The sequence below is a fragment of the Solanum pennellii genome, chromosome 3 (assembly GCF_001406875.1).
Source record: "Solanum pennellii chromosome 3, SPENNV200".
Classification (NCBI taxonomy): domain Eukaryota; kingdom Viridiplantae; phylum Streptophyta; class Magnoliopsida; order Solanales; family Solanaceae; genus Solanum; species Solanum pennellii.
Window position 1 is genome coordinate 70,922,327 of NC_028639.1, and position 68,904 is coordinate 70,991,230.

The 68,904-nt window shown below is 30.5% G+C and overlaps 10 protein-coding genes across 13 annotated transcripts; 6 read left to right on the forward strand and 4 right to left on the reverse strand.

Moving 5' to 3' along the window:
* Positions 1–4,347: 4,347 nt before the first annotated feature.
* LOC107013684 (putative UPF0481 protein At3g02645) lies at positions 4,348–6,496 on the forward strand. Its single transcript, XM_015213555.2, has 2 exons — positions 4,348–4,812; positions 4,891–6,496. The coding sequence occupies exons 1-2, from the start codon at positions 4,583–4,585 to the stop codon at positions 6,335–6,337; spliced, it is 1,677 nt and encodes a 558-aa protein (XP_015069041.1). The 5' UTR covers positions 4,348–4,582; the 3' UTR covers positions 6,338–6,496.
* A 2,888-nt stretch (positions 6,497–9,384) lies between these two features.
* Positions 9,385–11,027, forward strand: LOC107012822 (F-box protein At5g07610-like). Its single transcript, XM_015212756.2, has one exon. It carries the CDS (start codon positions 9,643–9,645, stop codon positions 10,912–10,914), a length of 1,272 nt encoding a protein of 423 aa, XP_015068242.1. The 5' UTR covers positions 9,385–9,642; the 3' UTR covers positions 10,915–11,027.
* Positions 11,028–19,574: 8,547 nt separating this feature from the next.
* Positions 19,575–24,124, forward strand: LOC107015132. The gene is made up of 9 exons (XM_015215310.2): positions 19,575–19,946; positions 20,683–20,867; positions 21,507–21,688; positions 21,796–22,080; positions 22,162–22,220; positions 22,300–22,336; positions 22,428–22,499; positions 23,012–23,327; positions 23,522–24,124. The coding sequence occupies exons 1-9, from the start codon at positions 19,853–19,855 to the stop codon at positions 23,900–23,902; spliced, it is 1,611 nt and encodes a 536-aa protein (XP_015070796.1). The 5' UTR covers positions 19,575–19,852; the 3' UTR covers positions 23,903–24,124.
* A 7,208-nt stretch (positions 24,125–31,332) lies between these two features.
* Positions 31,333–32,306, forward strand: LOC107012597. The gene has a single exon (XM_015212475.2). It carries the CDS (start codon positions 31,423–31,425, stop codon positions 32,029–32,031), a length of 609 nt encoding a protein of 202 aa, XP_015067961.1. The 5' UTR covers positions 31,333–31,422; the 3' UTR covers positions 32,032–32,306.
* Positions 32,307–33,995: 1,689 nt separating this feature from the next.
* On the forward strand, positions 33,996–38,084 carry LOC107012320 (protein NUCLEAR FUSION DEFECTIVE 4). Its single transcript, XM_015212127.2, has 3 exons — positions 33,996–34,701; positions 36,102–37,003; positions 37,301–38,084. The coding sequence occupies exons 1-3, from the start codon at positions 34,378–34,380 to the stop codon at positions 37,764–37,766; spliced, it is 1,692 nt and encodes a 563-aa protein (XP_015067613.1). The 5' UTR covers positions 33,996–34,377; the 3' UTR covers positions 37,767–38,084.
* A 367-nt stretch (positions 38,085–38,451) lies between these two features.
* On the reverse strand, positions 38,452–39,518 carry LOC107012573. The gene has a single exon (XM_015212448.2). It carries the CDS (start codon positions 39,315–39,317, stop codon positions 38,685–38,687), a length of 633 nt encoding a protein of 210 aa, XP_015067934.1. The 5' UTR covers positions 39,318–39,518; the 3' UTR covers positions 38,452–38,684.
* Positions 39,519–40,037: 519 nt separating this feature from the next.
* On the reverse strand, positions 40,038–44,233 carry LOC107015447 (50S ribosomal protein L3-2, chloroplastic). The gene is made up of 5 exons (XM_015215712.2): positions 43,772–44,233; positions 43,207–43,416; positions 42,623–42,727; positions 41,007–41,120; positions 40,038–40,497 (listed from the first exon to the last, which is right to left on the reverse strand). Exons 1-5 carry the CDS (start codon positions 44,081–44,083, stop codon positions 40,324–40,326), a joined length of 915 nt encoding a protein of 304 aa, XP_015071198.1. The 5' UTR covers positions 44,084–44,233; the 3' UTR covers positions 40,038–40,323.
* A 433-nt stretch (positions 44,234–44,666) lies between these two features.
* LOC107015463 (proline--tRNA ligase, cytoplasmic-like) lies at positions 44,667–50,611 on the forward strand. Of its 4 annotated transcripts, none has more exons than XM_015215734.2 (12): positions 44,667–44,787; positions 45,426–45,512; positions 45,933–46,025; positions 46,117–46,233; positions 46,725–46,912; positions 47,350–47,416; positions 48,824–48,946; positions 49,067–49,219; positions 49,318–49,602; positions 49,773–49,991; positions 50,208–50,301; positions 50,378–50,611. In XM_015215734.2, the coding sequence occupies exons 2-12, from the start codon at positions 45,435–45,437 to the stop codon at positions 50,440–50,442; spliced, it is 1,482 nt and encodes a 493-aa protein (XP_015071220.1). In that variant the 5' UTR covers positions 44,667–44,787; positions 45,426–45,434; the 3' UTR covers positions 50,443–50,611. The 4 variants fall into 4 exon arrangements, with proteins under 4 accessions (XP_015071220.1, XP_015071221.1, XP_027771629.1 ...); XM_015215735.2 differs by lacking the exon at positions 44,667–44,787 and adding an exon at positions 44,820–44,864; XM_027915828.1 differs by lacking the exon at positions 44,667–44,787 and adding an exon at positions 44,906–44,946.
* Positions 50,612–50,671: 60 nt separating this feature from the next.
* Positions 50,672–51,656, reverse strand: LOC107015464. Its single transcript, XM_015215737.2, has one exon. The coding sequence runs from the start codon at positions 51,449–51,451 to the stop codon at positions 50,906–50,908; it is 546 nt and encodes a 181-aa protein (XP_015071223.1). The 5' UTR covers positions 51,452–51,656; the 3' UTR covers positions 50,672–50,905.
* A 4,273-nt stretch (positions 51,657–55,929) lies between these two features.
* LOC107012686 (amino acid transporter AVT6E) lies at positions 55,930–58,034 on the reverse strand. Its single transcript, XM_015212595.2, has 2 exons — positions 57,912–58,034; positions 55,930–57,792 (listed from the first exon to the last, which is right to left on the reverse strand). The coding sequence occupies exon 2, from the start codon at positions 57,751–57,753 to the stop codon at positions 56,335–56,337; it is 1,419 nt and encodes a 472-aa protein (XP_015068081.1). The 5' UTR covers positions 57,754–57,792; positions 57,912–58,034; the 3' UTR covers positions 55,930–56,334.
* Positions 58,035–68,904: the final 10,870 nt, after the last annotated feature.

The window sequence follows — 68,904 nt, forward strand, 5'->3', positions numbered from 1 at the left end:
ATATTGCTCTTAATATAATGAGAGTTGTGAACACCTAATTTTTTACCAAAATATAAAGATTTAACACCATTTAAAAAAAAAAGGTTATATTTAAAATAAATAAAAAAATAAATTGTGTAAATTACTTTAATAATAAAAATTATGAATTTATGGTATTTGTTTTAAATCTTCAACTTTTAATTAGTTTAAAAATAATGGTAGAAGAAGAAAGGGAGTCCAAAATATTCAAATTACCTTCCCCTTATCCTAATTATTCCCAACTTCCTAACTTATTTCACTAAAAAATCTCATCCCATTTATTATTTTTATTTTTATTTTTTCTCTATCTCTCTCTTTGACTTTTTTTTTTATATTTTTTTATTATTTTATTTAGTTAATTTTCTATTATTATTATTTATTTATTTATATCTTTAACCCAACCCCAATTCACTCAACAATATTTCAAACTAAATCCTAATCCCACTCTATTACGTTCCTTTTAGCACCAGACTCTCAGCCAAAAAAATTATTAAAAAACACGTTCAGTTGAGAAGAAAAAATACAGAGAGATGTAAAAAGAGAGAGAGGGGACAGAGGATACATAGAGAAATACAGATACAGAGAGATATACAGCAAACAAAAAAAAGAAGAAAAGTAAGTTATTCTTTTGGAGAATTAGGTTAGAGTTAGAGTTTTTTATGGTGGTTCTAAATTCGTGGCTCAAATCAGTAGATCGTAGAAGTTATTTTTCGTGATATTCATTTTCGCAGCGAGGTAACTCTAAATTCTCGCATTATTTAAATGTAATGTTGTATGAAAATTTGAATCTAATAATGTTCTTTGAATCATATGTTATTATGTAATATCAATCCGTGATGCATGTTATGATTTTTTTTATTTTTTTTTCTCTCGATCTGAAAAACGGAACAAAAAGAAATGTTTCTTGCTAACAACAATAATATAAAATAAAAGATGTATCATACATTTTTTTTTGCATTATTATTAGTGTCTGTTATTTTTTAGATGCAATTTATATCAAAATTTATTTTGTGATGTTTAATAGCTAATGTTTTTTTTAGCCTAGTTTTTCACTAAAAAATAAAACAAAATTTATAAACTTGTTAGATTGGGATGTAAACTAAAATTTTTAATTGATTAGTAATTTAAAAACTTATGTGTAATACGTTTCAATTTTTTATTTTTTTTACACATTATTTGGATTAAAAATTATCGTTAGAATAAGTATATAAGATAATTATCTAATTCGAATTATTAAAGTTTATCATTGAGAGAATATATAAATATTATTTAGAGTCATAACTAAAATTAAAAAATAATGGGAAAGAGTAATTAAAAAAATGAAAGAAAAACCATAAGAATAAAAAAGGAAGAAGAAGAAAGCATAAAAAAAACAACATAATTTTTTTTAAAAAAAACAGAAACAGAAAAAATAAAAAATAAAAAAAAAAGAAAACGTGAAAAATCAAAAAAAAAAAATAAGAAGAGGAAAGTAGAATGAAAATAAAAATAAAAAATATAAAAATAATAAAACAAAAAGTAGAAATAATTAAAAAAAGAAGATTTAAAATAAACTTTCTCAAAGTAAAACAAATATTATAAAAAAAAAACTCTAAGAAAAGACAAACAGAATGTTGTTAAAAAAAAGTAAAAAGGATAACTAAAAACGTGCAAAAGGAAAAATGAAAAAAAAAATTAAAATCAGAATTTTTTTAAAAAAAAACAGAAACAGAAAATTAAAAAAAAAAAGCGAAAAAAGAAAAACGTGATAAAATGAAGAATCGAAAAAATGAGAAGAGAAAAGTGGAATAAAAAAAATTATAAAAAAAATATAATTATTAAAGAAAAGGGTAAAAATAAATAATAAAAAAAAAGAACGTAAAAAAAGAAGATTTAAAATAAACTTTCACAAAGTAAAACAAATATTAAAAAAAAAAAAAACTCTAAGAAAAGACAAACAGAATGTTGTTAAAAAAAACAAAAATAAAAAGGGTAACTAAAAACGTGCAAAAGGAAAAAATAAAATAAAAAATTAAAATAAAAGAAAAACTTTTTTTAAAAAAAGAAATTGTTTAAATCTCGTTAGATTTTTTTTTGCTAGATTTAATTATAAATTTCATAAAATTTATCTCTTATTTTTAATCTAATTTTTTTTCTTAAAAAATACAATTCTAAATTAACTTGAACTCTAAAAATCTTTTCTCTACACAAATTCTAATTCCTAACTATTAAACACCTATATAAATTCTACACATAATAACATTAAATATATATATATATATATATATACAAAAAAAATGTAATAAATAAATAATAATAATAATAATAAAATAAATACTAAATAATAAATAAATAAATATGAGTGTTTCAAATTTTGAATGGACACAAATCGAAAATAATAAAATAATTTTAATTAGATTTAAAATAAATAAGACGATTTTTAAAAGGTTTAAAATAAATGAGAGAATAAAGTAAAAAAACATTTTTATTATTAAGTTAAATAATGTAATATTCAAAATTAAGTCTAGTCATATCAAAGTTAATGAAGCGACCGTGCTAGAACCACGGGACTCGAGGGGTGCCTAACACCTTCCCCTCGGTCAACAGAATTCCTTACCCGGATTTCTAGTTCGCAGACCAATAAAAATAGAGTCAAATTTCCTTTTAATTAGGGATTTAAATAAGGTGACTTGGAACACCAAAACTCAATTCCAAGTGGCGACTCTAAATAATAATTATCCCTTTTTAAAACGTCACTTTAATTGGAAAAACTTTTTTTCTTTCAAACAATAAAAATCAAAAATATTGAGAGGAAAAAAAGAGGCGTGACAAGAGTTAGAACACTTCTTTTCCAAATTCAAACGATTGCTATGCTATAATTTTTATTTTACTATTATTTTTTCACGTATGTTAATAGTTAATGAGAGCCAAGAGGTCACATAAAGTTGACACTACTTAAACTAAGTTTCGTTTATTTTAGATATCTTATATCATGTCTCCTTATGTTAATTTAACACTTTCTGCTGAGATAGCATAGCAAGTGTGATACACTCATTGGATGAGCGTGTGAGAGCCTCATTTTATTATTTTTTTTCTTTTTTCCTATATTTTGGCTATCATTTTTCAAGGTTAAACTCGTTCCATGGTGAAATAAATTTGAGATGCCACAAACAAAAAGTGAATTCTAGCGTCCATAAATTTTAAGCTTAAATACTTCCACTTATTTTGTTGTCATTCTTCCTCCTCAAGATAATTTGAGAACAATCAACATAAATTTCAAGAAGAAAAAACACACTCAGAAATGAAAGGAAATCATATTTTCAATTATGAAATCCTACCTTTACAATAAACAATTTTAGTGTTTCAATCCATTTGTATGCCTTCTTACATCATAATCACGAAAAAAAGTTCAAATCAAATAGATAAACTATATAATTTTTAGTAGAAAGATTAGAACTCCATATTTATGTACTAAAGCAACAATTGTTGAATTGTATTGACCAAAAAATACAGCAAAAAGGAAAAAATTAACAATACCCTCGAAAAAAATCAAGCAAATGCATTACCAAATTCACCAAATCAAGCATTCAAATATCAACCGATTAGAATAAAGAAGTTTTTATCTCACAACATTCACAAAATGACAGAAACAAACAAACTAAAAAAAGCTTCATCTTTTGACACAATTGGGTGAAGGAGGGGCGGGGGTGAGGTAGTATAGAAGACAATTTGGGGTGGAGGAGTGCATATAATTTTTTTTTATTAAAAATATTTTTCTTTTAATTATTTGGTTAAAGAAATTTCATATGTCAATGAGTTATTGGTAGTTTTTTTCCTACTCAAAATTCATCTTTTAATAATTAATTTTTCTATATATTGCCACATGTTTTTATTTAATTTGTCATATTGACACATCATCGGTGAGTATTACATAAATCTAATAAATTTGGCAGATTGTAGAAAAAGTGTCAAAATGACATAGTTGTGCATAATATAAAGTGTATAAATGAATAAAACTTAGCTAAATTGTCTAAGTGAAAAATTTATGTCAAGTTTAGGTGATCTGATGGGTTCTCTCTAATATTTTTTTATATGTTCTTTGACAATTTCTACCTCTGAGATAATTTGTTAAAATTAAACTAGACTCAAAGTTTATTTAAGCCGGGCACGATCACACCAAAATTGAATGATGAAGCATCTCACATCGATAATTAATGAATCATGGGTTCACGACTTGAACTATTAATGTATTTGCTAGTAATAAATTTAATTAGTACTAGTATCAATGATTGTATTTTACCTTATGGGTTATGCATTATTATTATTATTATATATAATTTCACGGCTGCTATACATTTTTACAACAACTTTACACTAAAAACATGGGGAAAACGAGCTTAAACTCATTTTGCTGGGTCAATGCCTTCATTCCATCTTTCGTTTTCTAAATTTGGTGAAATTCCACTTTCTATAAACAACATTTAATTCTATAAATTAAAACTCCATTTGTCTTAACTCCACCATTCATTAAATTAACCAATATTAACCTGTTATTTCTTTGTTCAGAAAACAGAGAACTTAAACCATGTCCTCTTATCCACCCCGCGCTATGGCCTCAAATTTCGATGAGGATCGATGGATTATTCAAATCCGTCGAACACTTGATGAAGAACTCGAAGAATTCAGTGAAATCCCAGTCTGCATTTTTAACGTCCCCAAACCCCTAATGGTTTCGGACCCCGATTCTTACATGCCCCAAGAAGTTGCATTAGGTCCTTACCATTATTGGCGTCCAGAACTATACGAAATGGAGAGGTATCGTTAAATTGTATGATAACTTGTTAGAGTACGTTTGTTATGATATCATATTGAATTGTGTGACACTTTAATTAGGTATAAACTTGGCGCTGCAAAGAGAACTCAGAAACAACTCCAAAACATCAAATTTCAACATCTTGTTGAGCAGTTGATAAAATTGGAGTTCAGAATTCGCTCATGTTACCATAAGTACTTGAATTTCAATGGCGAAACGTTAGCCTGGATGATGGCTGTTGATGCCTCTTTTCTACTCGAGTTCCTTCGAGTTTATGCTGTTAAAGAAGGTATGGTTCTAACACGAGCAATTTCTTCCTCTACGATGTCACATTTAGCTGATGTTGCTGGGAGAAAATCATCACATAATGCTCTTCTTAGAGATCTAGCAATGCTGGAAAATCAAATCCCACTATTTGTTTTAAGGAAAATCTTAGAACTTCAATTCACATCTTTAGATCTGGCAGACAATATGCTAATGTCTATGCTAGTAGGTATTTGCAAACAACTTTCCCCTTTCAAAATGGAGGAAAAAATCAGAGAAGTTCAAGTCACAGAATCCGCTCATTTGTTGGACTTTTTGTACCAAATGATCGTGCCTAAATTGGAATTACGAGCTTCTGATACAACAGAAGATCGCGATGATCAGGACCAAATTGATACCGATCAATGTCAAAATAATTCCTTTGGAAAATCAAGTCATGTTAAACAATTTGTAAGCGAAGTTTGGAAGATACTTGTTAAAGTAAACAGAGGACCTGTATGTCTTGTTAAAAGATTAGTACTTTCGAAACCTATGAAAGTCATGTTCAAGTTACCATGGACACTTCTATCAAATATTCCAGGACTAAAACTATTAATTTTGCCAATGAAATACCTATGTTTCTCACAAGAAAAAGCGGAAGAGAATCCTGAAAATGAAAACGAAAACGAATGTAATTCACCTTTAGTGGAGGAAATAGCTATTCCTTCAGTACGTGAACTTTTAAAAGCAGGGGTAAATTTTGCAGCCACAAATGGAGGAATCACAAGCATAAGTTTCGACTTTAAAAACATGACATTTTATTTACCTACAATCAACGTAGATATCAACACGGAGGTAATTTTAAGAAATTTAGTAGCTTATGAGGCGTGTAACGCGTCAGGGCCACTGGTTTTTACTCGTTACACAGAGTTAATGAATGGGATTATTGATACGGAAGAGGATGTAGCATTGCTTAGAGGAAGAGGGATTGTGTTGAACCGTTTGAAGAGTGATGATCAAGTTTCGAATTTGTGGAATTCGATGAGTAAATCAGTGAAGTTAACAAAAGTTGAGTTGTTGGATAAAGTGATTGAGGATGTCAACAAGTTTTATAATGGAAGATGGAGGGTGAAAATTGGGAAATACATGAAGCATTATGTGTTTGAATCATGGCAGTTCCTCACATTCTTGGCTGCGATTATGTTGTTGATGTTGATGACTTTGCAAGCATTTTGTTCAGTTTATAGCTGTGCTCGTGTACTCCGTATTCAAAGCACTAGTTAGTAACAAACAACAATATATTCAGTGTAATCTCACAAATCACTTTTAGGCTGATCCTACCCTTACCTTCGTGAGATAGATATGTAGTTTTCCTATCTTTGTATCTTTAAATAGTAACATTTATAAGAAGCTTTTAACTATAGTTATGCATATTTCAAATCATATTTTATCGATTTCATATTAGTTAATTATTATATTAAAAATAATTGTTTATATTGTTGTCCACCTTACTAACTCAAGAAAATATTAGTTAATTTTTTTCTATATTATTCTTACGATTAATTTTCATTTGAAAGTGTGTAAATTTGTTTGCGAAATTCTCAAGAGGTGAATTAATAAAATTAGATTCTTAGTTAATGATTTTTAAAGCATCATACAAAATAAAGAGTGATCAATTAATATGGAACTAAGAAAGTGACGTACAATAATATCTTGGTCCATTTATAAATACCTAATATTTTTTATCTTTAATCCTAATAGTTAATCAACTTCATGAATCGTCATGCTAAATCCTTTGAATACTTAAAATTATTATGTCAAGTCTACAGATTGAGGCTTAACCTTGTGCCTTGACTCGAGGAGATCAAGACAGGATAGAATAATTTTTCTGAATATTGACTTTTTTTTAATTATAATTTCATTTTTTAATGTAAAACTTGATTAAACATCGATAAAACATATGATATTTATCATATCATAACATCTTTTAATATTTTATAATCGGAAAATTGAACTTTCAGTAATAAAATAAATTAAAAAATGAAGGTTATTAGAACTTTCTAAATCATAGTAGCAAAATTAATAGTGGTAATATATTATTTTGGTCGCAAATAAAGTTTGTCCACTGCATTAATGAAATATTGTCAACTCTAGCCGAAAGTCTCATATGAACTTCACAATTAATTGTCCTCTCAACTACAAACTCAGGGTTCATTTTCCACAAGTTCATTATTTCAAAATAAATTTTAATTCTAAATTTATTATTTTAAAATATAAAAATAATTATTTTTGTCATATTTTATTTTAGCATTAATTATTTATGTTTTAAATTATTTCTTAAAGATTTTATATTAAAAATATGAAAATAAAAATAAATAGAAAATAATACACTAAAGAAATCAAATAATCTCATTTTTTCCTTTTCGAAAAAAATATATTTTTCGTAAATTAATTATATATTACAAGCATCTAAGAATAATCTCCTTTCCGTAGACAAAATTCCAAATACATGATACACCATGTGATACATTACATGCATTTAAATTATTCAAATAAATAGATTATATTAGAATATCTTATTTATTAAATTGATTATTATTATTATTTTGGGTCAAATTTTGACCCAACTAACACAACATCTTACGTTGTCCTTCCAATGTAAATGTCACAATTACTAAAAACTTCAGAGACCAGTCTTTTTAACAATTTCGAATTAGTCATTAAATTAGAAAATATATACTTTGAAGTTTTATGACAATTTATTTGTCTTCGATTGTGGCGGCAGAAAGGAAAATATCCAACAAGCCTTTTCATTTTGCTATATATTACCTAATTTATTTATTTAGATGGTAGTGTGGCTTTTCTAGGGGTTGTTACAAAGTCTATATTGATAAATACATTTCAAAAATATATACGGTGTACATGAATAATAAATATATTAAATGTGTTAAAATTTAATTTAAAAATATTTCAAAACATAAAATAAATATCTTCAGCAAATCCAATTTTACAGTAATTTCAAACGAATCAACAAACTCCTTCGATCTTTGAGCAAATAAGTATCATTAAAAATATCGTTATACTTCTACGTTAGAAAAAGTATTATTACTATATAGACACATTTTTCATGTTCTTGCTTAAACCTTAGAAAGAAACAAGTTTCTTTCATTTTCTTCTAGAAACTTTTTGGATTCTAACTAAACATGATACAATAGGAACCAGATATTAGGGGTTTCCATTATGAATAATTGAAAATACGTATGATTTGAAAATCTGATTTAAATTATTCGTGTCGTTACAAATTATATATGAATCATTCTAATAGAAATTAGAAATTAAACTCCTCTATTTATGTGTAAAATTTCTAATAAAATACTTATATTATATATTTAATCCTTCATACTAATAATATAGATACTAATTAATAAATTAAATTATTTTCTATAATATATCCTCGGGGGCGAATTTATAAGTGAAAATTAGGAGACAAAAAATTTATTACATATTTTATGTATATATATTCTTCTAGATATAATTAGTTATTAACATTTACGCAATACCAATACTAAATAATCCCCTTGATTGAAGAAGACTCACCAGGGATTAATTCTACTAAACTACTTTTCCCCCATCTTTTAGATTTGTCACCATATAAACTAGCATTCTTCTACTTACATTTTTTATTATGATAATTATAGAATATATTATTTAAACCTACATATATCCACCAAACCAACGTGTTACGATAGTAATAAATATTCTTTTAGTTTTAATCAGAAATCTTGTGTTTAAAGCCTTTTAAAATAAAATTACTTTTATTAGTGAGTATTTTAATTTTCAATATGAAATTCTTTGAAGCGAATAAAGACCTAAACAACTTGAATCTTAGAAATGTACTTTTTCAAATGCGATTCTAGATTATTATATACAATAATGTTGACCATATTGATCAATGATACATAATTTATATTTGACCATAATGTTAGATCTAGTTCAAAGATATCGTCATGCTAAAGACTTTGGTATGCTCAAATTATACTAGTCTATAAAATTATATATTGGACTCGTTATTCAAACAGTTCGACGCTTAGCTCCTTGTAAGTAGAATTTCAACATTTTGGCAGACAAATGACATTATAATTTTAGAATAGTGACAATTGAAAGGAGTGGCTGGCAATATGCATGACAAATATTTCACAAAAACAAACCACTTGTCATTATTTGAACTCTCTTTATAACACCTATAAATAGTTATTTCGTTCCATGAGAATGCACCAAAAAATATTTTATTTTCTTTCTTTGACCAACACTACTTTTACTTTGAGTTATTTAAAAGGCTCTTTATAAAAATTGACTAAAAACAGAAAAAAAAAACATGTGATATTTTGGATACCATTAGATAAAGTTTATAAACTTCTCATAGTTATATTTTTTTATGGGTTACAAATAAAGTTGGGCAATTGCATTAATTAAATATTTACTAACTCTATCAATTTGTAGGGACAAAGACTTACAACTGGCTGCTCTTAATATATAGAGTGTCCAATTTCACTTCAATAAAATTCATTTCAATTTCCAAATCAAACACCATGGTGTCCGGCGACTGTACTTCGTTCGGCAGTGCTATTACTCCGATCAGATTGACCGTTACCCACTCCCGGAGTAACATCAAACAGCTGAACCATCACTTACCGGTTTTCTCAGAGATCTCCTCTTCATCGGAGCAAATCGCCGGCAGTGAAGATCTTTTAACTGAAATATTCCTCCGATTACCCCCAAAATCTCTACTTCGTTTCCAGTGTGTATCTAAACACTGGCTTTCCCTTATTTCTAGTGCCCATTTCCGTCGACTCCATACTCGTCGGAATGCTACCTCCTCTGCTTCCACCGTCGGCGTTTTCTTGTGCCGACACCCAAATTATGATTTTCTTGCTCTTAATGATGAACGGATATCTGAAATGGGTCGGATTTACGACCGTTTATCCGATTCGCGTGGTAGTAGAGTTGTGAGTAGTATCAATTCTTGTAATGGGCTTTTATGCGTTGGTTTTAAATCGGATGATGCTAAGACGGACTTTTATATTTATAATCTCACTACCGGTCATCAGAGGTATATTCCGGTGCCGGAGACTATGTTAGTGAAAAGTATGAACTTAGCATTCGACCCCAAGATCTCCGACGATTACTATGTTGTTTGCGTTTGGCTCTCTGTTTCTGAAAACCGACTCCAGTTCTCTGTGTATTCATCTGGATCTGGGATTTGGAGGCACTCGAATGAGCACTGTAATAAAGTGGATTTATGCAGCTATGGTGGGGTTTTCTGGAAAGGATCTGTTCATTGGTTTAGCCAAACAAGCCCCTTTTTGTGCTTGCAAGTTGATAATTGCGTGTTTAAATCAATGCCTAGCACCGATATTCCTGAAGGACAGTGGTACAGAAACATCGAGTATTTCGGAGAATCATGTGGTCGTTTACATCTTATTGAGATTCATAAGCCACAAGATATACAGTTTGATGTTTTGGAATTGAAGAGTGACTACTCTTGTTGGTTTGTAAAGTATCGAGTGAATCTTGAATTTTTGACCAATTTGTATCCGATTATGGTGAATCAAGAAGTGTATCCTCCTGAAGATTATAACTTTCCATATGCATTCAGTACCCTCTGTTTTCTAACAGATGAAGAAAACAGAGCAAGGGTATTGATATCACTTCCGGGGAAGATTGTTGTGTTTGATATACATAACGGGATGGTGAAAGAGTTAGCTGATATACAGCCTCATTCTTTCAGAAATTTCATTGGTGGTGCTCGGTATGATTGTTTTGATGCCTATAAACATGTTGAAACACTCGCTTTTGTTTGAGTTTCTTGTAATTTTTTTTTCTTTCTAGTGTTCAATAAAACGATTTACGTCTTGCAATTCTCGTGTGCTCTGTTTTCTGATATACTCAATTAATGGAGTTTGAGTATGCTGAATGTCTCGCTCTTAAAAAGCTCGGATAATTCTCTTTTCTTTGAGCTAAGATTTTAAAGTGTCACTTAGATTGAAGATCTAATTTCATGATGCGTCAAATTAATTATTTGATTGTTGTGACAATTAACATTTCAATTTGAAATAATCAATTTATTAGGTCTTTTTTAAATTTATAAAAAAATGTATCAGCTACGTATGAAATAAAATAAAATTGCAAACAATTATTTTTCTAAAAAATAAATGATTGTATGATCAAAGATCTCATTTCCTTCTAGAACGAATTCTCATTTCACGTGAAAGTGAAACACGGAGACGTGTGACCATGGGGCCACCAATTCTTGTTTCTGGTCCACTTTTGGGACACGATTCTGAAATGAATGGCCACAAAAATTATTCTAAAATATACTATTTCCGTCTAAGTAATATTTTTTTCATTAAATAAATTTAATTTTAATAGTAAATTTTTCTTTTAATATTTTGATTTATTAATCTATTCAAGAAAAGTCAAAAATTAGCAAATTTATAGGTGCAAATAGAACATTTTTAAATAATTTCTAATACGTTAAAAAGACATTTTTAAGCCTTTTTTCCTATAAAAAAGTATAAAGAAGTATTGTCCTATCAAAGTTACTTGCACTAACTAGTACCTACTAACCATATCAATTATTGATTCATGAATTAATGGTTCTTCTGACTCCATATTCATAGGATTTAACGTGAAATTACGAGGAAATACATAATTATTCCATTGAATCTATTTTTTTTAAGTAGATATTTTAAATTTGCAGGGATTCTATTATCCTACAAAATAATTCAAATTCACAATAAATACACCAGTTTGATCTATTTTTACAGTAATTGTAATTTCACACTAAGAAAGCGCGTGAAAGAGTAAACTTACAGCCCCAAACCAATGAAAAACTTACATATGACATTGTTAAACCAAAGTGAAAAGAGATCCATGTTTCTTCTTCCCCAAATCACCATTAATGGCTGTTGTGATCTTTTCTCAACAGCAAGAGTTGGTTCTTTACTACGCAAAGAAAATTTCTTTACTATATTCTCTATCATCAAGTTCTAGCAATCTATCTTAAGGCCTTTTATAAGAAAAATTTACTTAACAACGACATAATACATGGTTAATTTTGCACTTAATTACCTTTCAACAAATAAATTTTAAACCGTTTACGTTTACATAGTTTTTCAAGAACAAAAGTATCAAAGAATCTACTCGTAAAAATTCAAAATGTGAAATTCACTTATAAAACTCAAATCTAGTCTTGATTTCGAAATACCCACAAGCTAAAAAAATTAAACTAATTTTTGGGAGAAAATTTGAAATCAAGCACTAAACTAAAAAATAGCACACAAAACTAACATAGATATATTTACAAGGAAAATCAAAAAAAATAATCTTTTGAAGTGAAGTAAAGGAAAAGAAATTGGAAAGGATGAACATAATTCTTTCTTAAAAAAATTTATGGATTAAAATGTGAGTGGATCAGGGTTTTACCCGACCCGCTATTAAACAAGTAAAAAAATAAAAAAATATTATTTTATTTTGGGGGTGAACACACACACATATTATGAGAGTGCGAATATTGTAAAAAATTATATATTTAAAATTATTGAAAATAATTGAATGAGATAATAGAATATCGGCAAACTTTAGATGTCTACTTCAGAAAAGGGTACAAATTTGATAGCGTTATTATGTATTTCCTCTAAAATTACAACGGTATACAAAACAAACAAAAAAATTAAATACTCTCCTCATATTTAATTTATTTGTTGATTTTCATTTTGATATGAAATTTTAATAAATATATAATAGAGAACTGTAATTTTTTTAAATATAAATTTGAATATATTATATGAAATTAAAAAATATTACACATTTTTGTAAAAAAAAAAAAAGTGAAACATGGAGAAATGTGCCATCAGTCAATCTTGAAATGAATTGGCACAAAGAGTAATACTAATTAATTAAAATTGTCCTATTATATGCTTTTAATTTCAATCTACTTGCACTAGCTGTTGTTAACCAATTCATTCATTTCATGGATAAATTGATCTTCTGACCCCACATTCATAGGAGTAACAAAAAATATACAAATATACACAAAATAAAATATTTAACTTTCCTCGTTTTAATTTGTTGGTTCATTTGATTTGATATAAAAAAATTATTAAAACAAATTTAATAAAGAGAATATAAATTATTCTCGTCAGTTATTACATCAGACGAAAAATTTTAATATATGAGAGACACACCTATTGTCAGTTGTGTGAAACTTTCTTTTACTGTCAACTGTAAAAATGGAATCCGTGTCTTACTATTTTATTCTCTTTTATTTTTATTACTTTTCTCATTCATTTAAAACTTTTTCTTTACTTTCTTTTTTTCTCCTTTTTCTTTACTTTCCCCTCCTCTATACGTTATAAAAAAAACTCAGACTTACCCAAAATGTCTAATATGTATATTTTATCTGTATAATATTATATATTTAAGGAAAAATTAAAGTGAATGTAACAATAAATTTTCAATCTAATATTTTAATAAAATTGAAGAAAATGAAGGTAGTAAAATTATTATTAAAAAAAATAAAATTTTGTAATATTAATTTCATAAATTGTATATTTTATTAAAGTGAATGTGACGAGAAATTTTTAATGTAATATTTGAATGAAATCGAAGAAATTGAAGATAGTGAAATTATAATTAGAAAAACATAAAAATTTGTATGTTAATTTTATGAATTGAATCTTTTATTTTTCTGTAAATATCTTATAAAACGATGTATAAGCAATATGAGAATTTAGATAATTTGTGAAGATATTTGTTTTTGTGTTTGTTTATAAAAAGATTATACATTGATTTTCTCATCATATTATTCTACTAATTAATGATTCATAAACCACTTTGTTCTCTTCATGTGTTTCTCGTTATAATAATCAAATTGTTTCCATTTATTCGTAATTTAAGTAACATTTTTCTTTTGATTGTTAAGAGTGCATCTTCATGTTCAAAATAACTTATATTAATTAATTTATTATTTTTATTTTAAATCAAACATCATCAAGACATAGTATAATGCAGCTAATTGTTTAACTTTTTGTCAAAAATAAATCGTTGAAACGAATTTAACATAGTAATTATTAAATTCTTAGATAATGCAATCGTTTTTTTAAGATCCTATATATAACTAGATCAATTTTTTTATATTATCATATATTTTTTAAAAGTCGACGAAAATCAAATTGCAAAAAATAAAATAAAATTTATAATGATGAAACATCTGATTTAATTTATTTGACTTCATTTCAATTTATTTTTTTTATAAAAACAAATTATTTAAGTTAATTGAAAAATAGTCCAAATTAAATCACGGCTAATCCTACCAAAATTATTAAATTTCAACTTTTGATAAATAACTATAATTCAAACAAACAAACAAAAATTTCAAAAAGAAACGAAAAAAAACAAGAAAATATGGAAGAGGAGAAAGAGAATAAAAAAACAGAGTCTTTCTTATTTTGGTAATAGGACCGGACCATACACTTGTTAGTTAAAAAAAAATTCATATACCGTTTTAAAATTTTTGTTAATATTTTCACCCTTTTGACTCCGAACTCCAATAAGTTTGTAGCTGATTTCAATTCTTTTTAATGATGCATGAATTCTGTAATATATATAGTGTTCTATGAAATTATTTGCGTTACATCATTTGGAAAAGCAAATCATTATTATGACAAGATATTTAGTTTGTGATTTCATTTTACGAAACGTATGCATTATATTATCTATTTAAAGGGTGGCATTTTCAACAACATCTTTTTCATATTTAATATACAAATCTAAAACCTCATATAAAAAATGGCATCATCAGTCACTACACATGCATATTGATTTATAACCACATTCATGAAGATACACACGTGAAACGTGCAAAATTTAAATTATATATATTTTCTCTTAAGGTCAGATTCACATAAAGTGAAAGAAGATATTTTCAAACTATTATTCTTAAAACAAAATATAGAAAAAAAAGAAGCAAAAAGCAACAGAAATAGGATAGATAATTAGCTTCATTATCGACGGCGTAATAAAAGAATATATACTTATTAAGATAGCACTTAAAACTCGATCTTATCGGTTTAAATGAGAAAATCAAGTCTAATCTCATCATTCTTAAATTTAATAATAATAATAATATATACTTATTTGATTACTCTTAACTTGTACTTATATTATTAAATAAACAAAAAGCACACATCATCGGAACACGTGAAAAGTTAATTATATGTAGACCATCTCCATCTTTGAATAGATAATGAAGAGTAAGCTATTGTGCACAAGGGATTAATTATAAAGTTCTAAGAAAGAATATTTTTGTATCGAACACTATACTGCTATGTCTGTCATATTTAAATCGTGTAAATATTATTCGTTCAGATGAGTTATGCTTTTCGTATAACAAGACGTCAACTTTTAATAAATCGTTTAATAAAGTGTGTAATAATAATGCTAAATAGAGAGAGTTAATAATATTTATATAAATGATGCATGTATTAACCATACATAAATTATTGTTATACATTATTTAGTTTAATGCATTAAAATAACATGTATTGCATAAAAAAATTATTTACAAGTACCATTCACTATAATGGTGAAAAAGATGTAAAGAAATATTTGAGGAACAATTAGATCTTTAATCATACTAATGCCCACATTAAACCTATTGACAATATAAATAGCCAAAATTGACATATAAAAATAATATTCTATGGATCTTGTTTAATTTGTTTGGTATATGCACGATAAATAAACGTTTATTGCTTTTATTAGTTCGATTTTTCAATTAACAAATTACGAAGGATTAACAAACAAATAAAAAATTAACATTATATTGACAATTAAATTATGATTCATTATTTCAATTTAATTAACACATCCATTTTGATCAAAAACAAATAATACTTTTTATTATTTTTATTAATTTGAGTCTTTTAATTCGCTTACATATTACTCAACCGTCCATTTGATACCTCTGGAGTTGGGCTTTCATGAGACTCGTACAAGTCGGGTCAGTCTGCTCTTAACCGAACAGATCACTATTGCCAGCGGATTAATGGGCCACTCAGTTCTTTTAGGCCCGTTAGCAAATATCTTTCGAAAATACTGTTTTAGAATGAAAATAAAATAAGTATTGGAATGAATACGAAATACAAGATTCTGAAGAAAGAAATAAATACGCAGTGAAAAAATACATGAATATAAGTATGTTAATTAAATAACTATAGATTCATTCGGCATATTTATTCGAATGAATGTAAACTAATAATAAAAAATTACAAGTTTCATTATACAAAATACAACATAAAACTATAACGAATACAAATAATACGCATATTAGAATGAATACGAATTAAAAAATGTTAGAAAATTCTGGAAAAAGAAAAGAACAAAAATACATTGTGAGAAAGGCACACATTTGAGTTTTTCTTTTGAAAATGTAACCGATGAGAAAATTGAGTGATATTTTTTTTTTTTATGAAATATTCTCTCTCTTGATTTTCTTTCTTTTGTTGTTAAATCATTATTTTCTTTCAAATTAGATAAATTGAAAAAAAAAACATAAATTAGATATATAACAAATTAAAATATTGACACTTTTAATAAATATTAAAAATATGGCTAAGAAATCCTATTAAATGCTAAAATATTGATATTTAAAAACTTTCCTTTTGAGAAAAATTGGATCTAAATCAAGTTCATAATAGTCACATTTACTTTTGATCAGCAAATATCCAAAATTTAAAAATGAAGTACATAATAATCACATTTACTTTTGATCAGCAAATGTCCTAAATTTAAATTAAGTTTTGTTTATCATTTGAAAGAGAGTTTTGAAGCAATCGTAAAACTAAAGTTGTGGTATAGTTGTGATATTGCTCTACCCTCAACCAAAGTTCTTAAGTTTAATTTTTGGATATGTTTAGTAGTGTCACCTCTAAATGGATTCTTTTGTGCACGATCCGAATTTAATCGAAACTCTAACACAGACATCAAACACTAGGTGGGAAATTCAAAAAGGAAAAAATCTAATTATTAAATAGGCGGGCTTCCATTTGATTTGAGAGTAGTAAAAGTTTAGTTGATGGCCCATTAGGTATTTTAAAAGTTGTTTCCACCCAAAAATCTTTTCTTCTTCTATAGCATGTCATAGGGTCCATTTGTTATGTCTAGACAAAAAATATGTGTTTTTAAGTGGTTAAAATTGCAATTACACTTTATATTCAAAGTTGAGATTTCTACACTATACACAAAAATCCATAAATAAAAACAATTTAGTCTTTATTTGTTATAATTTACGATCAATATACAATAGATAATCAATGAAAAATTACTATTTAATTTGTATGTACATCGGAGATCGATAGCCATAAATAGTTATGACTAAGGCTGATGAAAACATTTTTGCAATTCCATTAGTCAAAACTTTAAGATTTTTTAAAATTGTACTTCTTTAGTTGTGAACAATTATCAAGAGTATGGAAAGAACATTATAATATATGGAATATTTGTTGTTGAATTGCTTCTGAATTTTGGACAAAATGACAAATACTAGTTAGTTAAGAAAAAATGTATTAGAGTAATTATTATAATTAATTGAGCAAGCAAAGCTTTGATTTGAACATTCGGCTTATATTATTTTATTATTAAAAGACAAATAGAGAATAATCAAACATTAGTTACAATATTGTTATTTACTTTAAGGAAGAGCCATTTGTAAATGGTGGGACTAAAATATGTCTTGCTTTGGCATTTATTTATGTCTCTACAATTTTTATTCATTTAAACTTTTAAGATAGGAACAAGTCAATTTCGATTTAAATTAAAAAAAAATGAAATATAGGTTTTTTATTATCAACTTTTGTTGGGCAGAATGACCTAAGATACAATTGTTTTGTCATGGACTTACCTGCTCAGATAATTTTTTAATTGATAAAATAATAAAAAAAACATCCAATTCTAACTGAGTAAAAATAATTTATTTGAATACAGACCATGTTATAAATCTATTATTATTATTATTATTATTATTATTATAGGAGCAAATAAATAGTCATTAATATGGATATATTGAAGTAAAACCTAAAAATGACAACATAACATTACAAAGTTTGAAATTGAGTAGGCCATGTAGCCGTTATCTGTACGACGAACAATCAATAGAATAAGGACCCATTAGGCCAAAATTATGAAATTTGAAAAAAAAATGTTTTTATTGTCAAAGCGAAAAATAATATTTTAAAACTAAAATTATGTTTGACCAAGAATATAATTTGTAGTAATTTTTTTTTATCAACTTAAGTAAAAACATTGGTATGTTTTTTATAAAATTTTTATAGTCAAACATGATATCAGAATACAATTTTCAAAAAATAAAATAAAAATACTCGTACAAGAAAACATATATTTATCATGAATATAATTTGAAGTTATTTCCTTAATTATTATGAGTGAAAAATAAATATTTTATGAAATTGAAAATCTAGATTTTTCCAATATTTTAAAATCAAACGTAATATCAAAATTTAAATCACTACTTGAGTGAAATATATTATATTGATACATATACGTCTTGAGTTTTATAGGTCAACAAATTTTAATAATGACTTTGTTAGTGTACTTAAGCATATCTTCTATTTTTTCCAAAGTTAATTATAAATCTCACTTTAGCTAGACAGTTACTTGTAACCTACTCCAGTTGAATTATTACTCAATTAATTTATTAAAATTCTTCATGTCAATAACATTTGGTTTATGACTAGGAGTTGCATTAGTAAAGTAGATTCTTAAAACAGAAACAAATCATACGTATAAAATAGAGTTTTTATAGTTTGTGTTCAATGAGCTAAAAGAAAATTAATAAGATCTCATACTTAAATCCATTAGCTATAACATATTCGTATAAGTATATTCTAGAGAACAAAATTATTCAAAATAGTTATGGAGCTTTGTGTTGGTAAGAAATATATTTTTCTAATTGTAATTTATGTTATTTTTGATTTAATATATTTTAAGAAAACAATATCCTTTATATTAAAATTAAGGATGATGCTCAAACGGTCAAAAAATTTGACCAAAAATTTAAAAAGTTTATAATATTTTTTTATTTTAAAATAAATTGATTTTTTTTATTTTTAAATAAAAAATATTCCAAGTTAAAGCGTTCAAAAAGATAAAATAACATAATGTGCAATATATTATTTTACCATTCTGGTCAAATTTTTTTGACCAAAAAGATTTTTCCATTTTCAATCACAAGTTTCAATTTTTTATTTTTTTTTTTAAAAACGAAAAACTTATTCCCAATTAATGCTTTTGGGGATTTCTATCTCATGGTCAGTGTTCAATCCCATTATTATTATTATTCTACTAAATTTGAAATTTACCTGGAAACACGTCAAATTGAAATGGAGTGTTTATATATACATAGACAACTGTCGTTTTAAAACAAACCAAAATACCGAATCGAACAAGTCCACCACCCTGCTTCTCTTCTCACACGTCTTTGCAGTTTGCACTATGTTTTTTATTATAAAAATTAATGTATTATTACTATAATATATAAACTATATTTTATAATCCAAGAAAGAAGACAAGGTATATGATTACCCGTTCAGCTTCCTTCCCTAAAAACCACCTTCTTGTACAACTGGATATTTGTTTGGTGGATAACCACACAAAAACTCAAAACCCCAACAAGAATTCTCTAAAGTTGAAAATTTGCTAGTGCCACAAATTTAGACAGTCATGTCCTACACAAAAGTTAACTCAATTCCTCTTACTGTTGCATTTTCCTTGCTCTTAGTATCTGCACTCTCACTGTCAAATGCTCTGGTTGATGGTAAGCCATTGTTTTTTTTCCTTAAAGTTGTAATCTTTTTTGCCAAATTGGGTCTCTAATTATCTAGGATTGTTTTTGTTTTTACCTTAAAAGATGTAATCTTTTACTAAATGGGGTGTTGATTACCTAGGATTGTTCTTGTTTTTTTGCCTTAAAGTTGTAATCTTTTGCTTAATGAGGTGCTGATTACGTAGGATTGTTCTTGTTTTATTGCCTTAAAGTTGTAATCTTTTGCTTAATGGGGTTGCTAATACTTAGGATTGTTCTTGTTTTTTCTTAAAGTTGTAATCTTTTACTAAATAGGGTGTTAATATCTAGGATTAGTCTTGTATGGCCCTAAAAGTTGTAATGTTTTACTAAATGGGGTTGCTAATTGCCGAGGATTATTTTTGTTTTTCCCCCTGAAGTTGTCATCTTCTTTGCTAAATTAGAGTTGCTAATTAGCTAGGGTTCTTCTTGATTTTCCATTAAAGTTGTAATCTTTTACTGAATGGGTCGCTAATTACCTTACATTAATTCTTGTTTTGCCTTGAAGTTGTTATCTTTTTACTAAATAGGGTTGCTAATTACCTAAGATCATTCTGGTTTTCTTCTTAAAGTTGTGATTTTTTACTAAATGGGGTTGCTAATTACCTTGTGTTATTCTGGGTTTCGTGTTTAACTTGTCATCTTTTCCTAAATAAAGTGCTAATTACCTAGGATTATTCTTGTTGTCCCCACTTTTTCTTGTGAGTAGATGTTGTGAGTGAGCCAACACATGGCGTGGTTTCATCAGTAAGTAAAAGGTTTCTGGCTGAGAACAATGCTACTGGTAACTCATCTCTGGTACTGGCTGCTGAAAGAACCCATAGAAGAGATCCACTTGAGGATCGGAGTTACTATACTGGTGGATGGAACATCAGTAACGATCATTATTGGGCTGTAAGATTTCTTTTCAGCCCTTAATCTCATTTATTCGTTCTGTTGAGAATTTGGTTATTATTTAAATCTTCACATTTGATTGTTCTTATGGTTCTTTTTAGCATTGTTTTGGGTGTTTCAGTGATTGTTCATATGTGTTGGCAATTGGGAAATGTGATTATGCATCTCCATATGGGGAAGAGTTCTAATTCTGATAAGAAATGAATGAGCGAGAGAGAGAATATGACCCCAACAATTCCTGTAATTATAACATTTTTATACCTTGTCATGCTGTTTTACTCTTAAATTCTTTAGAGACTGGCATATGCTGGATTCTTGACTTAACAAATTACAATCACAGCTGGATTTTATTGGTGTCTTGTTTTACTTTTCACACTTAGAAATGGATTTCACTTAGAGATGAATTTCTCATTCTAAGGCCATTACGGTTTCACTGTCTTAGATTTGTTCCCAGGCTCAATTTGCTTGTTAACTTCATTCAAACAAAATTGGTAGAATTTCTCAGGATGGTCTCTTATGTGTGTTCTGGTTGTCATCATAGATGCCAATATGCCATGTTTTCAGTCTATCTCTTCAATATTTTTTGCTTATAGACTTGACGACCTAGTGACTATCTGATAAAAACTTTTCTTGATACAGTCAGTTGCTTATACTGGTGCCCCTCTTTTCGTCATTGCTCTATTCTGGTTTTTTGCATGTGGCATTTCCTTGTTCCTAGTTTGTATCTGTTGTTGTTGCTGCCGGAGAGGACGTTATGGTTATTCTCGAACTGCTTATGCACTTTCGCTTATTTTTCTCTCCGCGTTCACCATTGCTGCAATGTAATCATTCTCTCTCTCTCTTCCTCTTTCTCTCTCCATCATCTCTTTTTCATTACAAATCGATTCATTGTATGGATTTATCACTAATGTCTGCATTGGTATATCAGAATTGGTTCTATCTTTCTGTATACTGGACAAGGAAAATTTCATGACGGTACAAAAGATACATTGGATTATGTTGTGCAACAAGCAGGATCAACGGTTGACAATTTAAGGAATGTGTCAAAAATTCTGGCTGTTGCCAAGCATACTGGAATTAGTCAAATTTTTCTTCCTCAAAATGTTCAAAACAACATTGACAAGGTTGACACCAAGATCAGCTCGGCTGCTGAAACTCTTGAAACGGAAACTAAGAAGAACAAGAAGGATATTATGGTTGTCTTAGACTTAGTGTAAGCACTTCTTGGTTAATCTCTGTGAACTACAGTGAACTTGTGATGTTTAACCAATTGCCATGCTGGTATGCATTGCAGGAGGCGAATTCTCATCATTGTTGCTGCTGTAATGCTTGGTTTGGCTGCTCTTGGTTTCTGTACGTTCTATGCTCTTTCAAAGTTAATACTCTGTTGTACATATTGACTGACAATTATCTTGTTGACAATTTGCTGCAGTGTTATCTATACTTGGTCTGCAGTTTATTGTATACATGTAAGTGTTATTACTAGAACAAATACTTCTCTGATAACAAGGAATTGATTATATACTTTTTGAAGTCTAAAGCACTTTTGTTATTTTGCAGTCTAGTCATTATAGGGTGGATCCTTGTTGCAGTCACATTTATCTTATGTGGTGCATTTCTTGTTCTTCACAAGTAAGTTATATCGAGTTGTACCGTTATCTGTCCTACCATGCTTCTACATCTCTTATGTTCGAACCCATCCATGTCAACCTTCCAGAACAAAACAAAAAGATAGAGAAGACTAATAAAACGAGGAAAAATTATACCCCTTCCGCACATCAAATCAATACAGCTGTTACGCTGCCTGTACTAGATATTCTGAAACCTCCTTATGTAGTATTCTCTTCAACATATATGGAACTTTTTAGTGTTGCTTGGACTCTCCAAAAATGCATACCTTTTCGGATAATCTGACATACACCTGACAATATTTATCAAGTGTCCGAGCAACATAGACAAGAATACATCTTTTCTATTGGAACATTTTCCACCAGAACAAAGCATTCTTACTTGTGCTCTTGAAAGGTTCATAATTCTTCAAAGTACAAACTTAATTTTTAGTACTGTTAGCTTCTATTTTTGTTTGTGACTTTGTTCAGTTATATACTTCCAAAATTTCTAACGATAGTTTTGTCTATCTTAAGTGCAACGGGAGACACATGTGTGGCCATGGATGATTGGGTAAAAAACCCATCGGTTCATACAGCCCTTGATAATATAATCCCTTGTGTGGACACTGCTACTGCCCAAGAAACATTGTCTCAGAGCAAAGAGGTCACCTACCAATTGGTTGGAGTCACTAACACTATCATCACCAATGTTTCAAACATCAATCTGCCTCCCGGTGTTTCGTACAACCAATCTGGTCCACTGGTCCCTAATCTCTGTAATCCGTTTAATTCAGATAAGACAGACCGGAAATGTGCAAGTGGTGAAGTGGAACTTAGCAATGCCACACAGGTATGTGAACTTTTTTCACTCTTAAGAAAAATAAACAGTGAAGACAGAATTCTAGGGAGAACACCATGTCCATGTTTCGAAAAATCTAATATCACAGTTCGCATTGAGGAAACAACCTTAATAAGCAACGTGTTTTGAGATATTTGATACAAACTGGCAAACTGTATTCAGTAACTTCCATTGTATCAATGCAGGTTTGGAAGAATTACGTCTGTGAGGTTTCAGCGAGTAATGTGTGCTCCACTGTGGGCCGTCTAACCCCTTCTATGTACGACCAAATGACTGCTGTAGTCAACGTTAGCAACGGCCTGTATCATTCTGGGCCTTTCCTTAAGGAACTACTCGACTGTACTTTCCTTCGAGATACCTTCACTGTCATTCATGACGAACATTGTCCTGATTTGAGTCGATACAGCAAGTGGATCTACATCGGTTTAGCTCTGGTCTCAGTATCAGTAATGCTCTCACTCGTTTGTTGGGTACTATACGCAAGAGAGAGACGTCACCGTAAGTATACCAAACTTGTTGATGCTACATCTGGTCAAGAATCTTTAGCAGGGAAAAGCCATGGTTGAGTTTTCAAATAATTTTGGACCTCGTAGTTATCGATAAAACGTTCATATATTTTCTTAGGTATATATAGTATGTTATATGCTTTCTAATATTAACGTTTGTTTATTACAATACAAGTCGATTAGGGACTTGTAGGGATTGTTAGATGTTGTTCATACACTATTCAATCTAGGATTGTTGTGTATACAGGACATGTATATCAAATTTTGTGTTTTTATAATGTCCCTCGCGTTTATTTCGTTTTACTTTATAGATTAATCAAATTGAATTTCAGACTAAAAATAATGTCACATAAATTGTGAAAAAAAGAATATATATTAGGATCTATGCTTTGAATTTAGCTAGGTGGGAAGAAGCTAATTAAGTAAATGGTATAGATCAATAATTGCCTATAATTATTATTATCATTTTGGATTAGGAGCATTATAATGTGGTGCCATAATTTAAGCATTTGCTTTAAAGTATTTTGTATAGGGAAAATTGTTAGTTGGTGCCTATTACTATTAGAATAATAATTTACATTGCCACTCTTCATGTTTAAGTGTAGCTCATGCCTAATTTTTACATAATTAGGGACCTACTAAGTTGAAATTGAAAGAATATTATTATTAATACTTTATTAGTACAAGATATTTGGTAGCACTCATTTCAAATTGGATCGTGAAGAGGACGTCAAAATATCTTCTTTCTTTTTTATTTTTTACTTTATTAGGTTGAATAGTTTAATTAAACGACATAATTTTAATATATCTCATTATTATTGACTAATTCGCTTTTAGCCTTTTCCATTTCTTTTCTATAATAACGTGGTCCTAATTAAAACTCATATGAGAAAAGTGTTAATTAAGTTATTCTATCATGTTAATTTTATTTGAAACATGTAATCACGGTATGTATCTATATTGGATTTCATCTGAATTCAATATTTTTAACGTAAAAGATAAAGTTATGTATAAAAAAATATTTAAAATTAAATATGAGTTAATAACTTTTAAAATATAACGAATTTAATGTCAAAATTGAACTCGTAAAATATAATTTATGAATCAGCCTCATAATAAATATATATGATGCGGTAAAATAATATTTTTTAAAATGCATCTTTTATGCTACTAAATAGTTTTTGTACGTTTTAATTTAGCTGAACCTTTTTTTACTATGTATAGAATTTGGGGGGGGGGGGAATAATTAAAAGGGTGCTCATAAACATATCATAATATTTATGTGACTATAAAATGTTTGAAACTCATGTAATTTTAAACATGTCATAATAAATTTTGTAATTATAAAAGTATGTTGATAAAGAAAATTTTTAATTAAGCTAATTTCAAATTTTAAATTCATTTCATTGGATTTTTCATCAAATTGTCCTTTGTTTTGAGGTGTACTAGTTACCTTAACAAATAAGATACCAAATTAAACAATTAGTACGTTGTAATAAGGTGATTAGGACTTCCTAACTACTTAGCACACGAGAAGCTAAAACAGCATGTGATTTTCTTGAGTATATTACGTAATATATCTGTAGTTTTAATTATTTATAATATGTAGCTATAGTTTTTCAAAATTTTACTACTTGATTTTGTAATTATATAAATTTATAATTTGTATAATTTGCTTTAACGATAATACGCAATTTCTTTATTAATTATAGTGTTACTAATAAAACACTTGAATGATTTTGGACTTTACTTATGCATGGCATAATAAATAACAAATTAAAAATGTCCAATTCTAGCTAGTATGGTGTCCCCTACACTTAAAGCCTAAATTAAAGATAAAAATTGAATGTAAGTTGCAGTTGTAGTGCTTGAAATCAAACCCCACATCATTATAAAAAAATATTAATTGGATAAGCCTATATATATAAATATATATATATATATATATATATATATATAAAAGATAAGCACTTTATATTGTACCCCACAAAAAAAAAAAAAGCCAGTATTCAGGATAATTTAGGAAAAGATTTTGGAAGTTTTTATCCAAAGATAAAAGAGAAAAAAGGTATCAACTGACAGCAACTTCTTATCCAATAACCCTAGCCACCTAAAGTCGGTATTAATTTTCACTTGGACATTTCAAATAGATCTTACTCATTTTAAACATCTTAAGTAGGGAAACGTTGAGTCATATTGCTACGTTATTGACAATCAATCAAATATATAAGGTGTGTGTATTACACTCACCAATGATGTGTCAAAGTAGCGAATTAAATAATGACATGTGACATATATATTAAAAAGATATTTAAATTATATTGTGAATAAAAACCCATTTTAAAACTATTTAATTAATTAATTACTTTAAAAATTACCTTTCAATAAAGAGAAAAAGGAAAAGATAAAATCTACAACACCTTTATTTTTCTCCTCCACCATTTCCACATCTCCTCCTCCTCTAACCACTATTATTATGATATCTTCTTCTTCAAGTTTGAAGATTATCACAACATTTATCTTTTTCTTTAAATCTATATAACCAATTGGATCATAAGCAAATACTCATAATCTAAAAACTATCATATTATTACCATCTTCTCTATCCTTCAAATTCATTACTCGTTTTGAAAGTTTTAAAGTATCCCAAAAAATTTATCCATGATAAAATCAGATCTATTTATGAATTTACTTGAAATAGATTCATCAAAATAGAAAAAGGCAAAAGCTTTGAAAAGTCGAAAATTAGTATTTCAAAAATTGAATCTGAAAAAAATTAACTCAAAAAGAGAGAGGTGAAAATAGATTAACAAACATTTGAATGATTCGGTAAACTTTCCGACAATGAAACTATGGTGACAAGGTGGTGGTATATGGTGGAGGAAGTGTGGGAAGGAGAGAGAAGGCCGAAAAAGAAATAAAAAAGTCTAAAAATCATAAAATTATGTCTTCTACGCGCTCAAAGTAAGTGTAACACACATGATATGTCAGCTCAGCAAAAAGTGTCAAAATGACATAATATGATCCTACTTAAAGTGTCTAAAATGAACATCGTCTAGTTGAGGTGCATATGTGAAACTTGGTGCCAATTTTAGGAGGCCACCGATGAATTTGACCAATATTTAACTATATTCTGCAAATCACCATATTAGTTTTGGGTTTTAATTCTACACGTCAAGATTGCATTTTTTTTAAAAAAAAATTGTATTAATCAAAATACAAATTTAATAGTAGGGTGTATTTTGGAGTTCAAAATTGAGCAAGTAAACTTATGAAGAAATCAAATAGAGTTCAATAACTATTATATATACATATGTATAAAATATTAAATATAGTAAAATTATATTTTATTTATAATTTATTTAAAATGATATAAAATCAGTATTATTGAAGAAAAGAAGTATATGATTAAATTATTAAAGGCAACTACTCATAATAGGTAGAGTTGATAATCTAGTTTTTTAGAGCAAGCAATTATATAGATTAAATTACAAGATAGTCTATACAAGAAAAATCCATCTTACAATTATTTATTGAATGTCGTCATATAATGCGAAAATGACAACACAAATGCATTTGAAAAATTCAAAGCAATATTAGAAAGAGTGTTTTTATTCTATCGCGCAATCACTATTATTTTTTTTCTACTGATTAATTAATTAAAATAAAATATGTATCTGTAGAGTGTCAAAAATGAGCTCAATTATGGGTAATTTGTTTAATTTGTTCAGAATTTTAAGGCTTGAGCTTAAGATAATTTTGAGTTGGGTTCAATCTCGACCTATTAAAATCTTAACCTATTTTAAGACAATTCTCAATTGAGTTTAATTTAATCTTCAATTTCAATTTGTTTTAAAATTATTTATTTGTATTGATGTAATGTATGTTCTTATATTGAATGTATGAATTACTATCTATTTTATATGTTTTAGTATTTATCTATCAATTTGTAACATTTTCTTTTATATTTCTTGAGCGGAAATTCAATTTGTGGGTATAAAACTTGAATAACAATATATTAAAATTATTGAGATTAGTGCCCGTTTGAATTGACTTATTTTAGGAGCTTTTAAGCCAAAATAATTTTTAAGCAGTTTTAAGTGTTTGAGTAAAGTTAAAAAGTGTTTATAAACACTTATTGTAAAGCCAAAATAACAAAAATACGTCAAAAATCTTAAGTTAAAAATTTTATGATGCTTCCGAAAAAAATCACCTAATAAGATTTTTGACGTTTGCTTTTGATCTTCTACTTAATATTATATATGAAATAGTTTTTCAAAAATATAAATTGGAATAACAATATTTGCTTGTTAGTTTTTGATAGTTATAAAAATCTGGAACATAAATTCCTTTTAATTGCTTGTTATTTTTAATAATCATTTTGGTTTGACCTTTTCCAAGTGAATTCCAATTCAAAATGAACCCAGTTTACTTTCAATTTTATAACAATTGTCAAACAACAACTTTTAAAAACTCTCACCATTTAAATGAGCTTGAGAGATGTTGACATACATTTTATTTTAGGAAAAAAAAATTTCGCCAAAATTTGGTGTGTAGGTTATTCTATTTTAAATTTTTTTAATTCTTTCATTCTTAATATTTTTAAATTAAAATGAAAAAATTAATTTATTTTAATATAAAAAATATATCAGTTAATTTTTTTTTAGCAAATTGTGACTAAATCTTTTAATTATTTAGCTTTATTTTATTTTAAATTACAAAAAAAAATAATCAATAATTCACGTAATATGAATTCAAAAGTATTAAGTAGGCGTTTGGCCATATGATACCATATCACGATATGGTATCGTGAGATGGAATCAGCGTTTGGACATGCGTTTTTGCGCTGATTCCATATCATGATTCCATATCATGAGATGTAATTCATATTCTCCAAAACCATGATATGGAATCAGATGAGAATGTCATTCAAATATTTTAATACAGAAATCGATCCACGAGTTTATATTCTGTTAAAACAAGCCAACATTTATATCTATTAACCATTTATTTTACATGTAAATAAAATTTATAATCACATTATTACTTTTTAAAATTTATTATTCTCACCGACATAAAATATTTTCTCCAACATTTAGTCACTTTAACTCACAACAACCGACTGTTAAAGTGATGAAATATTTATGGTCTATAAACATGAAAATATAGTTGCGGATGATATTGACCAACAAATGGCTCAAAGTAACAATGTTGGTTCATCTTATCGGACACATGATCGAAAAAATACAAGATCAACTTGAGGAAATTGTTCGTACTACGTGGGATGATTATATTAAAAATTAGTATACTACAATTTATGTTCAATTTTTTTTATTAAATTAAAGCTAGATGAAACAATTATTTAAGTGGAGAACAAGTACCTTAATAATAATTTATTATGCAATTTTGTAATTTTTTATTTGATAAGATTGAATAAATAATTGAGATTATTTTAATATTTTTACTAACTTATGAGATCATTATGTTTATGCGAAAATGTAAAATATAAAAATTTCATATTGCATTTTCAAACAGAACTTCAATTTTATTTTATAATTTCATATCATAATTTCATATAATGATATCATATCAAAACGAAAACGAGAAGCACGTAAAGAGAGTTTAATCATAAAAGCTAGACGGGAAGTTGCGTCTAATGAAAGCCACGAAAACAATTTCATACTTCGTGACTTGGGCACTCAAGTCAATGAAGCCATAGAGCACGTTAACAATTGTAATGTAGGCCGGCATTCTTTTTTATTAAATCAGAAAAATTTCATTTAATAATCATAAAAATTAATTATTTTTATCTTTTATTTGAATATGAAAACACAAAACCCAATATTCAAGACGATTCACATCTAAATTAAATTATTTTTAAAAAAATTCAAAAAATAATGTAACCGTTTGTTCAACGGTACCGCTCTTCAACCACCATAGATTCTTTGTTATAATCATTTGGTGCCTAAACACATCATATTCCACTTTTATATTTGATCAACTTTTTCAATCCGATGTATCACGCAATCTCTTCTTGTGGGAAACCAAAAACGTCTCAATCTCTTCGTTATAAATCCAATTGTTTACAATTATAATTTAGAAAATCAAAACTTGTTTAGTTCAAGTTTTTTTTGGGTAACTAGTAGTGCTTGACTTAATAAAGAAAAATTAATTAACTTCTTACTTAGATTTTTTCATTTTTTTGTTGAAAAACTTAATTTTAAAACGTAACATCCTTTTGGGCTCGTGAAAAACATCTGGTATGGACCTCATAGTTTGTGAATGACAATATGTAGTTTAAAACAAAATAAAATGAACAAGATGTGTTCTTTATTGATATTTATGTCATTCGATTTTAAGTGTATATTAATAGATACTTAATTTTTTATAAAATTAAATATAAAATATACACATTATATAACATAAATATACACAAGACACTATATAAAATACGTGTGTCTACTTACACAATTATATATATATATATTCGTATTTGGGTGAAATACATTTGTGTATCATTTCGGAAGAAGAATAATTGATCGTATCCATTTTAGCCATGTTATTCAGTTTACACGTATAATCAAAGATCTTTTGGCAATAGCAATTATACATATTTATTTAAGTTATAAAATTTAATATGCTAATCACGATTTAAGTTTTAATTAAATACTATAATCTCTCCGTTTAAAAAAAAATGTCTCTATTTCCTTTTTAATTTATTTAAAAAAGAATGTTTCCATTCTTTTTTTGGCAACACTTTAACTTTAACTTTCCACGTGACATGTTTAAGATTATAAGATTAAAGAGCGTTTTGATACATTTGACATAACTTTAATTTAGAATCAAAAGACCAAAAAATCTTATTTCTTTTCTTAAACTCCGTTTCAAATCAAACTAGACCATCATTTTTTAATCGAAGGAGTACAATATAAAATTAAATAACGGACACCTGGATAGCATTTGCTCTTTTCTATTCCCAAGAAAGCCCTCAATCTCATGGGTTTAAAGGGTAAATAAGTGCCCGACATAAGGGACAAAATCGTCAGTCCAGAAGTCAAGACACAATGGTTGGATTATTCTTGTAGTTCCCTCCATTGATTTGGGGACAGCAACAAAGGCATAGGGGTACGTGTCAATCACTCTTTAAATCTTACAGACAAATGACCACAGATTCGGCGCCCAACTTCTTTTTCCATTCCCACCTTCATTGATTACAAAGTGAACCACACGATGAACAACTAATAGGCGCGTCATCATCACTGCTCCTTTTGTCGCGTGAGCGTTGCCATCGAAGAAGCCCAAAGCCCATAGCTTTTTGGGTGATTTACCGTTGGACCCATTGGAAAACCCTAGCCCCCACACACCTCCAACATATTCACCCTGTGCTGGTGTTTACCTTACTACCCCTCGAATTTCATTAAATTACCATCTTGCCATCGATTTCATTTTCCTATATAATCGTCGCCTTCGTTATTGTTAGGTTTGCCGAAATAGAGAGCAAAACGGCACTTTCAAGGTATTTATTCTAAATTCAGAATATTAATTTTTTTTTTTCATTTCTCATTTTTTTTTTAACAACAATGGAGGCTTCGTCTTCTAGAAGCAAAACTCATGGTTCAAGTTTTCATCACCATTTTCAACGATCCACTTCACCTTCGGGTCGGTTCTGCTCATACTCAATGTCTTCAACTTCACCTAGTTTTTCCAGTTTCTCCAACAGGGATTCCGATTCCGATTTCATGACCCGATCCACATCTCCAACCCGGGTGAATCTTCGCCGATCCGTTTCCCCATCGCCAAATGTAAGGTTTTCCACCTCTGCCGGCCGTTCGATTTCAGTTTACCCTCATCAACAAAAGCAAACCAGCAGGCCCTTGCCGTCTAATCAGAAGAAAACATGCATGTGCTCACCTACAACGCATCCAGGTTCATTCCGTTGCAGTCTTCACAAAAACATGAGCCAAAATCGGAGTCATTCAAATTCCTCTTATCGATCAAGTTATCACCTGAACATGCGGAGATCGGCGATGACAAACTCACTCGTACGGATTGGAACTGTTGAAGGTGAACTGGTTAAAAGAGCGCTAGCCGCTTTGATCCGTCCTTCTTCTCATCAGCTCAGGCGAAGAGACGACTTTCAACCGCGACCTAGCCGGCTCTCCGTCATGTCCAAGGCCGAAAATTATTGAGGGTTTTGTGAAATCGTTTTGATTGTACAGTTCCTGATTTAGCATCAACTCACTGAGTTACACAAGGGGATGGACTCAGGAAAAGGCCTTATGCCCTTTTTTGTAGTTTTCAGGCGAAAACTCCCAAACCCCAAAAATTTTGTAATTTTTTTTTTAATGTTTTTTTAGAGTCAGGAGCATGTCATATACATCTTTTCAATATATCACAATATAATCTAAAGATCTATAATCAACTGAACGTACGTCAAAATTAATCTCAGTTTTTCTTCCTTGTTTGTTCAAATTGTGATTTATTTTTCTACATACTCAATTAGAACGTACATCTGCGTAGATTTGGTGCCATTAATCTACTTATTTTGGGTAGTTGATTGTTAGTTCCAATTTTTTTTGTCTGTAAAGCACAACAACTATTGATGCTAACATATTTGTGTACTTGTTGGCGTTCTTTTACAGGTTTGATTTTTTCTTTTGGAATGTGGCTTGCGGATCATGACAGTGACCTCTTTGGCGAATTCATCCATGACTCAAAGCAAAGTAGAAAAAAATTTGAATTTTTAAACAGTAAACATTGCAATCTATAATAAGCCCCAAAAATGGAGACCCTACGAAGATGATGAAAAAGTGTAGATGACTTGCCAGAATGGAAAGAGAAAAGTGACCCTTGGGCTCTTTTGTTTAATTTCTATGGAACAAATTTACACCAAAGGCAGCGTTGGCAAGTCTTAAAATGAAAGAGACTAAAAATTGAATATTTCAACTGCCATTCTAAATGGTAGTTGATATTTTTGGCATAGAAATTAATAAAATTTGGGGTATTGAAGAAAGCACGTGGATGGTTATGCGTGTTTGATGGAGGTGATACAAGAAATGCTAGGCTCCTCAAATACTATATGACAGCTTCTCAATACATTACTTAAATATTCACCAGACTATTTTAAAATACAACTCAGACGCACCATCTTTTGCCCACTTAGAATCTTTATTACGAAAAATTAAAATATAAACAGTAAATACACAAACGTCAGAGTACTGTTAATAATAACATATCCCTATTCCCTTGTACGTTGATACAGAGAGAGATTATTTTCTATAGATTCACTCAAAAATCGCGAGATATGTGGCAAAATGGACCCAGAAACAGCCCATATTATCCATTTGAATATGTTTGTATAATTTGGGCCGGCCCAAGTCCATCAAATTATTCAAGTCCTTGTAAGTTATAATAACATGTTTTGCAACTATGATATATTTTGCTCTCTTTGGATGCTAATGGTGATAGCTAATAGATATAAAAAGGAAATTTTACTTTTTACTGCTCAAATTGGATGCAATAATGATGTTAGGTAATACTCTCTCTGTCCCTATTTAGTTATCTATTTTAGAAAAGGCACACATATTAAGATAATAATAATTAATATGGTGAAGTTACAATTTTACACTTATTAAATATGGTTTTAAAAAGGATGAATTAAAACTTAGAAATTTTCAAGAAGTTTAAATGAGGGTATAATAGAAATTTTTTTTGTCTTTTATTCATTTGTCAAAATGAACAAATAAATAAGGACATCTAAAAAAGGAAATATGAACAAATAAACAGGACAGAGGGAAATATGGATAAATAAATAGGAACAGAGAGAGTATTAATTAAAAGCCATTTAACCATTAATGTAAACAATTTTTTTAAATGATGGAAGTCTATAGGTAAGTTCCTTTCGGTTGGAAAAAGACATGTGGTTCGATTACTATAATTATTGATAGCATTAGTAGTAATTATTTCAACAAAAGCTGACTTTTCTTATTTAATGGAATACTATAGACTTTAAACGAAATTTGTTTTTTAAAAAAATGATGTGATAATATAAAAATTATCTATACAAGCCAACACTGAAAATGTGTGTTTGAGGAACTTATTCCCATTCAAATTTTTATATACATAGTGTTCTTCTGAATTTGAAGACTAAAGAGCACTTTCCCAAGCTAAAAAATTATCAAAAATCTATATAGTAAAGGGCTGTGCATTTATTTCCTCGACATGAAATCGAAAAAAAGTTATCCTTTTAACTCTGGACTAGTATTGTTCACAACTTAAAGCTGAACAAAGTTAGGGGAGAATTTGATATTTGTAGTGTAAGTCATTTGTCCTATCACACTTTAATACAAGGTACAACTTATGGACCATTCGGAGAATTTGTCCACGTTACACTGTGTTGTTCTCTACCACAGTCCACTCAGCTGTTGGTCTATTTCAAGTTGTTCTTACATTAATGACCATCGCCTTTGCCAAGTTGGGAAATCAAAAAAACTTGATCTTTTTAAGTTTTGGGTGCTAATTTTGTTGTTTCAAGAATGGCTGTCCTAAAAGAAGGAAGCAGACCACCATGGGTAGGTCTTGCTGCTGCTGTTTGGGTACAGATAGCAGCTGGTTCAGCTTATACTTTTCCCCTTTATTCTCCTGCTTTGAAATCAGTTTTGGGTTTTAGTCAGCAGCAGCTGACTATTATTGGAGTGGCAAATGATATTGGGGAGAATGTTGGGATTCTTCCAGGCATAGCTTGCAACAAGTTCCCACCTTGGGTTATTTTGCTTGTTGGTCTCTGTCTTTCTTTTTTTGGCTATGGTGTTCTTTGGCTTGCTGTCAGCCAGACTGTGCTGTCTTTGCCTTACTGGGTTGTGAGTTCTTGATTTCTTATGCTTCCTCTCTTTCATTTTACAGTTTTAAGTTCTGCCTTGCCTGATCTTCCTCCTATTGTAGTATCTGTTGTCTCTTTTATTACAATGGGTTTGTTGCTGTTGTTGTGTTTAATGATTGATTTTAAGTTGGGGGTGGATGGGAGAAAGGCTATACTCTAATTGATTTCAGGTTTAGTCTCCTAAAGATGTAAAATTATGACTATTCTTCTGTTATAGAAACACTGAGTTATTGTGAATCCTGGTACTGGGGATAGTAGGTTCAATTTATTATTTATGGTACTCTCGAAATATCTAGTTTTAAGTTATGGGATTGAACAGCTAGCATGTACAAATGTGCCATTGGAGTAGACACAAATTCATTTCTTTGAGCATTTGTATCTTATTTCAACTCGTAAAAAGAAAACAAAAATAGTATCTTTAATTACTGGAATGTAAAATATGCATTTAGCTTTTCCTATTGTACTTTTAAATCGCAAAACCATATGACTTTGATTGTGAGGGCTTGTGAGATGAGTAAATGTACGTGACATGAATTCTTCTGTTAATCCCTATTGTTTGAGTTCATGTTCAGAAAACTTTAGCTTTGACATGGATCAGAAGTTTTTTCATTGTTTGGACCAGAATAGACAGTTGAGAAATAATTGGAGAAATACCAACCATTTCTTGTAGGCTTGTCATTTAGCTATTGTTAGTTATTCTTCAGTAATTTTTTGGAACTCTAGATATTCTAACGTTGAAGAGGTTAACATCCGTGAACATGAGTGCAAAGATCTTTATAGAGGATCGTTTCCTGGCTGAGATTACGATTTCTAGAATTTAGCTGACTGTACCTTTGCCGAAGGTATTGCATGTATGCATCATTTCTGGTCAATATTTCATTTAGAAGTTGTTTAAAGAAAAAGTAGCACCAGTGTTTTATGTTATATGTGTACTTAAGTGCAATCCTTTTCTTCAAGTTCTGTTTTTATTCTTTAGTGTCTTGGTTCTACCTTTTGATCTAGCCACAAACTGACTTAAGATCATTTTCAAGCTTAGTCGGTTGCAAGTTTGCATATCAGGAGTTGTTGTAAGATGTTTCTCTATTGGTACTTCCAATAGGGAACTTGATGAAGAAGTATGTGATTTTGTCACTACTCTATCAAATTCAAATCCTTGTTTGACTCAATGGCTTTGACCACATGTTGAGAAGAGAGAGATGTTACTACATGTTCTTCATTCAATCAAAATGCAATGTCATTGCTTTATTATGGTGACTTCTTTTGTTTGTTTTCTTTTAAATATTTGTGGTATGACTTCCATTGACATAATTTGAAGTTCTGTTTTTTAATGACACAACTTGTTCTCATAGTTTTCTCTGTTGATATCTGATTGAATGACAGCTTTGGCTCGCACTGGTAGTTGCGACAAACAGCAGTGCATGGATGGGCACAGCAGTACTTGTCACCAATATGAGGAACTTCCCACTCAGTAGAGGCACTGTTGCTGGAATACTGAAAGGCTATATTGGCCTGAGCGCTGCAGTTTTCACAGAGATCTTTGCTATGGTTCTTAATGATTCAGCTTCAGATTTGTTGCTGTTTCTAACATTGGGAATTCCGATCATCTGTTTGGCCATGATGTACTTTATCCGGGCTTGCACACCAGCTTCTGGAGAAGATTCTTCTGAGCACGTCCATTTTCTTTTTACACAAGCAGCAAGTCTCTTGCTTGCAATTTACCTTCTCACTACAACAATTTTGAAGACCATTCTATCTCTTAATAGTTCCATCTCCTATATACTTGTTGGAGTAATGGTTATCTTATTGATGTCTCCTTTAGTGATTCCCTTGAAGATGACAATCTTTCCTTCTCGTCATAAGAGACCTGGAAAATTAGATGGTTCCTCAAATGATTTGACTGAACAAGAAATCAGTTTCAGCCAAACGACGTCCTTATTAACTCCAATTTCATCAGAAGCAGACCTTGGGAGCTTCCGTGAAGGTGAAGATATTTCTGAGGTGGATATGCTGTTGGCTGTGGGTGAGGGTGCAGTGAAGAAGAAAAGGAAACCTAGAAGAGGTGAAGACTTCAAATTTCGTGAAGCTATTATTAAAGCTGACTTCTGGCTTCTGTGGTTTGCATACTTCTTTGGTGTTGGCTCTGGTGTAACTGTTCTTAATAATTTAGCACAGATTGGAGTTGCACTTGGTGTAAATGACACAACGATATTACTGAGTTTGTTCAGCTTTTGCAATTTCTTGGGCCGTCTTGGGGCAGGTGTTGTTTCGGAACACTTTGTAAGGTAATAATCTGGTATATCCCTTCTCTCACTTAATTGGCTGGGGGAAAGGGACAAATGCTTTCAGTTTCAGAAGAAACTTGAAATGTTTTCCTATATTTGACATTTCTTATTGATACTATTACTAGCTATAAATCTATCCATCTTCATGGTTGCTAGCTCCTAATTCTTGTAATTTATAATGCGTCTCTTGAATCATTAAATGCATAAGTTCAAGAATGATTTCAATAAGAGATTGATAGATCGCTGTGTGGCTTAATGGTGACCGACAATTTTATACTTCTATTATGTCTATCGCAGGTCAAAAACAATACCACGGACATTTTGGATGATGATAACACAAATCCTCATGATTATAACATTCCTTCTTTATGCTTCAGCTCTGAGTGGTACTCTCTATGCTGCGACTGCATTACTAGGGATTTGCTTCGGTGTTCAGTTTGGTGTAATGATTCCTACTTCCTCCGAGCTTTTTGGCTTGAAACATTTTGGCATAATATTCAACTTCATGCAACTTGGCAATCCTTTAGGAGCACTTCTGTTTTCTGGTCTACTGGCTGGTTATGTCTATGACACAGAGGCAGGAAAGCAACAAGGATCACACTGTCTGGGCCCAAATTGCTTCAGGCTCACGTTTCTGGTTTTAGCAGGAGTTTCTGCCTTTGGCTCATTCCTGAGCATGATCTTGACTATCAGAATTAGACCAGTCTACCAGATGTTGTATGCTGCAGGTTCTTTCCGTTTGGCTCAGGCTTCTGATCACTAATTGGCGTAATCACCTTTTGCATCTATATATATATGCATATATATCATAGAATTTTACCTGTTTTCATGATCCATATTGGATTTCCCAACTGACAAGGGAATGTTGTCTCCTACTGTGAACATAACTGGAAGTGTTCTCTCATTGAATGTGGCTTCCATCATGTTCCTCTGGGTAAAACCGAAGTTTGAAAGTAAGGTTGATGTCCCAGTAAAATGTCCTAGTAGTGTTTATTCTGTAATGATCTTTGGGGAACAACTTGAGGCTTCTATTTCAGGAAATAAATAGTGCAGTAAATTGCCTGCAAAATTCTATTCTTCATGAAGTGAATTTATTGGCTGATTCCGAAAATGTAGTGAAGTAGTATTAGCTTTTTATCCTCTGTAAAAGAGCTGCTTAGCAGTGCTAATAAGTGGTAATCGAGGTGGGAATGGATAATATCTTTGTAGGAAGCGCTTTACCCCCTTGTTGGGCCTATCCTGCTCGAATCATGATTAGTCAGGCTCAGGTTGGTGAACTTTAGATAGTAGATGGTTAAACCAAAAAAAAAAAATGGTACTAACAATTATAACTTCCATTTTCCACCTTATAAATGAGGGATAGAGACAGAGCCATAGATTACACTAACACACAGCTCATTATTGCCTAAGTGTACTTAACGAAAAATTTGCATTGTTAGTCAACTGCCTGAAAGGAAACAAATGTGCTAATATTTAATTACCACTATAATAGTCATCTTGGATATGAAGTTCATTATGATAAAAGTTAAAACTCTGCTGCACTCTGCTGCTTATAGACAATGAGTTCAGAAAAATATAATGCAATAATTCCCAAAAGCACTTGAAAGTTCAAGTTTTTTAGAGGAAATAAAAACATGAGGATAAATGAACTTAGGTGTATTAGAGAGAGAGTTCAATCAACTCAGGTAGGTTTCAAGTCTTGAAACATTGCATCCCACTTAATTTCTTCAATAGCAACAGTTGGCCAGTTTTCAACATCAACTCCGTCCATGTCTTCATCATCGCGAAAATCCTCAGCAGTGGAGCTTGAAGGGCTGCTAATCCAGGCATCAGAAGAATCTATCATGAGTTTGGGACTCCCATTTGTGAGCATCATCAACCTTCCTTGATTAGTAGTAGCATTAGTACTCTGCATTACTGGCCTTTCTTGTTTAGCTGCAGTTAACCTCTTGTTCCTCTTCAACATAGATGCTTTCCATCTTGAACTGTAATTTCTCAGAGGTAGCAAGGCACTTGAATCTGACCGACGAGTCCACGTGCTAAACCTTTTGGCAAAATGTTGTTTTGCTTGCCTGATAGCTACAACTAACCAAAAGATGTGTTTTCTTGAGCTTCTTCTTCCCTTTTCCTTAGTAGCAAGCTTGAGGATTTCTAGCCTATGTTTAGCTATTGAAATTCCCATACTTTGGAGAAATTCATGGTTGAAATATTGTATATCATCTTGATCAAGTTGATTATGAGCAAAAGTAATAGCATAATCATAAAGAAGAGAAGGGTCAAGGCTAGTTTTGGAGAGCCATGAAAACCAGTCCATGGTTTTAGTGATTTTTGAAGATGTTGGAGTTTGCCAATTTTTAGGGACTTGAGAGTTGATTTGGTTGGGAATTGAATGGTAGTTGAAGTTGAGAGTGACAAAAGATGGAGGACCCGTGAACTAATAAAGACTATGTTTCCTTTGAAGAATAGGCCAGAAAGTCTATAAGTTTGATCAAACTTTTTTGAATACATGCACAAATGAGGAAATCTCTTTGTAGGGTTCATTTTCTTCCATCAGTCACGGCTTAGATGATGGTTTATTACTTGCAAACTGTCATTTTCCCATTTAAAGTGAATGAATAAAGAAAGAGATAGCACATGCATGGAAGTTAATACCTTTTTAAAAATAATTGCTATGTTAGAATTGTGAAAATAAAAGTTTAATTTGATAGTTTAAGCAAATTATGATAAAACAAACACAGAAATTATAAAATTAGCTCAGGTCAAGTAAAATTAACTAGCTTAATTATTAATTCAACTCATTTTGACCCGCTCAAATTCAACTCGCTGTAATTACAGTATCAGCCAATGAAACCTTCCAGCAATTTCTTGCTTGAAGAAATTTTGATTTTTCTGCTATTGCTGCATTCAATGTAGGACACGTAAAGATTAGGCTAAAGTGTTCACACTACCTTTGGGACCATCATGGCACGTCAAAAATAGACAAAAACAACTATAGGTTTGAATTAGAATACAAGTAAAATGACAAACTATCATAGTTTATAATTCTCCATTCATCACATTTCTGTTATTAGCTCTAGTCATCCAGCAACAACATAATTAGTTTGTGTCTGTACAATTTCTCTGGAAGAGGTAGCTAAATTTCACCCTATCCAACAAGAAGTAGAAATTTTGTAGTACAACTCAAAATTAGAGTACCATCAGCCAGAGAACTGTCAAACACTATTACGAATAAATTCCTTCTAAAACACTACCACTTCACTGCTGCTTGTTGAAGAAATAAAAAAGGTAAAGACAGAAAATGCCATTGTCACAGCTAGATATTAATCAGCAGCCATAAAAGGGTCTGTATCACCAAGATCAGCCACTAATGGTTCCAAATCTGCTTGATCTTCATTTTCTGGGGCAAAGTAAGTGGGAAATGGAAGCGTTGAAATATCTGGTTTCTTGTACACAGAATCTTTGATGAACACAAAGTTACCTTCAGCTCCAGGAACCTGAAAGGAAGTTACAGTAAATCACTTGCTCTGAGTTATCTATCAATAGAACTGCACAAAGACTGGCGTAACTACTGAAGAATTCCACCCCCTTTACAAGATCAGAAAAGTTTAATCACAGTTCCCATGCATGATATTGAAATGACGCCTTTCTTCAGACCTAAATTTGTTGTTACCTCCAAGAAAGAAAAGTTAACTCCCCCCTAGTTCCCATATGGTTGCATACAGCTGGTAGTTTTTATAGGTAACTAACATCCATTAGAAAGCATATACCGCAGGGGAGGGGTAATACTGTTGATTGCCCATGTCACACTACTAACTCGCTCTCTGTTTTCTTTTTTGATAAGTTACCAACTTTTAGTCATAAATAAGAGTTTGAACACATAGAATTTCATCAGAAAGATTGCAAAAGAAAGGAAAATGATATTTAAACAATGCATTCAGGTTGATAACTCACTTATCCATGTGAATTAAATTCAAAAGAAACGAGAAAGGTTTCAAAATCTTGCCTGGCCTTTAACCCACATCAAATTTCTGGCAGGATCAATCTTGTAGACCCAAACATTTTTAACAGTTCGTTGCACTCCGCCCATGCGTCCAGGCATTTTTCTCCCTTTAAATACCTTTAAAGAAAAAATTCATTAACTAGATTCCACAACAGCATCATACAAAATCAGTTGTTTGTTTAGTTCCAATCAAATATTTAGTCAAATAAGTTAATCAAGTGTATCAAATGCAACTTCGGCAATGTAAGCTATCTTCCTGGGATGTGAGGTTGAAGCTCCAACTAATTTAGCATGTAACGGGTTCTTGAGCATATTTCTTGACACATGAAGGTCAAACTCAACGACATGATAGAGGATTGCATGAGCATGCTTACCGAAGTGACCCAATATTTATTAGAACTACCTGGCAAAACACCCCGAGACAAGAAACAATTGCATGTACAGAAGAATGGGTACTCTTTTGTAAGCCCGACCACGCCCAAAAATTTTGGGGTGGGGTGAGCGGAGATTCTGTAAGTTCCATAACACATCGTTGATATATAAAACCCAAATTTTGATTTAAAAGCCGCTATCTGTATTAACAGCTCACCATATGCTACTGTGTGGAAGTTCCAAGTTCCAACACTCCACTCAAAAACTATCGGCCAAGGAACTCTGTCCTTGATATCGTGGATGAACATGTTTTGGAATTTGTATGCGGAAAATTTAGTTTCTTACTAGTTGTTTCTCTACTTCTCCATAATTTTATAGCTGGATAAGTATGGAATTAAAAAGGTAGGGAGATAAAGGGCTCAAACGTTTTTAGAAGCGAAAAGTGCAAAAAGTTATGAGGATTATAGAGCTTGAAGCGAAAGTGAGAAGAAAAGTGCATGCTTCTTTGGAGCGAAATGCAGAGTTTTCAGAATATCATAAATTATCAGGCATCTCATCATACAAACAAAATTATCAATCATCTATAATTTAGTTAAATTATATAGCAGTTTAAATAACTAATTTTAGCTTCTTATGATAACGCCGATATTAATCCAACTCCTCAAAGTCGAGATTCAAAGAAGCAACCGATTCTCGTTGGAAGTACTTTGTGCACCATTGCTTGAAGCGAAAACTTATTAGTGCATGGCTTCACCCATGAAGTGATAACCCCTTCTTCAAATATTTCATTGCTAGCTTATAATAATATTGTTGTAAGCAGTCCACAAAAAAATTAACAATGAGAATGTAGTATCTTAAATTGTGCAGGAATAAAGAAAGGGAGGGGAAAACAGAGTTGAGCAATGTCACCAAGTTTTGCACAATTTCTCTGTACCAAATGACTAAATTTTACTGCTAGAATATTTTTTGTAGTACACTTCACCGGAGCATCATTTATTATTAGCTTACAAGATTTACTTCTCCTTCAAATAAGTAAACCAGTCGCAAATAGATAACAATTTCGAATACACATCATTTTTTAAACAATTTAAATAATATAACATGCATGCTACTTGTAATTTAGCAGGCACTTAGTTATAAGGTAGACGAAAAGAGGAGTGTGGCAAGTGCCAACTTATTTAGTTGTGAAAGTTGAACAAATACACTGTAATTCACTAACATAAAATCGAGGAAAAGGTAATGCCTACCTTCCCTGGAGCATCTCTTTGACCTGTAGAACCAATACTTCTGTGGGATAATGAAGCACCATGTGATGCAGGCATACCGCTAAATCCCCATCTTTTCATCCCGCCCTACACGTGAAATTCCTCAACATTAGTACAGTTCATCAGATTAGACATGTCCTCCAAGAGTGAGACAACACTGACAGTTCAATTAACAACGTAGGAGGTGGAACAGAAAATAGAAGCTAGAAAGGTGGAATTCTGTTCCACAAATAAAACAATATTTCTACCATTAGCTAATGCTTTGAGAGTTCCTATCTAACATATATGACGATGGTGTGTGATATTACGTACTTCTATTTAAAAACTTTCATGAAGATTTAAGAAAGCTCCATCAGCAACAAAATTGAAAATTTCAAGTTAGCATGTTTATGGAAAACTCAATAAAGTAAGAAAACTTGGTCTTAAAGGCTAACTGAGGTCAAAATATGAGTTATTCTCATCAAACAATATCACTAGTATCCTGTGGCGCGTGCGGAAGTCCATAAAAGTAGAGACCAATCGATTAGACTAATCAAACAATAAACACAATCAAGATTACTCCACACCTGGAAACCTTTCCCTCTTGTAATTCCAGCAACATCCACATACTGGCCTGGAACAAAATGGTTGACACTGATGCTCGTTCCAACAGGAAGAAGGGCATCTTCGGTAACAGGAAATTCCTTCAACTTTCTCTTCATGGGCACACCTTGTGCTCTAAAATGACCTACTTCAGGTTTTGTCAAATGCTTCTCCTTTTTGTGAGCACATCCAATCTAACTACCACCACAAAAAGATCAATTAGACCACACCATAGCATAAAGAGTAACTAATCCAGTCCTCAAATTCATTAGGCAACCAATTTCTTTTAACCAATATCAAGAGTAAAAGATACTAGAATATCTATTCAGACTTGAAAACACATCACAAAGTTATCACAATTTACTATGATACATAAATAACAGAACTCTTTAGGTGATGCATTTGAATTAACAGAGCAGATAATTGACAACAGTCAGCTAGCACTAACAAAATATTTCTTTTTTACTTTCTGTGGGATAAAGATTCAGTTATCATAATTCATTCAGAAAGTAGACATGCTAGATTGAAAATCAGTCGAAATTGAGGAACCTGTAGGGCAGATATGCCTTCTTTCTCCGGTGTTTTGACCTGAGAAACAATGTTATCATCTAACCAAAGGATGGTAATGGGAACGCGTTCCCCCCATTTGTCCCATAGAGCAGTCATTCCACATTTGATAGCAATTGCTCCAGTCCGTTTGGAGTTTGGAGTCATGATTCCAGGTTTTCCTTCGATAATCCGAGTCCTTAATTCGTCGACTTGGCTACTGCAAGCACTGAAGGTTCTGAACTGGGTTTCTGTAACTTTGGACGATAAGAAGATGCGGAGATGAGAAATGAGGTTTCTCGATGCGACCGCCATTGGAGAAGCTTTCTCCTTTTACTCCACCTCCTTCTGTTTGTCTGTGAGAAAGGAAAAGACGGCAGGGATTGGTCGGCGACGAGAACAACTGAAGAGAAGAGCGAAATGCGAATACTCAAGTCTAAAGGGCCTTTGGGCTGTTTGTGGCCGCTTCACGCAGGGCTCAAGGCTTATTGGTCCTCGATGTTTCGGCCCAACTCCTAATTAATCACACACCCTCGTAATTAATCTTTTATCTTAAGAGATTTATTAAGACGTTTATTTTGAGACAAAGAGAATGAGTGATAGCATATTTTACCGTCTCGATTTATTTACATATATTTCAATTAATTTCATAAAATACTTGTTATCTCACTTTGTTCGTTTATAATAGCAAATAGTTATAATTAATGGAGATCTTGTTATCAATCGAAGGGTTCATATTAACTCAAATTTATTTTTATTTAAGAAAAATAAAGATGATGGAGCTTTGTTGGTAGGCCTTTTTAAAAATCATAAATAAATAAAATATGTTTACTAATTTAACACTTTTTAATGCACGCTATTTCTTATCCATCAATACAAAAATCAACAGTAGTCCTTTGTTTTTAGTATATAATAGATAAATAAAGCAGCCGGCCCTCCATCGAAACGGTTCTTTTCTGCATTTTATCTTAGCCTAAATCCAACTACTTTCATTATTTGGGATCTTTTAGCTGTTTCATGTAAGTTTCACTATCTCTGCTTCCTTGCACTCACACAAGGTCTAATGGATGTAGTTTGACAGTTTCAACACTATAAAGCAAGTCTTTTTACTCAAATGTTGTTTATGCCCGCATTTGTATATGGCTGTTCTTACTAATATTAGTATAAAAGGCATTCAAGTTGGAATCTAGTTCTTACTTATGTCCTACACTAGTTCTATCTTTCTGCATATCAAAATGCTCTATCTTCTATTCATACAACAACTTTGTAAACTACAATCAGTGTTGTTAAACCCCCGCATAAGCCTGCTTAATGTGCCCTTCTGTGTCGTCATCAAGGCCCTAAGACATACAACTTTTCCTTGTCAATCAGTCTTTCCTGAAGAAGCAACACTTCATTGTTTATCTTTTATCTAGTGTCTTTGTCCATATATTTGTTACTCATGCTTTTAATTATTACTCTTGAGCTAAATATAGATATTTGCAATTATTCGCCGTTTGTGCCTTTTTTCCCCAACGGACTTTATAACCTTTTGTGCTTGATTACATTGGAATAATTCAACTCTTAGTAACCATGCTGCATTATATCTCTTTAAGAAGACTTGCTGCTCTAGTTTAGGTTGGTTTGTGTAATAATACATCATTTTTGTCTTCTTCAGAGGGAAAAAATGAAAGAAGTCAAAAAAGAGACGGGTCTTGGTCTCTCTTACAAAAAGGATGAAAATTTTGGAGAGTGGTATTCTGAGGTATGCTTGTGAGATTCAACTATATGATATGAGCTATCAAATTTGATAATATTTACCTGCTCATGTTCGAATTCGACAATGTACGATCTGTGGTCAATTGCATTGGTGCAAAAACAAAGTTGGAATGGCAAGAAGCTCAAAGCTATGTTGAACTAAATTTCTTTCTTTTTCCATTGTCATTTTTTCTTCTTCTATTTTGTCCCTATAATTTTGTCAAATTTCATAGATATTCCATTTCTTGTTCTTTACTCCTTAACACATAACTATTACAAATATCTGTCTGACTAAAGTCCTCCTGAATGCAATAGTTCTGCTCTCTCAATATGGATAAGTGTCTTCTATTTTACTTATATGTGTGAGTTCCTTCTCATCATATATGAAATTTTCAGTAACAATCTGCTCCATTAACAATCATTATAGGTTGTCGTTAGTGGTGAAATGATCGAGTACTACGACATATCTGGCTGTTATATTCTACGTCCATGGTCAATGTCTATCTGGGAGATATTGCAAGTAAGCTTGACCATGAAAATTCTCCTTTTCTCCCACCGCTAATTATTTGAGATCACTTATGATGGATTAATTACTAGTTCCGTATGTTCAGGGTTTTTTCGATGCTGAAATTAAGAAAATGAAGATAAAGAACTCCTACTTTCCTCTGTTTGTGTCCCCTGCTGTTCTTCAAAAGGAAAAGGACCACATAGAGGGATTTGCTCCCGAGGTGAGACTTGGCACTTTTTTAAGTCAATTATTGTAAGATAGTTGATCTTCTTTCAGCCCTTGAAGCGTGTATAATGTCTTCAATCTAAATGTATACTCCACTGTTTCTCACTTTCCTGCCTAAAATATTTATATCTTTAATGCTGAAAATTCCAGGAATCTTTCGAAATATTTGTAATTAGAATGTTTGCCCATGTTATTCATGCTGGCTTTTGCTGAAGGTAGTACTTAATAGCGACAAGGGCTTTGTTGTTTGTTTCTTTAAGAACTTCATTCTAAGGTATCATAAAGTTCAGAAAGTCATCATCAATTTTGGTGATGTAGGCTTTTGGTCTAATGGTAAGAGCTAACTTGTGATGTATTCTATAAATTTTGATAACTATGCTCAAGGCTTATAATTCTTCAGTGCACTTCAGTTACCATATGGGGAGTGGATTTTGTTATAGACTTTACAATTAGCTATACCCATAATGGGTTTATGTCATTCTTCAGGTTGCTTGGGTTACAAAATCTGGTGATTCTGATTTGGAAGTACCTATTGCGATTCGACCCACTAGTGAAACAGTAATGTATCCTTATTTCTCTAAGTGGATAAGGGGACATCGTGACTTGCCCTTGAGACTCAACCAATGGTGCAATGTCGTGCGATGGGAGTTTAGCAACCCCACCCCCTTCATCAGGTGCTCTTTTGAGTTCATTTTTGTCTTGAAACCCCTTACCCTGCCCCCTTCATCAAGTGTTCTTTTGAGTTTCATTTTGTCTTAAAACCTTTTACCTTTCCTTTGTGAGTGTGTTCAAGCGTTTCGATTGCAGCTTATTCAACAAAAACTACATAGGTGTTGGGCAATAAATTCCAAAAATTTTCTCTTTATTTGGAATTTATCAAGTTGTGTTTATTTATACTTTTTGCAAAGAATATTTGGAACAACGTTCGTGCTTGAATGTACTTAAATCCAACTTCAAAATGATTTTCAAGGTCAAATGCTGATTTTCAAAATAACGTGAAATTATTCCCAAAAAAATGAATTAATTTTTATGACCTAACAGAACTCCTTAATCCCAACTTCTTTGAGGCTTTGAGATGTTAGTTAATGTCTTGCTTATGTTCCTTGTTCAGGAGTCGTGAATTTCTCTGGCAAGAAGGACACACTGCTTTTGCAACAAAGGAGGAATCAGATGCAGAGGTATATGGTTATATCTTGGAGTATACATGTCGGCCTCTAAAGTTGTTTAAAACAAAAACTAAACCTCTCCTCGAGCTTTGTTTAAGTATCATGGTGTAGTGCGTGGCTTGAGTGCACTGGATGTAGATAACAATGTAATAACTCTGTAAGGTAGTTTTAAAGTGAATTTTCCAGTTCAGCTTTTTTCCTGTGTTATATTTGTTGTATCATGTATGATGCCATCTTAGTCTCGTCATTGCTTATACAATTTCCGTGAGAAGAACTTTATTAGGTAATTATATCAGCATAGAACTAGTAGTGTTTCTAGGACAGACAACTTAGCTTTGTGATACTAATGCCAAAGCAAGGAACCTGAAGAACATGACATTGCTTCATTTTTTTGGTACCTGGGGTAACAGAGAGAGTATCTTTTTGGGAAGTTGGAAGTTGGAAGTCTACAGCTGCTCGGCGTGAATACTGATAGGCCTATGTAGTTTTCTTCTCTTCAATGATTAATTTGTAATTAGGCTGTTTATGAGCTTTTACATTTATTTCTTCAAACCAGTTGTTAACAGCTTAGGTCGTTGAAAGAACTAGGAGATAGAAGATGAATCATATCATCTGTCAACTTCTATATTTGTTGTTTCAAAATCAAAGACAATTTGAATTGACATAAGCTTTATGTTCTATTTGAAGTTGGTTCAAATAAGAGAAACTAGAAATGTGTATCATTCAGTTTCAAAGGGGAGAATGTGGGTAACATTTTACTCTTTTATTTAATAGGTGTAAATTGGTGAGAGTTATATTGAAATGAAGAATGGATCAGATTGTAGTTTCCTCAGGAAGTGATTTTTTTTAATTTGTTTGTCCAAAAAGGAAAAGGAAATGGTTTGGTAAAATTAGAAGAATTATATGAGTGTATTATGGAACACTTTTAGTCAGATACGAACTATTACTTCAGGATAGAGGTATCACAACTAGCAAATAAGTTACTTTCATGTATATATGTATCCTTGAAGCCAGTGTCATTATTTGGGTCAGGTCAGCTATAAGATCAGTTTAGAATTCGTCCGTTCCAACACTTGCCAAACCTGCCTTCTACATTGGTACATTATTGTCCTTGTGAAAAAAGTATGTTGAAAGTTATATTTCTCAGCCTGCAACTTAAACATCAGTTAAGGACTACTTTATGTTTCTCTTTGGCTTACCCTTCTTTCCCTGAAGTGGTTTTCTTCTAGTAGTCTTCTTGTCTTGCATTATTGTTGGATAATTGCCTGAGCAAATCAGTAGACTTTTATGAGAATTAATTGCTTTGGAACTGAGATGCCCTAAGCCCAGAGAAGACTCGCTGCTATCAGATTTCACAGTGTTTTTGCTTATAGAGTGGTGTTTCTCATACATAATGATCTTGCAACTATCTTTATTCAGGTTCTAGAAATCTTGGAATTGTATAGACGTATATATGAAGATCTTTTAGCTGTTCCAGTCAGCAAGGGAAAGAAAAGTGAGCTTGAGAAGTTCGCTGGTGGACTATATACAACTACAGTTGAGGTACTGAAGACTGCATTTGTATAGACATTGTTTGGCGGTTCTTAATAGTATTTTCTTTGAAAATTGTTGGCAAAATTCTCCTGTCATTTATTCACCATTATTCCCTGATTCTTTTGCCAGGCTTTTATCCCTAATACTGGCCGTGGTATCCAAGGTGCAACTTCTCATTGTTTAGGGCAGAATTTTGCAAGAATTTTCGAGATAAATTTTGAAAATGAAAAGGGAGAGAAGGCTATGGTCTGGCAGAACTCATGGGGCTTTAGTACAAGAACAGTAAGAATTCAATGCCATTTAAGCAACTTTGTCTCTTCACTTTTATACTTTGGAGGTCAAACTAACCCTCTCCTTTTTTTTTCCTGGGGCTGTGACAGATTGGTGTTATGATCATGGTTCACGGGGATGACAAAGGCCTGGTCTTACCTCCTAAAGTAGCATCAACTCAAGTAGTTGTTATTCCCGTCACATACAAGGATGCAAATACTCAAGGGATTTATGATGCTTGTGCTGCTACCGTTAGAGAGATGAATGAATCAGGTATTCGTGCTGAGGCAGACTTCAGAGAAAACTATTCACCTGGCTGGAAATATTCTCATTGGGAAATGAAGGGGGTTCCTCTTAGGATTGAAATAGGACCAAAAGACCTTGCAAATAACCAGGTAAGATTTGTACTTCCCGTCTTCTCTTTCTAGTAGTCAGTTGTTTATGAAATTTAAAATGAACTCAGTAAAATTTGTGCGATGAACCTTTACTATTTGTGTGGAAGCCTAAATACACCTGTATATGTTTACCTATGTTGTTTGATTCAAAGTTCTGATATCACTCCAAGGTACGAGCTGTTCGACGTGACAATGGAGCCAAAACAGATATTCCCATGGCCAATCTTGCCGAACGAGTAAAAGATATGCTTGCCACTATCCAACAAAATCTATTCGATGTTGCCAAGCAAAAGAGAGATGCATGTATTCAGATTGTAAGAACCTGGGATGAATTTACGGTAGCACTGGGCCAAAAGAAATTGATCTTGGCTCCTTGGTGTGATGAGGAGGTATGTTTCTTGTCTAACTTCTAAGTGATGCTACTACCCCATAAAAGATGCATCCCTTTTTTCAGCCAGTAGCATGTTTTATTTTATCATCAGTAATTTCTCTCTGCAATAAGAATATGAATTTGCACAATTTATGTGATCCTTGATACACATTCCTATGTGTGTTGTATGGTGATGCACTTAGTTGTCAAATTTCACATAATTGCTTTCTGGTAGGACGTTGAGAAAGATGTCAAGGCACGCACAAAGGGCGAGATGGGTGCAGCAAAGACACTTTGCTCCCCATTTGACCAGCCTGAGCTGCCTGAAGGTACTATTTCCCAGCAGATCTGTTGAAGGCTCAGCGATATTGCCATCATCTAATATGTCATTTTACTCTGTTGTAGGTACATTGTGCTTCGCGTCGGGTAAACCTGCTAAGAAGTGGACATATTGGGGCCATAGCTATTGATGATCCGTTCCATAACTCAGGTTACCTAGTGATTCATAAGGACCCTTCACAGTACAATTTGCTGTAAGATCACTCTTTAGAATAAAATTCAGTTATATATACATCTTCATCCTGACGATTATAACTTTTATGAATTTCATTAAATTATCCAGACGATCATTATACTCAGTACATCACTATATTCAGATCTCTAAATTAAATTTTAAAAAATGGGAGTACTCAAGAAACATGTAAAATCATTGAAATGATCTCATTAATAACACATACTATACATACATTCATGGGGTGGCTTTCTCCTTGCGCCCACCACTGAGCTAAAAATATTGAGCAAACAGAAATTCCAAAAAGTTTTTAAAAACAGAATTGGTGGAAGAACACAAAATCCATCTCTCACCATTTTATTTGTTTTTCCACCTGGAGTTCCTTCAATATTTCGAATAATTTTTTTTCATATAAAAAAAAATTAAGTTGGTTTTAGATTCTGAAACATTGTATCCCACCTGATTTCTTCAACTCCACACGACGCCCAATAATCATCACCCGCTTTTTCACCATTAGAGAAACTGTTCATTCTTGAATCTGAATTGAAATTGGGACTTCCATTTGTGATCAACAGAGTATTCTGTTTAGCGGCAGCAACCCTTGTACTCCTCCTCTTCAACATAGAATTTTTCCATCTGGAACTGCTAATCCTTTTAGGAACTAAAGCAAGTGCTAATTCATCGCTATGACCCCAATTCCTTATATACTTTGACAAACGCCTCTTTGTGCGTTTAATTATTTGGAGAAATCTCGACATGGAATTCGGGATCACTCCTCTTTCTTTCTTCGCAAGTTTGAGAATTTCTAATCTGTGTTTGCCAATTGAAATGCCTATGCTTTGAAGAAATTCATGGTTGAAGTAAACGACGTCGTCGTATTCTAGCTCGTTATGAGCTAAAGCTAGGCCATATTCATACACAAGAGAAGGGTCTAGCTCTGTTTTGGACAACCAAGAAAACCAGTCCATGGCCTTTACTGTATTTTTTTTCTGCTCAGATTTTTGGTGTGTGCTTGAAATGAAAATGAAGGGGGTTGTAGAAATATTTATAATGATGAAAGTGGATATGGAGACATTATATTATAATGTTTAATATAAGACTTCAAAGGCTTAAAGTGAGTGGTGAATTTTGGTTGCTGAGATTTTGCACTTTCACTTTTTATTCAGTGTGTAGCTTTGCTTAACTAGGTGGTAGTTGAAACTTGAGAGTCACTAAAAGAAAAAAGGGTATATGAGTGTGGCCCAGTTTTACGATGATCAATAAAGTCAGTTGAAAATCATATAAAAAATAATTTCATATGAGATGTTTAAACCTCGGTGAAAAGACGAGAAGTAATAGGTATTTTTTGAAGTTAGTCGAGTTGATGTATCATAATTTATCTCAATTGTTTTTTACTTTTAGGATCAAAATTTCTATAATTATTAAGTCGAGCGGTGTATAAGCTGATAATTATACAAAAGAAAAATGAAAATGTGGGGTATGTATTTGTTTAGTGGAGTCATTTACTCTTGAAGCCCCATGTTCCATCCAAGAATTGGCCAAAAATGTGAATTGGGATTTAGGACTCTTACAAAAGAGTTACAAGTAATAAATTCTTGGAATTATATTTGCCCATTAATCACTCTTAGAATAGTCTTTGGTCTATGGGGGTCACCCTCACCCCACCCCCTTGCTTTTGCTTAATTACTTCAAGTTTCAATCACAAATTCTTTTACACTTGTGTAACAATTTGTATGTAATTTTTCATATTGGAAGACTTTTTCTTTTACCTCTTAATTAGTCAACCTTAATTTTAATTTGGTTAATTACAAAAATTAAAAAAAACATTTGACCTTTAAGACAGTACAACAGGATAGGCATTGGATAATAATGTTAATTGAGATTTGACTTTGATTTAAGTTTTGCAAATTAGTGTTTTGCCGGCTCTTATTAATTTCCAATGTATTAACTATTCTTAATAAAACTCAGATAATACTCAAAAATGATTAAGTTGATCTATCACTATCTAAGGGTGGACTCTAGGACCAGGTCTATACGTTAGTTTTTGCTTTATTATTTATATTGTTTGTTTAGTTTACTTTTGAAAAAAAAGATATAAAATAAAGAAAGACTTTTAAATAAGAATTTCCATCTAATTACTCCCTAACCCCTTACTTATCATAATTTAACTGAACACGTAATTTAAGAAAACAATAAGAAATTGAATAAATTTGTAGTTATTTGTTTGTAATTACCTTACATCAGCATAAATATCAAACAACACTGTCTATCAAAATTCTAACATAACTCTGTTGGTATTTGATTTAGAGATAAAGATGCTCCTTAGGTTCTTGACACACATAATTTCTCTTTTGAACTTTAAACAAAGATAACTACTATTCCTATCATGTTACTTGTTGGAAAATTGTAAAAACAAGTATGCTTTTCAAAATGTTAAAAGTGTTGATGATTGTGAAACAACAATGGGTTTTTTTATGTGGATGCAGTGGCGGAGCCACATGTAGCTTAGGGATGTCGACTAACACCCTTTCGTCAAAGAACTCTATTATCCTTTAAGTAAAATTCTGATTCTGCCACTGTATATATGCGTGTATGCCCCTCCTTAGTCTCATTATTTGAGGTTGGATGTTAGAAAGAACATTAATTCACGGGCCAGGCAAATGGCAATAACAAACAAGAATTAAGTACTGTTCACCATGTGAATAAGGCAGGGGTGGGATTGTCCAAACTTTGGAATTTTTGTTACAAACAAAACCTTTTGTCTCCTAATCCTACTATTCTATTTATATTTTGCCTTAATATCCTCAATGGCCCATGCCATATTTAATTCTATTTTTATCTTTTTTATAATTTATGATTATAAATTAATGAATGACAAAGTCAGAAATTATAACAAGATTTAAGAAATAACGCTAATACTTAAAATTTAACCTAACGCAATTTTTGAACCACTGTTCACATTATTGCAAAGTCCTCCTTATTTCAGGTGATCCAATAATAATTTATATGAATTTGCGATAAGAATTGTTTATTACGTGATATAATTTTTGAACGAAAAAAGCGTACCTCAACTAGTTTCACAGTGTATATGTTACCTCTTAACAGCATAAGTACATGATAGCTTTGTCTATCAAGACTTGGACGGATGAGAAGCAATCAACCTATTATTTTGTCTTTATTGGAATTTGAATTTGTGATAATATAATTTTCATCTTACTTCATTTACTACTGGATCACACTATTCTAAAATGTTGATTACACGGAAATGATTGGGTAATTAGTAGTTTATATAGAAGTAAATTAAGAAGGCCAAATGTGTGCATGCGTGTGTGTTTTATCAAATTCAATAACTAACAAATGAAAATAATTACACTTTGTAACTTCCATTATGAGTTATCACAATCAAAAGGTATGGCCTAACTGTTGAGGAGGGTAATCAGCCTTTACAAATCACACCTAATCATAATCAGGTTTAACTAAAATTTAAGTAAAGATATCAGATTATGATTATTGGGTCCTTGTTTAGGCATGCGGGCTAAAATTATCAATATTGCAGACAGATATACCATTAATTTCATTTCCTCTAAAAAAAATTAAAATTTATCCCTTACTATATAACATATTGTTGTTGACCTTCAAGTCTACTCTATTGCTGTTTAAACTTCCAAAAGGAACATATTGCTCAGTTACTGACGTGCACAAGGAAAAGCTCTTGTCACGACGAATCCTGCAATATATATAATCCAGTTTGAGTAGTAAAGTTCTCAAAGACTTAAAAGACTATATGTGATGTCTCTATCCCTTGTGGGACGAATAATTGAACGAGTCATCTTCCTATCAAAGCTGCGGGGTCGGAGCATGTGTCTATGATAAGCTAAGATGGTATAAAATTACAGCATTTCAGGAGGATACAGATACATGGACAATGTTGGAAGACCCCTAACATTGTTTATTTTTCTTTTTCTGGAATCAAGTTATGAGCTACAGAATAGTTTTTACTACATTTTACCAGAGCATCCATATTTCCAATTCATTCAAGATTGCCATGTGAGATAGATACTCTTACAGATGACAGTTGACAGTAACAGATTGCAGCACCAATTAGTCGAAACTAACTCAACACAATTTGTACAGCAGAAGAACTAATACCCTTTGTACCAGCAGATTTAGGAACAAGTTGTAAAAGGATATACTAGGTTGCTGGTGATGAACACGCCTTAAAACGCGTAGGGAGTTCAGGAACAACACTAATTTAGTGCATTCATATATGACGTTAACTCTACATGGCAGAGGAAAATTTTGAAGGACACTTTTAACAAGTGCAAGCAAGCGAGTTAGAACTGACCTGTTTCATTATCTGTAAGCTGGAGAAACTACTCGCCCATGAATTCTGAGTTGGTAGTATGAGCCGTCTACTAAAATTCACAAATGCTACTCAAAGAACCAGTTGAAAACAGAATTGGATAGAAGCAAAAGAACAGCAACATCATTTACTGGACAACCATCTCAATCTCTCTAATCAATCATATTTCCAATTATACTAAATATTAATGAGATCTCAAAGAATGTGATTAAGAGACATAGCTATGGTTTATCATTCAGGAAAATATCCATTTTCCCCATGTAATCCAATCTATTCTCCTTTCCCCAGACCTCACTTGTGAGATAACATTGGATATGTTGTTCTTGTAATCCAATATATCCTCCGACTGTTAAGAGTTCAGAGCTTGCAGCATTTTAATTCCATAAAAACACGTTTAGTGGAAAATCGTCCGTCAACAACTTATACATTCCCGTTAATTATGTGTTTATTACACTGGTCATCAGTTAAAAATTTCATAAAATGGTATGAAGGGAACAAGTAGAAAACTAACTTAAATTTTGAAGGGGGGAAACGACACCACTATTAATGGAACAAGTCTTTCGGAACTTCTCAGAGTCTCCACATGTCCAATTTATACAAGAAATCACATGAGATCTCACAGCAACATGACTAAGAAGGCGTAGCTAAGGCTAACCATTCAAGCAAGTGCCCACTTTACAAACTTAAACCAATCTGCTTTTACAATTCAAAGTCCCTTAATCCCTTAAAACAAGTTCAAAGCAATTTATAAAGCATAAGAAGTACTCCACTACTTCCTCTGTTTCAATTTGTTTGTCTTAGTTTGACAGGGCACGTAATTTAACAAAGTAAGAAGACTTTCGAACCTTGAGGTCTTAAACTAAAGATATGTATAATGTATCATAAACATGTTGTGTGGATGTTGAAGTTAAGGAGTTGCCAGATTAGGAAAAACACTTTCTTTTTTGAACACACCAAAAAGGATAGTAAGACAAACAAATAGAAATAGAGGGAGTAATTGTTTCTTCTACCAGAATTTATAACAATTTTGACCAACAAAAAGAATAGTACTCATTGAAAATATATTACTACAAATGCAAATAATGGAGCAAGTTTCAAACTTTCAGGAACTTATAAGAATGACATTCAATTATTGTATTCATAAGACAAGTTTGTTGTATGACCCTGTATTGCAGGGGAGAGAAAGCTATGAAGATATAGGTTGCCACCTTTATCAATTACAAATAAAATAAAAAAGAATTTAGACTTTACCAGCTGCCGCAATCCATATAACTCTCAATAACTAACATTTTTCTATGAATCCGCGATCACCATTCTATCAATCTCCAACAGCTATGGCAATCTCTTGCTATTCTACATGGACTGGTAAAGCTTGAATGATTTGAGTGGAACTATATCACAAGACTTTCCATCTAGAACCTGACAGTTTGACTTGGAGTAGCTGATCCAATGCAACAGGCCTTTCCTCTGAATGAAAAAGAACGAACTTCAATCACTCTCAGTACTCATACTATAAATATTGCCACCCACTCCAACAATGCTAACTACAATGGCCAATATCAACATGAACCAAGACAAAATCTTCTCTCTCACACTCAAACCACTTCCTTGTTTGCCCAGCCGTAGAGCAATAAGAGATGGAAATGTATATCCTAAAGAAACTGCAGTTGTGGCCCCTGTGAATTTGAAAGCAGTCCAAATGTTGGGAATCATAGTCGACCCAAAATATAAGAGTGCCAGGAGAACAGCAGTCAAAGCCAGACACCTCTTCCTACTTTCTGTGAGTGGCGCAGATCCTTCAAACAACAAAGCATCCACAGTCTGCCTCAGGGAGAAATGGATCACAGGGAAAACAAGAATCAGATGGAATACATAGCCAACACGAACAATGTAATTCAATGCTGTGCTGAAACGAATTCCAAGGTCCTTGTCAAAATTTGTGAGTACATCAGATTCAGTATCCTTTCCAAAAAGTAAATAGCCAGCTACTGCCGTAGAAGCATACACCAACACACAAATAGCAGAGGTAATTCGGCTCACACGGTTCATCTTCTGAGGTGATCGGCCTTCAAGCTCATTATAAATGGGCTGAACATTAAAATGGCAAACATATGCATTGGACATTATGGGAATCACCACAAGCAGGTCTAGGATTGCCTGCTTAGACCCGAAATCTGGTGTCATCCTTGGAGCTTCAATTTTCCCCTCGACAAGCTTAATAAATGCTATCGCAAAAGCAACTACAACAAACACAACAGCAAGAGCTACAGAAGCAGCTGAAGACAAACTCAAAGAATCGATCTTGTCCATTGCACAAAGAGGTGCAAGAAAAATCACCAATATGATCAAAACTACTAACTTCCTATGATCCCACACTCCATGACCTAACCATTGATCAAAAACCCCAGTATGACGAATGGAACCGGACAAAACATCCCCAATTATAATCAAGTATACAACCAAAACACCAGCATTGTTCACAATAATACAAATCTCAGACAAGATCTTGGCTGTTCTCCCTAATGCAGCCTCAACAACTTCCCCATACGACAAAGCCTTGCATTGAACCGAAAACCGAACAAGCAATTCAACACTAATATCAGACAAAACACCCATCAAGAATATCAAAATAACCCCAACAACCAACCCCAATACTTTCATTGTAGCAGGCAAAGCCATAATCCCCGCACCAATAATAGTAGTCGTAAGATTAAAGACTGCCCCATATTCACCAGACCCAGATTTATTTTCACCAAAAATAAGAGGTAAATCATCCAAATCTATATCATCGGCTTCAAAATCATCACCAGAAATTGGTTTCAAATGTTCATTATCCCTAAAGTTATCATCTTTAACTTGTAATTCAACAAAAGATTCCTTCGAAACAGCCGAATAATTGCTATCCATCACCACAAATGCTATTTACAATTCAAAAATTAAACGCATCTACACCAACATTTATGTAGCCAAAAAAAAAAAAACTTACGTTAAAATCAGCGAAAATAAGAAAGTGGATTTGAGATTCAAAATTGTATTTCCAATGTAATCTAAGGATGAAAAGAAACCTAGATCGTCGAAGTCAAAGTTGAAGCGCTTCACTTTGTAACTCGAAAATGTCCGATTTGGAGAAGTTAGAACAAAATTTTGCTATTTTTTATTTTATTTGGTAAAATTTTCCCATTGGTTAACTCAACATGAAACTTCTGCCCAAATATCATGTTTGAAAAAATAGTTTAAAATATTAGAATCAGTGTGTATATTGTTTAGTCGATGCTTCTGATACATGTATTAGATACGAAATTGAATCTCCAACATCGATTCCGTCGATTTTGTAACTTTCATTTTCCATTTCGTTCACCCAAATTCCGGAATGTCTCATCAAAATCGAAGTATTCATCTTGAAAAATCCACTGTAACAACAATAAAATTACTGTAGTTCGAAATTTAACAGATTGTTCAAAAAAATTGTTTTCAAAATAGATGATATAATCTTTGTTTTTCAAAATTTGAAATTAATATCCAATTAAGTGCTGATTTTATGCTGATTAATGATATGTTACCATAAATTTAGCTGTTTTATTAACAACATTAACTGTACCATTTTTTCCCCTTTTTTTCTCAACAGTTTAAAATTACCATGTATCATTTACCATGTATCACTAGAGTCTAAAGTATCACGGCTCAACAAATTTAAGGGATTTTTTGTAAATACTAAATTTGTCGGGACAGAATGAAATTATTGAATTACACTATGGGATTTCTTAAATTTTTACAAAAATAGTTTAAAATATTTTAGGCAAGCCAACAAAATTTATGTCACCAAAAAATGGAAATGCAAATAAATATTATTTCCATTCCATTCTTACTATAAATAGTTGATTCATAAAATATTTATTATTTCATGAAAATAATATTAATAATATTCTTTTTATTATATTCTAAATAATTGATTAATTTTAAAAATAGATATTTGATCGATTTAGAAAAACTAATAAATAATTAATATTTATTGTAATTACTTTATACGTTGATTAGCTACTCTTACCATTGTATTACTCTATAACATTTAATTATGAAATAGAAATCTCAACAAACAAATTAAAAATAAAAGGCGGAGAAGAATCAAAAATAATCTTAAAAGTTGAAGCTTTTAACGAGGAAGATGACACATCTAAAGGTTTAAAGGATATAAAAATAGAAGACTCAATCAAATTATGTGAATGCCACCTTGAGAAAGATCAAGATTCAAATAAAGGAGTTCTCGTATAATTTCATTATAAATTGACATCATATTCAACACGAATATTTAGATCATTTGAAGTAATAGAATTTGAATATTTTGTGATGCTATCATATTTGCTTTAAGAATCTATATAAAAAAATATTATATTTTTACGTAAAATAAATAAGTTAATTGAGGTGAGAAAAATTTAACTTTTTCAAGTTTTGGATCAATTGATAAAAATAGTTGCCAAACTCAAAAATATAATAGTCATTGCATTTCAATTTTTGAAATCTAGCATGTTTATTATTTATTTAAAATTTTACTTCAAAATACATTAAATAAGGATAGAATCGTAAATTTACTTAGTTTAGTGAAATCTAAATATATGACATATAAAAAGAAATGGAGGGAATAGTAAGTATAAAAGATTAAATAACTACAAGTATTCTTTTTTACTCTCTCTGTTCAATAATAGTTGTTCACTATACTATTTTGGAATGTCCATCAATACTTGTCCATTTTATGAAATTAATGAATAATTTTACATTTACTTCATATATTTACCCTTATCAGTAATTATAGTCATTTCTCTATTATATTTTTCAAGATATTGTATTTATTATATTCAAACGGTGATATAATAAATTATCCTTCTATTTTTTGTTTCTTAAAAAGTGTACACAATTAATAGTAAGAACTATTACTGAAAAAATATAATTTGACAGGAGTATCATCTAAATTTTAAGTAATTTGATTCTACTTTGAAGATTAATAAAATTGATTTTTTGAGAAATAAAAGCAAGATAATTAGATTACTCCAGGAAAAAGAAATTAGATTACAAGAAGTCATGTGTATCTTGATGATAAAATTTGGAAATAACAAGCGAAAGACGATCATAATAAATTTTACAAACGAGACTATGCTTCGGACAAGAAAAAGTAGAGCAAACGAGATGAAAAAATTAGATTAATTATTTATGTTTAATTGACAATAATTTATAGGGAAACACATCTTATGTATTTATTAAATTGATACTGATATACATGTGAGTATTTTAAAAAAAAAAAAAAAAAACTTCTTCAAGTACATTTGACTTTTTTTTTATACGTTTGGTAAAAGAATTGTAGGGGGATGGGAGACAAAAATTCAAAGTTCAAACACAAGTTATCACCAGCTAATGCCTTCGATATTAAGATTCACTTTGCTTGAGTTGAAATTCAATCAATTGGATCATGTGCTTGTTTAAGTAAAACTAAATAAATAAACGAATTTTTAATTTATGCAAATACCCCTTTTACTGGTCATTATTTTATTTTATTTTTAAAAATTATACAAATATAGTTCTTAAAAAATGTCAGTCCCTCTCCCTCTCATATTTTCGTTCGCCACTCTTCCCCTCTCTCTCTTTGTACAATATAATTGTATAAATTGTGTTTCTAATTGTATAAAGCGAGAGAAAATTGTATATACACATGCAAATACATATATTTTTGCTCTACACACTTATAATTATATAATAAAAGCACTCCCCTGCCCAAGTTTCTTTTGTCTTTCTCTCTTTCTCGTTTTATACAAATTCAAATTATATATAATTTATCTCTTTCTCGTTTTGTACAATTCGATTCAATTGTATATTCCCTGCCCAGGTCTCTTTTGTCTTTATCTCTTTCTCATTTTATACAAATTCAAATTGTATATAATCGTCCTATACACTTATAATTATACAATTCGTTTTATATAATTCTCTGTCCAAGTCTCTTTCTCGTTTTATACAATTCGTTTTAATTGTATATGTATAACGAATTATACATATATATGTTTGCTATGGAGCGTAATTATACAAATTTTGCTATAGCATATAAATGTAAATATTATATTTACTATATGTGAAAGCTGCCCTACAAAATATTCCTCTTCCGTCCACGAAATTAGCGAAGCCCACCAATTAGGTAAATTAGCGAAGCCCATTAAATTAGTTTCGTAATATGGGCCTTACATCCTAAACCTAAAACACTTCGATTCTATTGAAAAATATCGGAAAATACATATAACATATATAAACATATATATATTTCTCTAACTTAATTGTAGTTAACGAATATTCTTAATCTTACATATCAATCTGTTTAAGTATAATAAGTTAATATTATTTTGTGTAAACATATGACACAAATAATTTTATACCAAACTCCTTTGCAGGTGCTTGCAATCCTTCTCCTAACTTGATCCATAGAATGGGATAGACAAATAAATATTCTTCTTTTAAATTATTATTTACGTTTATCTACTTCTTCTCATTCATAAATTAAATAAGATAGCGTGCAAAATTTACTTCTCAATGAAGATAGAATAAATGAATAAAAAGGTCTTGTACAAACCACTTAAGAATAGTTTCATATTTGTAGTACAACTTTTCTTTTCAAATTACTCTACAAGATAAGATTTAACCCCCTTTTAATGTCTTTTTTTTTTTTTTTGTTAAAAGGAGATAATAATGTAACATTTGAAAATCCAATTAAGGGAAAGTTGTTAAATTTCACTATTTGTAGAGTAGACAAATAAAATAACCTAATGCTAATAATGTAAATCATCCAAAAAGTTAAAAATAGAAATTCCATTTTGGAATGATGTAATAGGACAAGGGTCCCACATCACTAAAACTGAAAATCTAATATATCGCGAAAAGTTCATTATATCGTATGGGGAAATGGAGAATTAATCAGAGGGAATGACATGACCTTCAACCACTCAGTTTTGATTACTTAAAGACCCTTCATTTTTACTATAAATATCAAAACTGCCATTTAAGCTTTTTTTTTTTTTTTTTGGTCCTGTCGGATGATAAATCCTTAAAGTTCTGGTTGTTTTATGAAGAGTAGACTAGAAAATGGATCCACACGTTCAACGTTAGTGTCTACATTTATTTATTATTATTATTCCACTAAAAAGGTCCTATTGCTTCGACAACAAAACCCAATTATAGGCAATATTTCTAATCATGTTATAAAGTTTTTCATACTCTATACCCTTTCAATTTAGGTCACTATTTATATCGATTTATGAAATTAAAGAAGATTTTTTGATATATAAAATGATTAATATATATAGGGTGGGTTTTAGTATGAGGAAAAAATAATTATAAAGGAAAATAAATTATTTTATTTTATTTTATTTTGTTTAATAAGTAAAATATTATTATTCTAGAGATAATTTCGTGTAACTTGAAAAAATATATGAGTAGGGAGAGATGGAGATAAGGCGTGGGGGTGATACATGGTGTGTTTGTGCTGTCGATGGGACGTACAGATGAGAAAATTAGTAAGAGATATTACTTGTAAAATTTATTTTTGTATTTATTAAAAATATTATTTTTCTTATTTTGTAATAGTAGTGAAATGTGTTGTGGCGATATATTTTCTTTAAAATCAACACTTTATAACTATCATGTTTAAATATTGTATGATAATATCTTATTGTAAATATATTAAGTATAAAAATATAATAATTATTAAACTATTGATGATAATCATTATTAATGTCATATACATAGTAAAATTTAAATAAAAAATTAATTAAATGATACCGTTAGTTAAATTTTACGAGGAAAGGTTATAAGTTACTAATGTTTGCCTTTTATATGTTTATACTTTTTTATTAAATATTGGATTGATTGACGTATACATTTTTTCTTCTTTTTACGGAAAATCATTTTGTCAATATCATTATTTTTTTATCACTAATTACTTATTCATTTTTAAATTGACATATTTATTAAAAGATAATTAATAACATAGTGAGTTTATCATTACTCCTATTAATTAAGAAATCGATTGATCAAAAACATAAAATTTTCAAGAAGTTTTATCTTTTTGAAATAATTAATTGAGGGTATATTAATTAAGAAAAAATTTATCCTTTCTTGATTTGTCAAAATGAACAAATAATTAGGGACAACTAAAAAGAAAAAATGGAGAAATACTTAGTAAAAGATGGGTATAAAATAACAATTCGACATAGCAACTATGAAATGCGAACCAGTAAGAGTTGCAACGGAAAATACTCTTTCATTCTTAATTAAAGATACAACATTCGAGTCCCCTTTAGTATGAAATCGTCTTTGTTCCCTTGCGTCAGAGTGTATTATCCCTCAATATGAGATTTTTTGAGTTGACTTTAAATTTACTCGTTTGTCAATATAAATATCAAATACTTTATGAAAAACGGAGCGAAAAAAAAAAGTCACGTCATTGCCGACATGTGGTTTATATATGCTGATTATAATTATTAGATGCAAACTTGTGTTTGTTCTAAGAAAAACAAATCAAACGGGCAAAGAGTTGTCCTTTTCTTTGATTTTGTTAATTGGTAATCAAATTCTATGGGGTCAAGCAACCACTACTATGATACAAAGAGAAGGAAAATGAAAATAAATGGATGAAATTAATAAATTAATTAATTATGAGAACGGTTCAGATTAATACTCCTTTCACTATTACAAGGGATAAAATAGTTTGTCATTTTAAATTTTCTACTTTATACTCCTATATTATTCAACAATACACATATTAGTATTTCATTATTCTTTTCGGATAAAAGAATTCTTAATTTTTGCTCATTAAATTATGTGAGTATTACGTAAGAAGAAACGGAAAAAGCATACTAAATACTATATTATTTATGTTAATATTATATCAAAATTTAATTCATCTAGAAACACTAATCATATTATATAATATAATAAATATAATATATTAGTACTATTAATTTTTAAAAAGACCAATCAAACGGCACATGTACGAGCGGCTGTGCCATTTCCTCGTCCTTTCACTTTACTTTGGGATGTTGTAAATAACGTCACTCTTAGAAATGAGTTACGTAGGTATTAAATATTGCATACGTTTAAAAAATAATTTATAATATTATATTTATTTTATGATTTAAAAAGTTGTATGAATGAATATATTTGTTAATTAGTTATGAAAAGAATTTATGTATTATTTTATATAGGATAAAAAGTAAAATAAATAATATATGAATAATTAAAACTTTACATAAAATATATATATAAATTTTCTCATAACTAATATATATATTACTAGATACATATTTAACCTTAAATAACTCCCAAACGATTTCTTAGATTGAACCTGTTTGAATTAATTTATTTTAGATATTTTTAAATAAAAGTAGCTTATTTATTTTTATAATATTTTCGTAAAAAATGTTAAACTATATTATATACACTTGTTTTTACGTCAAAATAATAGAAATAAACCAAGACTCATATTTTAATTTATGATTATAAGCTCATTTAGACATACTCTTATTACTTATGTCTTAGTTTAGGTGATATTTTTTTTAATGTCAAATTAAGTTTTATTTGATAAATAGTATTATAATTTATAATATTATTGTGTAATTTTTTATAACATAGAAACTTCTTCTAATAAGTTATACTTAAATTTACGATTGAAAGATAATTAAAATAATAACTCTAAAAATTCTTTTACAACTTTTTAATACAAAGGAAGTAGCTCAAAAATGAGCCAAGCTGAGGTAATCAGCTAGCTCGGTCCGAATAAATGAATAAACAAGTCAGTGCTCATAACTTTGATCCTGTCAAATTAACTAAAAGAAAAAAAAAGAGAAGAAAAGGACAACTCTAAAGAAAAAAAAATAAATTTACAGTCGTTTGGATGACTTAGTTGGTTTAGATGATAGTTATTATATACACGGATGATCAATATTTAATTTCCTTTTAACTTTTTTAGAATCGAACTTTTCGCATAGAGCTTGCCTAGTGCGATTTATATTTTTTATGTGGCTTGCAGACTTTTACACAATTTACTTAGTGCACACAAAGTGTTCATTTTGCGAGTAGCATAGAATGCTCAGCTGAAGGACAAACCAAATGTTGAAGTTGAGTAGGATGTTTATGTTGAATGCTAAGTCATGGTGCAACACTTATTTGACTATTATTGACAATACTCATTATTAAAGAGGTGACGTTAATTGAAGGGACCAAAATTATTTTCTTCTAATGTAATAATTAATTTTTTTCGTACAGTTGGTAAGATTACGACAAGAATTAATTGTGCTACATCTCAAATTATATTAGTAATATATGCTCCATTTTCTTATGTTCAGTATATACCCACTTAAAAGGACATATATTATGGGTGTGTTCAATAATAAGAAAAAAAAATTATTTATATGTTCGACAGGTTAACTATTTTTAGAATATTTTTTTTTTAGAAAAGCTTATTTAGAATTGGAAAATGGACTTTCTAACGAAAATAAATTAACAAAATTCGAAAGCGTTTTTTTATTTTATAAAATTTTATGTCAAATTAAAATTAGATCGATAAATTAAAACGGAGAGAGTACGAAACTGTATGCATCTGAAAAGCGGACAACTGAGTATCGATAAAAAGAATAAATGCACAAACCAACCTAGCTAACACCTCATTCACAAGAAAATAAAAATATCCCTTCTATGATTGAATAAATAAATAAATATGACATGTATAATTGTCTATTTTATCGTAGTCTCTACATCAATCAGAGTTGATTTAATTTTTTAATATTTTTAAAAGTATAGCATAATCATTTTTTATTTTAAAAATATAGAATAACTATTTTTTTATTTGTTTTGATTTAGTGAACTTTTTATTCCATGTTTGTGATGGTTAAGATAACCGATATTTCAGGGCGAAAAAAGAAGTTTTTGCTACAAATTTGGTATTTACTACTCCCTCGGTTTTATACTAGAAAAGCATCTTATTAAAATAATTATTTCATAATACTTGATTACTTATTTTTATAGGCATTGATATGATAAAGGAACAAAATAGTGAAATCCTAATACACAAACAACTTATATGAATATGAAGCAATTACCAATCAGAATTATAGTGGAGTGATAAATATTCTTTCATTTTTAATTGGAGGTTTCGAATTTAAGTTTCTCTAGATTAAGAGTCCTCTCCCTCTCTTTGTTATGAAACACATTACCCTCCAATGTGAGACTTTTCGACGTAATTCTATATTTAATCATATTCCAATATAAATACGAAATACTGAATAGAAAATCATAGAAAAGAATATATGGTAATTACATTTTTACAAAAATAAAAAATAGAAAAAGAAACATGAGAGCAACATGTTGGACTTTTCTTGTATAGTAAAATGCACCCACCCCATGTTTGGATATGCAATAAAAGAACAAGTTGGCATTGTTTCTTTATATCATATCATAGCTCCCAAGAAAAGATAAAAAAAGCAAAGCTCTATTTATCACTAATTTATCTCTTGTCCTATTTCCCAAAAAACCATGGTATATCATTATAATTTTGTATATGATAAAGTATCTTTTTATATAAAATGACAGTAATGAGTAATAAAACGTCAATATCGTTGTAACGACGTCCCTATTTCATCATAATTAAAATTCACTAGTCCACCACTCAGATGTTTCAACTCGCATTAAATGATGGACCACTTGTTAAATTGAATAAATAATATATTCAATTTATTCGAATTTTATCACGATTCAATTATGCAAATATTTATCTTCCCTTTTTTTGCATGGCGTGTCGAGTTGTGATTTCTACCTACACAATATTCACTTATTCATTACTCCATTTTAATATTTAAGTGGATCATTAACTTATTTATCTTTTTATTTAACTTATTTTGATCCGTTTAAATTTCGTAGAGAAGAAAAAGGTTATGAGAATCCATTAACGTAGTAATACACGTACTTTCATATAGAGAAAAAATAAAATGAAATAAGTACTAACATATAATCCAATGTGTGGACCACAGTCCCAGTTGGCTTAGTTGACACTTGCCACCACAGCCGGTGACAAATGTAATTACTAGTACTATTTTTTATCGGAAGCTAAAACACTTTCATAATCAAGACTCGAACCGTATATTTTATTTAAAATGAAAAAAATATTTTATATTATTGTCTCTTGAGATTGCTTTGTTTTAATTTATTTTTTTAAAAGAATATCTATTTTATTCTTTGTCAATTTTTTAATGTTAACATGACATGTTTAAAATTGAAAAATCAAACAAATAAAATACTTGAAAGCACTAAGATACGTGGCTCAATTTCAGCCAAGAACACTTCAATCCTCTAATGTTATTCCTATATATATTATTTTTATAATGTAAAAATAATTTACGTGAATAAAAGACATCAATCGAAAGTTATCACATATTGTTCTGGCAAAAAACATTAGAGGACTAACAGCCTGAGAAATTTATATCTCTTTATTGCAACACATTTTATCTCTGTCGTAAAATTCGACATGAATTTAAATTAGGGAAAAGGGTCTGATATACCCCTCAATTTTGTCATTTAGAGCTGATATACCCCTTGTTATGAAAGTGACTCATATATATCCCTACTTGTAAACAAATGGCTCATATATACCCTTTTCCTCTAACGGAAATGAAAAAAATAATAATTTTAACATAAATTTATATTATTTTTTTTTTCTAAAAAATATAATCCCATATGAGTAAATTTAATCCTCGCCAAACATATTTTTTTTTGACTTTTTTTGTTTCAATGACTAATTTATAATCATTATTTTGATAATCAAATTTATTTATGTTTCACTAATATTCTTGTAAAATTTATTGTAGATGTCCAAATTTTTTCTTCGAATACGAAATTAAATTACAATACACAAAAAAAAAAAAGTTTAATTTTTTATTCTTTAAACTAAGGAATGAAAGAAAAAAATAAAATAAAGAATAAGAAATTCAAATATTTATAATAAAAAGTTAAAAAATAATTTATGTATGAAAAAAATTAAAATATACCTTGAACTTCGATAAAAGAATCATATATACCCCTAAATAATTTTTTTTAAAAAAAATTAGAAATAATAAATATAAATTTAAAACTAATTTTTTAACTTCCGTTAAATGAAGGATATATGTGAACCATTTTGTAACGGCATGGGTATATGTGAGCCGTTTGTATAACGGTAAGGGCATATATGAGCCACTTTTATAACGAGGGATATATCAGCTCCAAATGACAAAGTTGAGGAATATCTCAGATCCTTTTCCCTTTAAATTAAATCGATTCTAACACGAAACGAAGAAAAAAAAAAGCTCGTTATTTGTGTGTCACCTTTTGATTAAAGAGAAGATAAGGGGGTGGTCCACGTTGATTGTGGCTCACACGTTCCTTTAACGGGCCAAACGGGCTTAGATGTAACTCTTGGGCCCATCTAAAAAATAAAATCTTAATCTTAAACAAAAGACCCCAATTAAAATAAATAAAATATTTTCAAAACCTATTTTTTTTGGCTTTTTTGGGAGAGGCAGGTCACATGTATGTACACGTGTGTAAATTCTTTATTCCACTTGGTCTTTTCTGTTTTTTGCCTTTTTTAAAAAAATGATAATATTAATAATATTAATACTCGGTATGCCTAATTTTACAAAAATAAAAATTGGTCTTGTCAAATCCTCCCTTTTTCATTAATTGAGATTTCCTCTAATACCTTTTTTATATATATATATTTTAATTACAAAAAAAAATGTGACTGTACGGTTTCTAAATCGGTTATTTATTTTAAATAATCAGAATTTTAACGTTTGAATTTGTACACGTATGTTTTCCTCTAGTTTTTCGACACTGTGTGTGAGTAGAATGGAGATAGAGATTTAAAAAAGAAAAGGTTTCGAATTAAAATATGAGTCTGTAATTTTTTTAATTGAATAAATATATCAGATAAGGTTGACAAAAGCAAGAAACAAATATTAATATGTGGCCTACATATAGTCATATCTTTAAATAGAA

Coding starts and splice junctions, on each gene's coding strand:
- LOC107012686 (XM_015212595.2), bottom strand. CDS start 57,753: ATGGATAGCAATTATTCGGCTGTTTCGAAGGAATCTTTTGTTGAATTA.
- LOC107015132 (XM_015215310.2), top strand. CDS start 19,853: ATGTCCTACACAAAAGTTAACTCAATTCCTCTTACTGTTGCATTTTCC. Junction 22,081..22,161: donor ATGGTTGTCTTAGACTTAGT/GTAAGCACTTCT, acceptor TATGCATTGCAG/GAGGCGAATTCTCATCATTG. Junction 22,500..23,011: donor GCATTTCTTGTTCTTCACAA/GTAAGTTATATC, acceptor GTCTATCTTAAG/TGCAACGGGAGACACATGTG.
- LOC107012597 (XM_015212475.2), top strand. CDS start 31,423: ATGGAGGCTTCGTCTTCTAGAAGCAAAACTCATGGTTCAAGTTTTCAT.
- LOC107015447 (XM_015215712.2), bottom strand. CDS start 44,083: ATGGCGGTCGCATCGAGAAACCTCATTTCTCATCTCCGCATCTTCTTA. Junction 43,417..43,771: donor AAGGCATATCTGCCCTACAG/GTTCCTCAATTT, acceptor GGTGGTAGTTAG/ATTGGATGTGCTCACAAAAA. Junction 42,728..43,206: donor CAAGAGGGAAAGGTTTCCAG/GTGTGGAGTAAT, acceptor TTTCACGTGTAG/GGCGGGATGAAAAGATGGGG.
- LOC107012822 (XM_015212756.2), top strand. CDS start 9,643: ATGGTGTCCGGCGACTGTACTTCGTTCGGCAGTGCTATTACTCCGATC.
- LOC107015464 (XM_015215737.2), bottom strand. CDS start 51,451: ATGGACTGGTTTTCTTGGTTGTCCAAAACAGAGCTAGACCCTTCTCTT.
- LOC107012573 (XM_015212448.2), bottom strand. CDS start 39,317: ATGGACTGGTTTTCATGGCTCTCCAAAACTAGCCTTGACCCTTCTCTT.
- LOC107015463 (XM_027915828.1), top strand. CDS start 44,908: ATGGCTGTTCTTACTAATATTAGTATAAAAGGCATTCAA. Junction 46,913..47,349: donor AACCCCACCCCCTTCATCAG/GTGCTCTTTTGA, acceptor TTCCTTGTTCAG/GAGTCGTGAATTTCTCTGGC. Junction 49,603..49,772: donor AAGACCTTGCAAATAACCAG/GTAAGATTTGTA, acceptor TATCACTCCAAG/GTACGAGCTGTTCGACGTGA.
- LOC107012320 (XM_015212127.2), top strand. CDS start 34,378: ATGGCTGTCCTAAAAGAAGGAAGCAGACCACCATGGGTAGGTCTTGCT. Junction 34,702..36,101: donor TGTCTTTGCCTTACTGGGTT/GTGAGTTCTTGA, acceptor ATTGAATGACAG/CTTTGGCTCGCACTGGTAGT. Junction 37,004..37,300: donor GTTTCGGAACACTTTGTAAG/GTAATAATCTGG, acceptor TGTCTATCGCAG/GTCAAAAACAATACCACGGA.
- LOC107013684 (XM_015213555.2), top strand. CDS start 4,583: ATGTCCTCTTATCCACCCCGCGCTATGGCCTCAAATTTCGATGAGGAT. Junction 4,813..4,890: donor GAACTATACGAAATGGAGAG/GTATCGTTAAAT, acceptor CACTTTAATTAG/GTATAAACTTGGCGCTGCAA.